General features: G+C 36.1%; 1 non-coding gene and 1 pseudogene across 1 annotated transcript; both read left to right on the top strand.

Annotated features, from left to right (window-relative positions):
- On the top strand, window positions 26,837-28,150 carry EIF2S2P7 (eukaryotic translation initiation factor 2 subunit 2 beta pseudogene 7; annotated as a pseudogene).
- Window positions 28,151-60,137: 31,987 nt separating this feature from the next.
- Window positions 60,138-60,241, top strand: LOC124906180 (small nucleolar RNA U13). The gene has a single exon (XR_007088766.1). It is a non-coding gene; the product is annotated as a small nucleolar RNA U13 (small nucleolar RNA).
- Window positions 60,242-72,089: the final 11,848 nt, after the last annotated feature.

Here is a 72,089-nt window from a genome sequence, read left to right as displayed (position 1 = left end):
TTGTTGCTTCACAAAATTTTACTGGTTACTTATTTTTCTCCAACACTTTCTTGACATCTAATTTCCGAGTCTACCAAAACTTTTCCCAAGAATGGGTTTGCTCCTAAGCCTGACCCCAGACGATCAGTTTTGCCTTGTCTTTTCATTTTCTGGGCAACAATCCTATCGTCACAGTCCCCATGACCTATAGTTTCTCCATGACCCTTACTCTTTTACTCAGTGGCAGTCTGCCTCAATTAGCATAATATATCTGACTCAATAACTTCTACATCTAGCCTGCCTCTGTCTGTTTGAGATCCAGAATTGTATATCCAATGCCATCTGGAGACTTTTGCCTGGGTTTCTATTAGGCATCTCAAACTTGACACTGCAGTCCTGGCTAACACGGTGAAACCCCGTCTCTACTAAAAATACAAAAAATTAGCTGGGCGTGGTGGCACGCACCTGTAGTTCTAGCTAATAGGGAGGTTGAGGCAGGAGAATCGCTTGAACTCAGGAGGCGGAGGTTGCAGTGAGCCGAGATCATGCCACTGCACTCCAGCCTGGGCGACAGAGCGAGATCCATCTCAAAAAAACAAAACAAAACAAAACAAAAAACTTGACACTGGCCAAAACAAAATTCCACTCCTGATTTCACCTTCTTCACCTAATTTTCCTCTCTAGTCTTTACCATCTTCTTGCCTATTCTGTTGCTGAAGGAAAGAAAAATAAAAATCAACAAATACAATTTTAAAAACTAAGAAGTCACTCCATTTTTTTTTTTTTTTTCAGTCTCTGTGTAAAATTCCTCAGCAAGTTCTGGCAGCTCAAATTCCAAAGTATACTCTGCATCCTTCCTCCTTTCTATGATTTGTATACTTGACCCCTCCAAACCTCATGTTGAAATATGATCCCCCTTGTTGAATGTATGACATAATGTGAGGTGTTTGGCTCATGGGGAAGGATCCCTCATAAATGCTTAGTGCCATCCTCAAGGTAATGGGTAAATTCTGGCTCCCACCAGAGCTGGTTGTTAAAAAGAGCCTGGCACCTCCCTTCCATCTCTGTCTTGCTTCCCCTCTAGCCATGTGACCTCACACACAGGCTCACTTTCCCTTTCCACCATTAGTGGAAGCATCTGGTCGCCCTCACAAGAAACAGATGCTGGTCCTCTGCTTCTTGTGCAGTCTGCAGAACAGTGAGCCAAATAAACCTCTGTTCTTATTAAACTGCTTAAACTCAAGTATCCCATTATAGCAATGTGAGTGGACTAAAACACATCTATTTTCATCACTGATGCTTTTCACCGTAATACAAGACAAAACCACATATGAGCACATGAATATCATGTCAATTAATCTTCTTCCTTCTTTTCTGATTTCTCTTTAATTTATTCTCTGCATTATACCCAAGATGGCCTCATGGTTTTGGTGCAAATGAAACTGTACCCTCTCCCAAAGGGAAAACCTCAAATGAGACCTAAATTCACATTAGTTTGAACAATAGTCTTGTTATGAGGTAACTTGTGCCTGCTGTTGTGCCATCTTTTCTTGCTACAATCCACTCTCACTACATTCTCTTTCTCATTCCTTAAACATAAATTCTTAACCACTCAGATAGGCTTTCTTCATCTTCCATCTACAGCATATACCTCTTCACTCAAATATCTCTATGTATAATATAACACTTATTAATACCAAATTTTCCTGTTTATTACTCCTTCTTTACTATAATCCAAATATATACTCCATGAAACAAGGAGTTAAGACTCTTTGTTCACTGCTTCATTCCCAGTGTTTCTATTAGTCTCAGATAATAGTAACTATTCAACAACAGTATTAATGAAACATGAAGATTGAATTCCCATTCCATACTTTAATTTGAACTTGTGATAGTCTAGAACAAACACCTGGTGCTTCAAACCTATACATTTTTGTCTTGACAGTAATCACTTATCGATCCATCAATATCAATGTTTTTCAAATTTGGCTTTACGTTAATATAATCTAGGAATTTCCACAAACACAGATGGCAAGTCTCTACTCCTAAGATCCTTGTTTAATTGGTTTGGAGTATGGTTGAAAACCTCAGATATAGACACATTTACCTTTCCGTTTATAAAGTGTTTCAATTGCCTAATAACATATTTATTGGTTAGTGCTTCAAATGTCTCAAGCATACGGGTTACAAAAAATTGTACAACCTGGCTCCAACGCAGCTACCTTTGTTCTATGTAGGTATTTTAGGTCTGTATATACAACTTTTTTGGTCAAGCATATATTTAGATATTATAAATTACTAGCTTAAGACAATACTTCCTAGTTGGCACTAAAAATAGTATATCACAACTTAACTGGTTATACTTGCTAGCTGAAACTGTGATTCACAATGGAATGTTTTCTTTACAGAAAATCAATATAATTGAACTCATTTTATTTTTTCTATTGGTCCAACAAAAGCGCACTTAACAAATTTAACAGAAGTAGGAAATCTTAATTCTTCCATAACTTCTAAGAAAATTAAATCCTTAATAAAAACAAGCAAATCAAACAAACTAAATAATAAAATTATCCACATAGAGAACTCCAAAGTAGGTGATTTCACAAGACAGTTTTATCAACCATTTATGAATGAATTAATATTAATCTTAGGTAAACACTTCCAGAGAATAGACAGGAAATAGTTGACAACTTGTCTTATAGCTTCTTCATCATGGTTACAAAATTGTACAAAGATGTTGTGGAAAAAATAATTACAGCTATTGTTACTCAAAAGAATACATGAAAAATCCCATATAAAATATAAATCAAGGCTGACAAAGTCCTAGGATTCTACTGTTGTACCAAAAAGTTAAAACACCAACATAAATCTTTTTGTTCCTCTGCCTTTCTCAAAACATACTGGTTTTTCATGGGTAAATCCAGATATAAGTGATGCAAGAAGACTTAGATGTTTGGGTCAGGCACTGTACTGATCCATGTCAAAGTTAAAGCTACAGAACCAATGCTGACGAGGAGAAAACTCTACTAACTGAATGTAGGAGGGCAGAAATTGTAACCAATGCACCTGTGGCAACATTAGATAACAGAAGTTATCCAAGCCAAATTTTAAATACATTTCAGGCTGTGTCTAAGATCATGAAGTAGAAAACTAGATATAAGCTGATAATGCAGGTAATACAGGAAATGGAGGGGCAGCAAGAGTGTAGATCCACAAAAACCCAGGCAAAATTCTAACTTATGTGGTACTTGAAAAGGATTAATGTTAGTGTCTAGAAGATTATAGACAGTAAACTCAAGGTTCAGAGACCGAACTGATCAACTTCATTCTTAGTCCTTGAAACCTTCTCTGTTTCACAGTCAGTGACTATAATGTTAACCCATTATTCATAATTAGATACAACTACTGCTGGGTGAGAAAAACAGAGTGTGGCACAGTTAAACTACCCTCAATTCCTAAATAAATAATTCAAAACAGTTCCCTTATTAAGCTTAGGTCTAGAAAAAATTAAATGAAATATTATTATGCAACCTCAAAATGAAAGAGAAATTATAATTTGCATTTTTACTTTTGTAATTTGTATAATTATTTTTTTCCAAATTGACAACTCCAATACAGATGTAAAGTTGAGGAAATATATATCCATAAGCATAACATTATACAGTTGACCCCTGAACAACATAGGAATTAATGGCACCAACCCCCAGTGCAGTAAAATAGCTACAAATAACTTTTGATTTCCCCAAAACTGAATTATTAATAGTCTATTGGTGACCAGAAGACTTACCCACAACATAGTCGATTAACATAATTTTGTGCATTTTATTATATATATATATAAAATACTTCATTCTTACATTAAAGTAAGCTAGAGAAAAGAAAATGTTATTAAGAAAATTATAAGGAAGATAAAATATATTTACTATCCATTTCATGGAAATAGATCATTACAATCGTCTTATTCTTCACTGTCTTAACATTGAGGAGAAGGAAGAGGAGGGGTTGAATTTGTCATCTCAGGGGTGGCAGAGGCAGAAGAAAATCTGTGTGTAAGTGGACCTGTGCAATTCAAACCTATGTTGTTCAAGGGCCAATTATATCACATACATAAAATTATAATATGTATAACATTGATGAGTTATTATGCTGATATTGCTGCTGGATTACATAGTTTGAGTGACCTTAGTAAACTGACTTTTAAATTATCTTAAGTACAAAACCCTGAAAATCTGTTAGTGAGCATTTTTCATTTCTTCTAGGTTTGGTATACATTTTTTGCATTCAAAGTTATTTTAACAGAAAATTTATTTATCTACCTGATATACTGATAGTGGCTATATAGGGACTTGTTAATCATAAAAATAAATGCTATGGGGAGACACTACATATTCTAATTTTTTATCATCTGTGTTTCACTGTTGGTTTCTTGCTTATTTATTTAATAGCAATTGTTGATATTTCTCCCTCAAACAATAAAATCATGTCTCCAATCAATGACCTGAAAAAATTATATTTTATAAAAGAAATTAATTTCCTAGTTATAGAAATGCAAAAAAGGCATGCTGCATTCCCATATTCACTTTTATTATGTCCTGTCACTTAGAAATAGCTGAACAAATTCAAACTAAATTTGAATTAAAAATAAAGCACTCCCAAGCCTAATCCCCATGTGTTAAGTTTCTGCTTCAGAGTATGTTTTATAGCTGACTTATAAACTCTGAAGGAAATTTATAATGGAACCTGGGACAACCTCATTTTGTAATTGGGAGTTGTGGTCACCAGAAATGAGAGAATATATTGTGCTTAGATGTCAACCTCTTTACTTTTCTAAAATGGTGGGTTTGAAGTTCAAAAATCAATATCCATATTTTTTGTTTCACACACCACTTAGTCATAACACAATATCTTTCTCTGTGGGAAAGATTCTAGTTTAGTAATAAAAAGTATGTGGGCAGAAATTGTTAAGCAATTTATAGCTGTTCCTAAAAATAAATTGAATGCTATTACCTATAAAGTACATAGAAAAGAGTAAGAGAAAGTAAAAAACCAATAGATTTGAGAATTATACAAATTCAAACACTTAAGAAATAAAAACTCCAAGGTTCTATATCTTTAAATAGTGCCAAATTATCAGGTAGAAGCATTTTGGTCAAATTCTGAAATCATATGTAACAAATTATATTAGTACTTGTATTTATAAGAAATTATTTTTTCCTTGAAAAACACAAAACTCTTATTCTATTGGCTTGGCAGGATTAATGTAGCTTTAACATTAGAAGATACAAATATTATAACATCTGTAATGTTCATTTCATTCATAAAAGTATTATTGACTACTTGCCAAAAGACAGGCATCATTTTAAGATTTGGTTTATGAATGAATCTAGGTTGCATATTTTAATCTAAGTGATTTCTCTTATATTATAATATGACCAAATAATTACCTTATTTCTGATATAGTGCTCAACTTCTTCTTAAAGGCCATTTTATATCTTCCTAGGATTCAGTTTGCTATTGGCATAGCTTTTACCTTGACCTTTCTTATTTTCTGTAATTCAGTAGACTGCAACACCTTTCTCCCCTTCCTAACGCTAATACTGGGAAATAAATAAAAAACTCTTCCCAGTATTTCACAAAACAATATTTCATAAAAATGAATTTCTAAATCCCCAAGCAATCAAAATTAATGATGTCTGACATTCGTGATTGAAATTATGTCTAACAGGATAATAGTTGTTACATGTTCTCATTAGAGTTGCCATCTAATGTAATCAGATTTAAAATATGTCTTTAACTCGACCAGGCCATTGATTTTGCACTGGACAATGACGTTTTTTTGACATTAAATGTTACTTCATAAGTCACTTGAGCATTTGGTTGTGTACTGAAATAGGCTTCAATAGTATTGTGAAATGAATCCTTAACACAGAAGAGGAAAGCAGAAAAAAGAACTATTTGTTTAAATCCCTTTTGGCTTCTGCTATCATAAAACTGAAATAGTCCACATGAATTAGTTTTTCAAATGCCCTACATATATTTATCTAATTTTTCCTCATTGGAGGGAGAGAATAGCGCTCGAAACTGTATTTCATGAAAATAGCCTTTAAAAAAAAAAGTGATTCACAAAGTGGATTATCTAAAGTTCATATTATGTGTCTCTCTAATACAGATTTACACATGTTTTATAAAAATATTTTCCTTAGCGAAATTTTAATATAATGGTAAGCCCTGACTGGAGCCCTCTATCAATGCACCTTAAATGACATAAATATTTCAGTCACTTCAGTCTTTGATGAAACCTGTGAAACAAAGACATTGATACCACTAACATTTTGAAAACAGTTGGATGTGGTAGAAACATTTTATTCCTATAATATATTTTATCCTCAAAAATGAAAACTGTTAATAAAACTTTATAGATGAAAGCTAACATTAGGGTGCTTCATTATTTGGACAATTCTGATAATTCCCATTTTATTGTTTCATATTCTAATTAGCATTTTTAAAATGTTAATAGGGCACTTTTTTAAATATTTAACTGCCTATAATAAATTTTGCTTTGAGTGCAGATATTACATTTTTGCATTTTATAAGTATGCTTAAAAATTTATAGTATCCAGCTATTTTTTGTCCTTTTGTTTAAATTAATTGAACTATTTAACAAATATTTATTGATCACTGGTTTGTACAAGGTACCATGAACATAATATACATGGCTTGTGCCTCATGAAATTTGCATTCTAATGGTAGAGAGGGACATCAATTAGAAGACACATATAAACATAGCAGTGAATAATTTGTTGTAGAAGAGTGCTCTGACACGTACAATATGGAAACATGATGTCATACATGGAAATGACTTAAACTTGAGACCTGAAGGATGCACTAACTAGAGGAAATTAGAGGAGAATATCATAGGTAAAGTGTAGTGGCATTTGCAAGGTTGCGGAAGCTAAAGGAAGCATAAAACTGTTTGGAAATTTTAAAAGGTCATAGGCATTGTAAGATCTGTTTTTCTTGTCTTAAGAGCAATTTAAAGTCATCAGATATGATACAGTCATGGAGAAAAGATTAATACTGAGTTGCGTGGCTTTTCTTATATCAGGTAAATAAACCCCTTAAATGAATTCCCAGGCTATTAGCTAATTAATAGAAGTCTCTGGGCATAACAATGAGGAAGGAATTCTGGATAATTACTCATAATAAAGATGAGACTCAAAAAGCTGGAAATATGCAGTAAAATCTTCTTGAACTTCAGCTACAGCAAATTAATCTCACATACAGAGAACATGTTGTGCCTTCTCTATGGAGAATCTTGTCCCATTGGGAGTATCCTCCCTGGTCTTTGCTGACATCATAGGAATTAGCTTATGTCATAGCTATCTCTTCTTTGATTTGCAGATAACTCAAAGACTGCTATGAGAATAGATCTTACTTTCCTTACCCTCCCTAAGATGTACTGGTTCCTGCTAAAAGAGGGAGATTGTGATGCCCTCTTCAAGTCTTTAATCCATGTTGAATTAATTTTTGTATAAGGTGTAAGGAAGGGATCCAGTTTCAGCTTTCTACATATGGCTAGCCACTTTCCACCCCACTATTTATTAAATAGGGAATCCTTTCCCCGTTTCTTGTTTTTGTCAGGTTTGTCAGATTGTTGTAGATGTGTGGTATGATTTCTGAGGGCTTTGTTCTGTTCCATTGGTCTGTATCTCTGTTTTGGTACCAGTAACATGCTGTTTTGGTTACTGTAGCCTTGTAGTATAGTTTGAAGTCGGGTAGTGTGATGCTTCCACCTTTGTTCTTTTGCTTAGGATTGACTTGGCAATGCGGGCTCTCTTTTGGTTCCATATGAACTTTAAAGTAGTTTTTTTCCAATTCTGTGAAGAAAGTCATTGGCAGTTTGATGGGGATGGCATTGAATCTATAAATTACCTTGGGCAGTATGGCCATTTTCACGATATTGATTCTTCCTATCCACGAGCATGGAAAGTTCTTCCATTTGTTTGTGTCCTCTTTTATTTCGTTGAGCAGTTGTTTGTAGTTCTCCTTGAAGAGGTCCTTCACATCCCTTGTAAGTTGGATTCCTAGGTATTCTATTCTCTTTGAAGCATTTGGAAAACACTCTGCAGGATATTATCCAGGAGAACTTCCCCAACCTAGCAAGGTAGGGGAACATTCAAATTCAGGAAATACAGAGAACACCACAAAGATACTCCTCCAGAAGAGCAACTCCAAGACACATAATTGTCAGATTCACCAAAGTTGAAATGAAGGAAAAAATGTTAAGGGCAGCCAGAGAGGAAGGTCAGGTTACCCACAAAGGGAAGCCCATCAAACTAACAATGGATCTCTCGCAGAAACTCTACAAGCCAGAAGAGAATGGGGGCCAATATTCGACATTCTTAAAGAAAAGAATTTTCAGACAGAATTTCATATCCAGCCAAACTAAGCTTCATAAGTGAAGGAGAAATAAAATCCTTTACAGACAAGCAATTCTGAGAGATTTTGTCACCACCAGGCCTCCCCTACAAGAGCTCCTGAAGGAAGCACTAAACATAGAAAGGAACAACCGGTACCAGCCACTACAAAAACATGAAGGAGATACAGACACAAAAAGACCCTTCAAAAAAATCAGTGAATCCAGGAGCTGGTTTTTTGAAAAGATCAACAAAATTGATAGACTGCTAGCAAGACTAATAAAGAAGAAAAGAAAGAATCAAACAGACACAATGAAAAATGATAAAGGGGATATCACCACTGATCCCACAAAAATACAAACTACCATCAGAGAATACTATAAACAGCTCTATGCAAATAAACTAGAAAATCTAGAAGAAATGGATAAATTCCTCGACACATACACCCTCCCAAGACTAAGCCAGGAAGAAGTTGAATCCCTGAATAGACCAATAACAGGCCCTGAAATTGAGAGAATAATTAGTAGCCTACCATCCAAAAAAAGTCCAGGACCAGACGGATTCACAGCTGAATTCTACCAGAGGTACAGGGAGGAGCTGGTACCATTCCTTCTGAAATTATTCCAATCAATAGAAAGAGAAGGAATCCTCCCTAACTCATTTTATGAGGCCAGCATCATCCTGATGCCAAAGCCTGGCAGAGACACAACAAAAAAAGGGAATTTTAGACCAATATCCCTGATGAACATCGATGCAAAAATCCTCAATAAAATACTAGCAAACTGAATCCAGCAGCACATCAAAAAGCTTATCCACCATGATCAAGTGGGCTTCATCCCTGGGATGCAAGGCTGGTTCAACATACGCAAATCAATAAACGCAATCCAGCATATAAACAGAACCACAGACAAAAATGATGTGATTGTCTCAATAGATGCAGAAAAGGCCTTTGACAAAATTCAACAGCCCTTCATGCTAAAAACTCTCAATAAATTAGGTACTGATGTGACATATCTCAAAATAATAAGAGCTATCTATGACAAACCCACAGCCAATATCATACTGAATGGGCAAAAACTGGAAGCATTCCCTTTGAAAACTGGCACAAGACAGGGATGTCCTCTCTCACCACTCCTATTCAACATAGTATTGGAAGTTCTGGCCAGGACAATCAGGCAGGAGAAAGAAATAAAGGGTATTCAATTAGGAAAAGAGGAAGTCAAATTGTCCCTGTTTGCAGATGACATGATTGTATATTTAGAAAACCCCATCGTCTCAGCCCAAAATTTCAAGCTGATAAGCAACTTCAGCAAAGTCTCAGGATACAAAATCAATGTGCAAAAATCACAAGCATTCTTATACACCAATAATAGACAGAGAGCCAAATCATGAGTCATCTGACATTCTGACTGTATCTGGTGTGCTTATGCCACCCATTTTATAAGAGTGCTGCAGAAGAGACTGCTTGAAGTTCAGATAGTGCCTAAGATTCATCTTTGATGAAAATCTGAGTCAAGAGAAATGGTTACTCCTGTGGAAACTGATTAATGAGGAACACCTGAAACCCCAGAACACCACACATGATCAGATTTGCACCTTTTTTTTCATGCTTGAAAAATTTTTATTGATTAGTATGTCATTCTTCACAACAGACATTATAACCACATATTTATATAATTTTTCTTTCTTGTGACTCTAAAGATTGAGGTGTTAAAAATGTTTCTGGGCAGAGTTATCCTTATAATTTTTAGTAGTATACAAGTGATCAAACAGTAACTGTATTACAAACTAATAAGTATGATTAAGGGAAAAAATAAAAGTGTACACACGGATTATATGGAAGGGACTTTTTCTTCAAAAATGTAATCCATCCCATAAACAGAACCAGTGACAAAAACCATATGATTATCTCAATAGATGCAGAAAAGGACTTCAATAAAATTCAACACCGCTTCATGCTAAAAACTTTCAATAAACTAGGTATTGATGGAACATATACCAAAATAATAAGAGCTATTTACAACAAACCCATAGCCCATATGATACTGAATGGGCAAAAGCTGAAAGCATTCCCTTTGAAAACCGGCATAAGACAAAGATGCCCTCTCTCACCACTCCTATTCAACACAGCATTGGAAGTTCTGGCCAGGACAATCAGTCAAGAGAAATAAATAAAGGATATTCAAATAGGAAGAGAGAAAGTCAAATTGTCTCTGTTTGTAGATGACATGATTGTATATTTAGAAAACCCCATCATCTCAGCCCCAAAATTCCTTAAGCTGATAAGCAACTTCAGCTAAGTCTCAGGATACAAAATCAATGAGCAAAAATCACAAGCATTCCTCTACACCAATGACAGACAAGCAGAGAGCCAAATCATGAGTGAACTCTCATTCATAATTGCTACAAAGAGAATAAAATACCTAGGAATACAACTTACAAGGGATGTGAAAGACCTCTTCAAGGAGAGTTGCATCTTTAAAAGATGGTTCAGACAGTAGAAAGTGAAAAAAATTGGAAGGCAGCATGAGTATATAGGCAGAGAGAATACTTTGAAGACGTAATAGTTGTCTGACAGCTTTGATTAGAGGAGGAGAGTGGTGGGCAGGGAAAGCACGTGTTTTATTTTGGATATTTTTAGTTTGAAGTGGACTTAAGCATCTAGTTGACAATGGCAAATACACAGTTGCTTGTATGAAATTCAGAGGACATTTTTGGATCAAAAATGAAGTTACAGGTCATTAGTAACCAAATGACCTCATCTTTTCAATATAACGGGTTTATTCTCAATATAAGTGTCACAATAAGCAATTTTCCATTTTATATGAGAAACCATTAGCATAAAAACATACACACAGAAACACACAAACTTAAAAGGGCTCAGACACTATAACTGATGTCTAAACCCCACTGAAATAGGCCTCCATTTGCCTTTGGTTGTGTGAAGAAAAAGTGTTTGTTTTCATAATGTCAATAAATAATTCTGGTAAGAAATTGAACCATACAGAAAATAATTGTGACTTTTAATTTGGAAATACTAAACATATTTGGTTCACTATTTAAGGCAAAGAGAGTGTGGGAAATCCAGGCTTATTTGCATTTTTTTAAAAAAAAAAAACAGGCATTCATTCTACTTTTACCAAATGTTTGTCCATGTCACATTCAGTTAGTTGTTTGGAGAGTAATTTTTATACATATCAAACCAATGAGTTTAAAATACTCTGAAAATAATTTCTATGTAATTTTCTGTCCTCCATTATTCTTTCAGAATGAGTGACCTACTCCCCCAATGCTGATTTTAAATAACATGTAAAACAAATAAAAATAAAATCTGATATTTAATGTTACCACCTTGAATTTAGATGAAGTAATTTAGGATCACTGTAGTTGCATGGTATGCAGATCATTATCTTTCAAGGTCTTTAAAAATATGAGACTGTAGGAATAGGTGATTAGTTTCTCTTCTTCTTAATCTTTATGCTCTCTAAAAATTACTGTCTGAAATCTATGCCACAAAAGTCACCAAAGTCATTAGCTTCTCTGGACCAATCATTTGAGTGTCATGACACATGGATTTATTTGCAAATATGGTTAGAGGCTTCTAACATTAGCTTCTCTCAGAAAACATTATGGGAACATTAGCTGCCTGGACTAAAGTTTATTGCAGGTGAAGATTATCTAAATAATGAAATAAGTCACTGGTGTAATATTTGCATCCAACACAGAAAGCAGCTATTAACTGGAACACAAACTTTAACTCTTTCCTTTAAGCTAGGAAACTGCAATTCTTTAGAAGATGATGATAATTGATTATAAATGAAACTATTTATCAATTATTAAATAAAATAGATATTAAAACCCAACTTTGGAAAGACATGGCCAGATAACCACTGAATCTACTTAGGACAAAGTAACTTACCAAAAACATCGTGGAATGTATCAAATCTTATTTTTTTCTATATAAATAAATTACAACTTCAACTTATTTTGATCTTTACATCTGTATATCTGTCTTTTCACTACCACATTAAGCAAAATGACTGGCACATTTTTGGCAAAGGTGGAGAGCAGCTGGAATGGTTCCATTTTTCTGGTGCAGTTACTTTAAATGTGCCATACACCAAGGTGTCTGGCAACAGATGTGCATTTGGTCTTCCAGGGTGAAAAGCAAAAAGGATTCATTAATGTTTTACACAATCACTGCTGGATAGCCCAGCAGGAATGTATATAGTTCTGTCTCTAAAGTATTCTCTTATGCAATGTGGACTGGCATAAAGGGGCTTCTTTAAATGCATTCTTGAATCACACAGGTAAAGCTAAAGAAATATATCAAGAGAAGAGTGATAGGGAGAGCAAAGTAGAAAACTGAAAAGTAAATTTTGCAGAATATATATTCAGGACTGTCCGAAGCAGGGAAACTTGGCACCTGGGGATTTAACTCTTTTACTATTATTATTATTATTATTATACTTTAAGTTTTAGGGTACATGTGCACAATGTGACTTGAGTCTGGAAGATATCCTTCAAGACTGTCCACTTTCTTTTAATCTCACCTGCAATTATTATAACACTTTTATTTTACTAAAAAAAATTCTATTTTTTGGATCTAATTGAACCTACAATGTAACAACTCAGACATATATTTGGCTACTATATATTGAGTAACTACTATATACCAGGAATTGCATTGAGTACTTATCTCCAGGAATACAAAAGACAGGCCCTATCCTGAAGAAATTGCAATCTAGCAATTAAAATAGACAAAGAATAACTGTAATATACCTTAGGTAGATATGTACATAGTGGGACCAGGGATCATAGAAGACTCCGCGAGCCACTTAGAAAGGCTCGATAATTTCCTGAGGTTAATTTTGTAATTCAGCTACCCTTATATGTATGGGTACAGACATCTATATGAGAAACAAATAGTCTTTGATAGCAAAATGATTTGTTCCTGGACCAGATGCCATTAATTATTCACACTTAGACACTGATCCTGATTTACTATGAAGGGTGTGAAATTGAAGGTCTTGTTCTTTTCTTTGTTGCCTATTGCTGCTAACAAATTAACCTCAAACATAGCCACTTATAACAACAAATATCTATTACCCCACAGGTTTTCAGGGTCAGGATTCTGGGAATGGCTCAGGTAGGTGATTCTTGGTCAGAATCTTTCATGAGGTTGTATTCAAGTTAATAGCTTGGATAGAGGTCTTCTAGGACTGGAATATATGCTTCTAAAATCACTCATGCAGCTATCGGAAGGAAATTTTTATTACTTTCCACATGGGCCTCTTCATAGGCTAGTCATTACATGGTAGTTCACAGCCCTCACGGTGAGCTATCCAAGGGGGAAACCAGGTAACTTGCTCAAGAAGGAAGCCACAATGCTCTACTAACCTAATCTCAGAAGTGGCATGCCACCACTTCTACTGTATCCTTTTGGTCACACAGATCCAACCTGGTACAATGTGAAGATGAGGTGATACAAAGCTGTGAATATTGGGAGGTATGGAATATTGGGCACCATCTTGAAAGCTGATTAACCTATGAGTTGAATTAGATCTTTTTAATATTGCAAAGCTTAAAAGTCCAATTTAAATATTCTGTAATATGAGGATATATAAAAGGTATTTTTCTAATTTTTAAAGTAAAAAAGACTTTGAATATGATCTAGTTATCATCAGATTCAGAGGGAAAATAAGAATAAAATAGGGGGGCAGAGTAAGATGCTGAATAAAAGCCTACACTGTTTATCGCCCTGGCTGGAACACCAAATTTTAACAACTTTCTATACACAGAAAAGCATTCCACAGGAACCCAATATCAGGTGAGCAATTACAGTATCCAGTTTTAACTTTATATCATGAAAAGAGTCATTGAGGAAGTCTGGAGAGGCAACCTTGAATCACCGATGCCACCCCTCCCACTGATGCTCCCTTTATTCTGAGCAAAGAATAAAGAGGACTTTGTCTTGCATCTTGAATACTAGCTCAGGCACAGTAGACTAGAGTACCAGGCATTGTTGTTAAGGACCCCATTCCAGGCCCTAGCTCCCTGACAACATTTCTTAGACATATTCTTGTTCAAAAGGGCCTTTAAGGGAAGGACCCAGTCATGGCAAGATTCATCACCTGCTGAATAAAGAACCCTTGGGCCCTGAATGACCATGAGCAATACCCAGGGACTATACCGTGGACCTTGGGCTCTGAGACATGCTGGCGTCAGGGGAGACCCCGCACATTCTCAGCTGTGATGGCTATGAAGAAAAACTTCTTTTGTTTGAAAAAAATCAGAGGAAAAAATAAAGGAAATTTTGTCTTGCACCCTAAGCTCCAGCTCAGCCACAGTGTGGTAGACCAACAAGCAGGCTTCTAGGGTCCCTGATTCCAGGCCTAGGCTCTTGGACAGCATTTCTGGAACTGTCCTAGGCCAGAGGGGAGCCCACTGCCCTGAAAGTGAGTCCCAGGCCTGGTAGCAGTCACCAAAAGCTGATGGAAGATCCCTTGGGTTTTAAGTGAATATCAGTAGTGGCCTGGCAGAACCACCATGGACTGGTGGTGCTGGTATCCACAGGGAGAGGCTCCTGTGCCTGTGGAAAGGGGAGGGAAGAGTGAGAAGGAATTTGTGTTGTGGTCTGAGTGCCAGCTTAGCTGCAGTAGAAAAAACATCAGGTAAATTGGAAAGGTTTTGACTCTAATCCCTGGCTCCCAGACAGCATCTCTGGATATGTCAGGAGCCTGGGGGAACTTGTCACCCAGAAAGAATAGGCCATGGGCAAGGGCCAGTGCTGTGCTGGCTTCCAGTCTGATCCAGCACAGTCTAAGTGGTGGTGACCACAAGGGTGCTTGCATCACCACACTCCCAGTTCCCAGTGGCTCAGCAAAGACTGAGAGACTCTATATGTTTGGGAGAAAGTAAGGGAAAGGAACAAGAGTCTCTGCATGGTAATCCAGATAATGCTTCTGGATCTTATCCAAGACTACCAAGCCAGTACCTCTATGAGTCTGGAAAAAAACAACCAACCAACCAAAAACCATGTTATTGGGGCTTGGGGCCCAAGTCCCTTTGAATATCTGGAAAGCCTTCCCAAGAAGGACAAACAAAAACAAGCCCAGAATGTGACCAGTACAATAAATACCTAACTATTCAACACCCAGACACTGAAGAACAACTACAAGCATCAACACCATCCAGGAAAACATTACCAGTCAAATGAACTAAATAAGGTGCCAGGGACCAATTCTTGAGAAACAGATATTTTACCTTTCAGACAGAGAATACAAAATAGTTGTTTTGAGGAAACTCAAAGAAATTCAAGATAACACAGAAAAGGAATTCAGAATTCTATCAGATATTTTAATAAAGAGATTAAAATAATTAAAAACAATGAAGCGGAATTTCTAGAGTTGAAAAAATGCAGTTGACACACTGAGGAATGCACAGTCTCTTTATAGCAGAATTGATCAAGCAGAAGGAAGATTCATGAGCTTAAAGACAGGCTACTATAAAGTACATAGTAAAAGGACAAAAAAGAAAAGAAGAATAAAAAATAATAAAGCATGCTCACGAGTTTTAGAAAATAGCCTCTAAGGGCAAAACTAAGAGTTATTGACTTCAATGAGGAGTTAGAGTAAGAGATAGGGGTAGAAAGTTTGTTCAAAGGGATAGTACTAGATAACTTTCCAAACATAGAGAAAGATACCAATATCCAAATACAAGAAGGCTGTAGAACACCAAGCAGATTTAACCCAAATAGGACTACTTCAAGGAATTTAATAAACTCCCAAAGGTCAAGGAAAAAGACAGGATCCTAAAAGCAGTGAGAAAAAAGAAACAGTTAGCATACAATGGAGCCCAGATACACCTGGCAGCAGATTTTTTAGTGGAAAATTTACAGGCCAGGAGAGAGTAGCATGAGATATTTAAAGTGAGAAAAAAAAATTTACTCTAAAATAGTATGTCTGGTGAAAATATCCTTTTAGCATAAAGGAGAAACAAAGACCTTCTCAGACAAACAACAGCTGGCGCATTTCATCAACACACCTGTCCTACAAAAAATGCTAAAGGGAATTCTCCCATCTGAAAGAAAAAGATGATAATGAACACGAAGGAATCATCTGAAAATATGCAACTCATTGGTAATTGTAAGCACACCCAGAAACACAGAATAGTAGGATGCAGTAACTGGTTTGTAAAGTTCTCTTGACTTAAGTAGAAAGACTAAATAGTGAAACAATAAAAAATGATTACCACCACCACTTTTCAAGACATAAAGAGAAACAACAATCAGTTAAAAACTAGGGGGCAATGATAAAGTGTAGATTTCTATTAGTTTTTTTTTGCAAGTTTGCTTAATTTTTTAGGCAATCTGTGTTCAGTTTCCATCAGTTTAGAATAATGAGCTATAAGATAGTATTTGCAAGCCTCATATCAGAAAACAAACAACGGATACACAAAGAAAAAAGCAAAAAAATTAAAGCATACAATCAGAGAAAATCACTTTCACTAAAACTAAGACAGGAGGGAGGAAAGAAGAAGGCACGACCACAAAACAACCAGAAAACAAATAGCAAATGGTATTAGTAAGTCCCTATTTATCAATAAAAATATTGAATTTAAATGGACATTCAATATTATTATTTTTACACTCTGTGAAAAAAGACACAGAGTGGCTGAATGGATCAGAAACAAGAACCAATGATCTGTTTCCTACAAGAAACATTGTCATTTATAAAATAGAGGGATGGAAAAAGATATTCCATGCCAAAGGAAACCAAAAAAGAGCAGGAGTAGTGATACTTGAATTAGACAAAATAGATTTCAAGACAAACATGGTGAGAAGAGACAAAGAAAGTCACTAATGATGATAAAAGGGTCAAGTTAGCAAGAGGATGTAATTATTCTAAATATGTATGCACTCAATACAGGAGCACCCAGATATATAAAGGAAATATTATTAGAGCTAAAGAGAGATAGACCCCAATATAATAATAGCTGGAGATTTCAACACCCCACTTTCAACAATGGACAGATCTCCCTGACAGAAAATCAACAAAGAAACATCAGATTTAATCTGCATTATAGACCAAATAGACCTAATAGATATTTACAGAACATTTCATCCAACAGCTGCAGAATAAACATTTTTTTTTCCTCAGCACATGGATCATTCTCGAGTCCATATGTTAGGTCATAAACAAGTCTTAAAACATTTTTTAAAAATTGAAACAATATCAAGCATCTTCTATGAACACAATGAAATAAAATTATAAATAAATGATGAGGAATTTTGGAAACTATACAAAAACTTGGAAATTAAACAACATGCTCCCAAATCCCTAGTGAGCAAATAAAGAAATTAAGAAAGAAATCGAAAAATTTCTTAAAGCAAGTGATAATGGAAACACAACATACCAAAACCTCTGAGATAGCATGAAAACAGTACTGAGAGAAATGTATAGCTATAAGTGTCTGCATCGAAAAACACTTTAAATAAAAACCTAATGATGCATCTTAAAGAACAAGAAAAGCACGAGCAAACCAAACCCATAATCTAGGGAAGAAAAGAAATAATAAAGATCAGAACATAAATAAATTTAAAATAAAGCAACACAAAAGATCAATAAAACAAAAAGTTGTTTTTTTAAAATTCAAACAAAATCGACAAACCTTTAGGCAAAGTAAGAAAACAGGAGAGAGGATCTAAATAAGTAAAATGAGAGATGAAAAAGGAGACATCACACCTGATACTGTAGAAATTAAAGGCTCATTAGTGGCTACTGTGAGCAGCTACCTGCCAATACATTAGAAAATCTAGAAGAAATTGATTAATTCCTGGATACATGCAAGGTACCAAGATTAAACCATGAAGAAGTGCAACACCTGAACAGACCAATAAAAGTAACGAGATCAAAGTCATAATAAAAAGGCTCCTGGTAAAGAAAACAAAAGCCCGGGACCCGATGTCTTCACTGCTGAATTCTCCGAACATTTTTTTTTTTTTTTGGCAGTCTCGCTTTATCACCCAGGATGGAGTGTACTGGCACCATCTCAGCTCACTGCAACCTCTGCCTCCCAAGTTCAAGCTATTCTCATGCCTCAGCCTCTCAAGTAGCTGCAACTACAGGCACGTACCACCACGCCCAGCTATTTTTGTTTTTGCTGTTGTATTTTTGGTAGAGATGGTGTTTCACTACGTTGGCCAGGCTGGTTCCAAACTCCTGATCTCAAGTGATCCTCCCACCTCTGCCTCCCAAAGTGCTGGGATTACAGGCATGTGCCACCGCACCCGGCCCTGATTTCTATCAAACATTTAAAGAAAATACCAATTCTACTCAAACTTTTCCAAAAACTAGAAGAGGGAACACTGCCAAACTCATTCAATGAGGCTAGTATTACCCTGATATCAAAATCACACAGAAGCACACTAAAATAGAAAACTACAGGCCAATATATCTGATGAATACTAATGCAAAAATCCTCAACAAAACACTAGCGAACTGAATTCATCTATGCATTAAAAAGATTACTCATCGTGACCAAGTGGGATTTACCCAGGGAAGCAAGGATGGTTAAACATATGCAAGTCAATCAACGTGATACATCACATCAACAGAATGAAAGACAAAACCGTATGACTATTTCAGTTGATGATGAAAAACCATTTGTTAAAACATAACATTCCTTTATAAAAACCTTCAAAAACTGGGTATAGAAGGAACATACCTCAACATAATAAAAGCTCCATATACAACAGACTCATAGCTAGTACCATGCTGAATGGGTAAAAAGTGAAAACTTTTTTTTAAGATCTGGAACATGACAAGCATGCCTAATTTCACTACTGTTATTCAACATAGTATTGGAAGTCTGAGCTAGAGCAATCAGACACAAGAAAGATATAAAGGACATGCAGATTGGAAAGGAAGAAGTCAAATTATCCTTGTTTGCAGATGACATTTTATATTTGGAAAGAAAAAACAAAATACTCCACAAAAATACTATTAGAATTGATCAACAAATTCAGTAAAATTGTAAGATACAAAATCAATATACAAAAATCAGTGGCATTTTTAACCCAACAGTCAACAATCTGAAAAAGGAACCAAAAAATTAATCTCATATACACTAGTCACACATAAAATTAAATACCTAAGAAAAAAAATTAAGCAAGGAATTGAAAGATGTCTCCAATGAAAACTGTAAAACACTAATGAAAGAAATTGAAGAGGACACCAAAAGTGGAAAGATATTCCATGTTGATGTATTGAAAGGATAAATATTGCTAAAATGTCCTTACTAACCAAAGAAATCTACAAATTCTGTGTAATTCCTATCAAACTACCAAAGACATTCTTCACAGAAATAGATGAAACAATCCTAAACTGTATATAGAATCACACAAGACCCAAAATAGCTAAAGCTATCCTGAGCAAAATGATCTAAACTGGAAGAATAACATTGCCTGATTTCAAACTGTACTACAGAGCTATAGTAACCAATACAGTATAGCATTGGCATCAAAACAGTCACATAAACCAGTTCAACAAACAGAGAACATGAAAACAAATTCATACCCATATAATGAACTCATTTTTCACAAAGCTTCCAAAAACATACACCTGAAAGAACAGTCTTGTCAGTGAATAGTGCTGGGAAAGCTGCATAACCATATGCAGAAGAATGTAACTTGATCCCTATCTCTCTCACCTTATATAAAAATCAAATCATAATAGATTAAAGGTTTAAATGTAAAACCTTAAACTATGAAACTACTATAAGAAAACATTGGAGAAACTCTCCAGGACATTGGTCTTGGCAAAAATTTCTAGAATAATACCTCAACGGCACTGGCAACCAAAGCAAAAATGGGCAAATTGGATCAAGTCAAAATATTTCTGCATAAAAGGGAAACAAGCAACAAAATGAAGACACAACCCACAGAATGGGAGAAAATATTTGCAAACTACCCATCTGACAAGGCATTCATAATCAGAATATATAAGGAGCTCAAACAACTCTACAGGAAAAAATCTAATAATCCAATTAAGTATGGTCAAAAGATTTGAATAGCTATTTCTAAAAAGAAGAAAAAAATGGCAAACAGGCATATGAAAAAGTGCTCAACATCATTGATCATCAGCTAAATACAAATCAAAACTACAACGAGATATCATCTCACCCAAGTAAAAACAGCTTTTTTTTCAAAAGTCAGGCAATAACAAATGCTGGCGAGGATGTAGAGAAAAAGGAACCCTTGTTCACTGTTGGGAATGTAAATTAGTATAATCACGATGGAAAACAGTTTTGGAGGTTCCTCAAAAAACTAAAAATTGAGCTTCCATACCATCCAGCAATTCCACTGCTGGGTGTATACACAAAAGAAAGGAAATCAGTATATAGAAATATCTGCACTCTCATGTTTGTTCACAGTAGCCAAGATGTAGTAAAACGTATGTTTATCAACAGATGAATAGATACATAAAATGTGTTACTTAAACACAATGGAGTACTATTCAGCCATCAAAAAGAACAACATTCTGTCATTTCCAACAACATAGATGGAATTGGAGGTCATTATGTGAAGCAAAATAAGCCAGGCACTGAAATACAAGCATCACATGTTCTCAGTTATTTGTGGAATACAAACATCAAAACAATTGAACTCGTGGAGACAGAGAATAGGAGGATGGTCACAGGAGGCAGGGAAAGGTAGTGGAGGGCTGGGAGGAAGGTGGGAATTATTAATGAGTACACACACACAAAAATAGAAAAAATAAAAAAGACCTAACATTTGATATCACAACAGGTTGACTATAGTTGATAATAATTTAATTGTCCATTTAAAAATAACTAAAAGAATATAACTGGATTGTCTATAACATAAAGGATAAATGCTTGAAGGGATGAATACCCAATTTTCCATAACGTGATTACTGTGTATAGCATGTCTATACCTAAATATCTCATGCACCCCAGAAATATATACACCTGCTATGTACCCACAAAACTTTAAAAAATAAAAATAAAAAGAACAACCTAAATTCTCATATTTAATCTAAATAGAAGTTGTGTATTTTAATCATTACTTTCATCCGTGCTTTAGTCATTTAAGCTTTGCTGCTCCATAAAGAATTATAGACACAACATTAATGCTGAAAAGCAGCTTTTATACTCTCATACTTGATGACCTCTTATGTTTCTGAATAGCCTAATACTCTGGCTATGAAAATATACATATACATGTGTGTGAGTATATATGTATGCATATATTTATATGCATGTGTATGTATATATGTATATATATTGTGAAATACACCATTTTACAAAAGAAAATTTTAGGGTTTAATAGTCAAATCCTATATAGGATGAGATGCACTCTATGAAATCCTATATTGGAATTGACTATTCAACCCTAAAATATATATTTGCAATAAAAGCAAGCTTAACTTAAAACTTCGAAACCATACTTCTGAAAAATTCAAAATAATTTGTGTTTATTTTCTTTCACTTTATGAAATTTTTAGTGATTTTTCTTGATTTTATTGATATGAGTCATAAAAATACTTTTATATACTAATAAAAAATACTGTTAAGAAAGCATTTGAGAGAGAGAGAGAATACAGATACATAATATGGTCTCATGGCTATATTAAGTCTATAACATAATTAATTATATATCTGATTTTTTTAATAGAAGTAAAATCAATTAAATTTAATTGGAACATTTATATCACAATTTCCAATAGAAGGAGATATAATTACATTTCAAAGTACTTCACCTGAAACAACAGTGCTCTTAATTCTTTCAAAATTGACTATTAATTACAAATGTCTAGTTCTACTTGCTTTTCTAAGTGCTGGTTTTTGCAGCAACAGTTTTCTAGCAAAAGAAATGTAGTGAAATTTCTGCTTCACTAAGCCATTTTAAAACATTATAGTTTGGAGCCATTTCCTCCTCCAACTTCTTGAGATTTATGGTAAGTGTTCAATCTTGTATACTATTTTATAGATGCACTCTATTAAACCAGCAATAATATAAGATTTCAAATATGGATAGCAAATGTCAGTAAGACACTATATAAAACCATGAAATAAAACATAAAAAGTTATTTAAGTTGAATATAGAACACAATTTTAGTGTTATATTGCAAATGTTAAAAATTATGCAGTCTTCAAGAATATAAATTAGAGCTTTTTAAGGAATAATTATTTTAGAAATATTAATATGCAAGGACACTTTCACTGGAACGTTAAATTTATCTCTAAGACAGCAGGCATTTTAAACAAATGTTATATTTTTTAAGGAAGAAAAGCCTTTGCATTCAACTATATGAAGGCATAGAGAAGTAACGTTTCCTGCTCAGAACTATGGGAACAGGCAGTCATAGTCGTTGTAGGAGAGCAAATGGTGAGGAAAGGACCAGTTCTTCCTTTTTATAAACAAAGACTCAGCATGGCCAAGGTCAAGGACACCTTGAGGGACGGCAATCTTTTGAGGTTACATGTAATTGTCTTGTATTTTCTCCAAATGTGAAGTTCTAGCTCACATGTAAGTCTTAAAAATAAATAGTAGTGAAATCAGAAGTGACCTTTTAATACTCCAGTCTTCTCAAGTTAAAAAAAAACAATGTGAATCAACACACATCAGATATTTAGAAAAAAAGTTATTCATTAATTAATTCATTCATTTGTTTACACATTGTAAAACAATTCATACTAGTAACAAATATCTGTATTAACAGTGAATGAAGCATATTTATGATTTTTTATTTGAATATTTCAGTAGCAATTTAAAATATGCTGAGCCATTAGTATGTGTCAGGTACTGCTTTAATGATTTATGTGAATTGATCTACTTAATTTTCATATCAATGCTATATTAGAAAGAAGAAAACAGAGACACTGAGAATGTTGATAGCTCACCTGGTCATTCATGGTGAACCTGGGTTTTATATTCAGGAAGATTGACCCTACGCTCCACACTCCTACCATTTTACCATATAATAGTGTAATAACAGACACGAATTTTGGTTATATGGCTTGAAAAATCAGAAAAAATGCTACCTAGGGGGTAAAATGCAATGGTTATTAAATGGAAGACTGCAGACTTTTGTCCCAATTTCCTGCCACCAAGTGTACTATAATATTTTCCCTTGTCTCATAAGGAGTTCTTCTTCAGGGTAAGAATACACAGGATCAACAAACTACAATGCAATGCAATCAATGATATAAGGAGTATGTCTAAGGCACTACTAAATTTTAGAGAAAGAAGAGTACCTCTTGCTCAAAGTCAGGGGTCTGTGGCCAAGCCTTACCTACAGAGCCAATCGCAAGTTCAAGGAAATTAGATATCTGATTAAACAGGGGACAAATTGAAGGACTTTTAAAAACTTCCATGACTGACAACTTTCACACTGTTCTACTTTGGTGCTTCAGATTACCTTATACAGTCACACCTGATGACCTCTTATTTGTCTGAATAGCTTAAATAACTACTGTTCACAACAGCTAACAACAGAATCCGTAAAATACAAGTATGGCATATTTCCTGGGGATAAGTGTTGTAAGAACTTGCATTTAATAATAATAATAGCTAACATTATTAAGTACTTAGTATGTACTAGGTATTATTCTCTATACGTTTTAGGCATTTTATTTTCCTAAATACAACAATTTGTAGGTTAGCTACCATAATTATATCATTTTACAGATGAATAAACTGATTTTCTTAGAGCACAGTTGCCCAAATTGCTCTAGGCTTCTTTCAAAAAGACTAGGGATGAGTTCACTGTGTTTATCTGTGATGTCAAATGGGGTCCACCCTACCCAAGATAGGTAATCCTGTCTATGTTCAAGGCCCTTGGGTTGATAAACTGACTCAAGTTTAAAATACGGTTGCGGATCCATGATTCTCAGGTTGCTCTCTGTTCTTTTGTCTGCCACATCTGGAGTGTCTTGCTTTTGTAAATCAGGTAAGACCTTGGAGAAACATTTATTTTATTCCTAAGAACCCCATAATAATTAACCATAGGTAGAGATCTTTATTGGTGTAAGGGATTTCTAATACCCACCTATTCTGCTGCCTATTATAACAGTCACATACACTTTTATCATTTCTTGGCTCAACCTCCTGTGATCCTCCCAATCTCACTGAGATGAAATTTTAAATCCTTTCTAACTCATTCTTAGTGGAAAGAGAGCAACCAATAAAACATGTTTTCTTATTTTTTCCTCCTTTTAAATAATACTATATTTTCCTTAATTAACCTATCCCTAAAACTTTTTGAAAAGAACAACTTCTGAAATTTCTGGAGGGATATAATGAAGAAATAAGTGAGATAGACCCAGCTGATATATAAATCCAACAATCTTAGATTAAGATTTACATGAAGACATAATGGCCAAAGTCTCTGATTAGTTCACCATTATGAGAAAATTCAACCTGAGCTAAAGTTTTATTCCTCACTTCCATATTTCTGCAAACTCAAAATCCATTTCTACAAATACTCATCAGGTTTTGAGTGATAAAATTAGCAAATCCCTGCAATCTTTCTATTTGTTTTTTCTTCTCAGGTAGCATTTTAACCTCTAGAACATGATGAATTTGGAATCTGAATACTGGCCTAATATGAGGATTGAGGCAAGAAGAAATGCATGAATTGTTTTCTGCAAGTGTGAAAAAACCTCACCAAGGGTTTCTGGGGTTTATGAGTTTGAGGTAATACAAATTCATGCATCTTCTTATAACCCCTGTCATATTACTGTAATTTGCTTCTCTGTTAATTAATGTATGAACTTTCACATTAGGTCTGACAAATTCACATGATTTTTTAACCCAGCATCCCAGAGAATTATTTTCTTTGGTGGTGGCAGTGGTGCTGGTATATTAATTTGTTTTTGTTGTTGTTTACTGATCTTAGCCCAGGGTCATAAGGTCTAAGAAATTATTTTAGTATTTTCAAATATATCCTCAAAAGGCTGGGGATTTCCTTTTGGACCTTGAGAAAATAATGTATGTGTTTTTAGTTTTTCTTCTCTCATTATATATTATTCTATGCCATCAGAAGCAATCTTCTTTTTGTTTTTTCATCTCGGGTCATGCATTTCATCTTATCCCAGCCAGGAATAAATTCAGCATTTTCCTGAAGATCTCTTACCTCATAATCAATTTTTGTATTAATTAGGGTTTTTGTTTGCAAGACACAAGCAATAACACTTAGTCTAAAATAAGCCAGAAATTATTGTTTAATAAAGTAAGAGGTAGTTAATAGAATAACAGTGGATAAAATGAAGACCATACATCAGAAAAGAACAGCTGCTGGATCCAGGTAGCAAAAATGAAAAAACAGAGTAAACAGACAACCTACAGAATGGAAGAAAATATTTTCAGCAAAAATTAATCAGAGTGCTATTCACAATAGCAGCATCATGAATTTAACCTATATACCCATCAAAGGTAGACTGGATAAAGAAAATGTGCCATATATATATATATACACACACACACACACACACATAGTATATGTGTATATATATAAAATGTATATGTGTGCGTGTGTATGTGTGTATATATGCCATAGAACAGTACACAGCCATAAGAGTGAATGAGATCAAGTCCTTTGCAGCAACAATGATACAGCTAGAGGCCATAATCTCAACCAAACTAATGCGGGAACAGAAAAGCAAATACCACATGTTCTCGCTTATCAGTAGGAACTAAATATTAAATACACATGGACACAAAGAAGGGAACAACAGACACTAGGGCCTTTTTGAGGGAGGAGGATGTGAGAAGGGAGAGGATCAGAAAACTGTTTATTGGTTACTATGCCTAATTACACTGGTGATGAAATAATCTGTCCATCTAATCCCTGAGACACACAATTTACCTATATAACAAACCTGCAGTTGTATCCTTAAACCTAAAAGTTAAAAAAAGGAAACTTAACAAGTAAAAACAAATAACTCCATTAAAATGTGGGCACAAGACATGAACAAACACTTCTCAAAAGAAGACACACAAGTGGCCCACCAACATTTAAAAATGCTTTGAATCACTAATCTTCATAAAGATACAGATCAAAACCACCATAAAACACCATCTCACACCAGTCAGAATGGCTATTAAAAAGTCAAAAAATAACAAATGCTGGCAAGGTGGCAGAAGAAAGGAAACACTTATACACTATTGGTGGGAATGTATATTTGGCCCTCTAGAGAACAGTTTGGAGATTTCTCAAAGAACTAAAAATAGTATTACCATTGATCCAGCAATCTTACTACTGGTTATACTCCCAAAGGAAAATAAATTGTCCTACTGAAAAAAAAAAAAACCACCAGCACTTGTATGATTATTACAGCACTATTTACAATAGCAAAGATATGGAATCCACCCAGGTGCCCATCAATGGTGTACTGGATAAAGAAAATGCAGCCCTTTCACTGATGCAAGAGCCTAGTGTGGCAGTGGGAGAGATACCAATGGGAGCAGAGCTGCTGCCAAGGCCTGGGGCTGACCTGTCTGACTTCCCATTCGTGCCGAGCGCACTCAAACTACAGCCACATCTGGGGACAAGATGATTTTTGATCCTACTATGAGCAGGAAGAAAAAGAAGTCATTTATGTTAGATGAGGGTGGGGATACCTAAACAGAGGAAAGCTAACCCTCAAAAATAAAAGAAATGGAGCCAGAGCCAACTGAAGACAAAGATTTGGAAGCTGATGAAGAGGACAATAGGAAAAGAGATGCTTATGATGATCCAGATGACTTGATCTTCTTTAATCAAAAGAAAAAGAAGAGAAAAACAAAAAAGATACTTCATATTGATGGAGGTGAAGAAGATGTAAAGGTTCTTAAGACTGAAAGTGATATTTAAGAACCAGCTGAACCAGGGGATGACCTTGACATTATGTTTGTCGATAAAAAGAAGGAAAAGAGGAATTTCAGGTTCACAGATGAGAATAAATTACTAGAGAAAGATGAAGCCTAAAAGATAAAAGACAGCAAAAAAAGACGATGTTATCTCATTCAGTAATCAGACAGGCTCTATTTGGGCAAGCTTAGAAAGAGACTACACATATGAGAAGCTACTGAATAGAGTGTTCCACATCATGTAGGGACAATGCAGTTATGGTTTCTGGAGAGAAAAGGAAATTTGTCACAAAACCTCCTTATGTCGTCTGAGTAGGAACCAAGGAAACTTCTTTTGTCAACTTTACAGATTTCTATAAACAAACGTATTGTCTCCCCAGACACCTCCCTGCATTTTTGTTGGGTGAACTGGGTACAAATGGTTCTGTAGGTGGTAATAACCAACTTGTAATCAAAGGAAGATTACAAAAGAAACAGATAAAGATTGTCTTAGAAGACACATCAATGAATTCATTACTTGTCACACACGCCGAACATGGAACACAATCCTGTAGAAGCACATCCAACTCTACTTTTTACAAAGAGAAATGTGTCATTCTAGAGATTCTATTGCCAGCATCAAAATCAGCTTCCAGGTTGTCATGGGCAAGTGAACACAGCTCTGCGCCAAAGCTAACTAATTTGCTAATCACTGATTTTGCAAAGCATGCTGTGAAGATTTGCCTGGACAGGATTGCCATCAGAGTGGATATACCCTTGCACTAAAAACAAGATTAAAAAGGTGCCAAGTTCTTTGGTGAGTGGTTCGTTGGTCTGATATCCTTGCAAGATGCTGTTGTTCAAGCTGTTGACACACTTATTGCCTACTTGACAGCTGCCAGAAGAATGCAATACCGGATAAGGAAGTGCTTTTTAAAAATTGTTCATAGATTTCTGTAAAATACAAGATAAATTATTGTAACAGTGAAAAGAAAGAAAATGTGGTAGGTGTACACCATGGAATACTACGCAGCCATAAGAAACAACAAAGTGACATTATTTGCAGCAATATGGATGCAGCTGGAAGCCATTATCCTAAGTGAGTTAACGCAGAAACAGAAAACCAAATACTACATGTTCTTACTAAGTTGAAGTTAAACATTGAGTACACACAGGCACAAAGATGGGAACAATAAACACTGGGATTCCAAAAGTGGGGAAGTAGAGAGAAGGAAAAGAGTTGAAAAACTACTTATTGGATACCATGTTCATTACATGGGCAACAGAAACATGAGGAGCCCAAACCTTGGCATCATGCAATATATGTATATAACAAATCCGCACATGTATCCCGAGTCTAAAATTATAAATAAAAAGAAAAAATTTAAAAATTACACAAAAAATTATTTATATAAAATTTATTTATATTTGGGTAAAAATATAGCTAATTATTTTGTACTGCCTATGTGCCATAGTCTATACTAGTGATATTCATTAAAGGACAGTTTTATCCTCTGCGAAATTTTAATAATTTGGAGACTTTTTTTATCGTCATAATGGGGTGAGGTGTTACTGGCATTTAGTGCATAGAGGTCAAGATGCTGCTAAACCCAGGACAGCACCCCACAACAAAGGATTATACAAACAAAAATACCAATAGTGCCAATATTGAGAAGCCCTACTCTATACCAGGAAATTTATATGCATTAGATCATTTCTAAAGTCTTCCAGAATATAATGAGCTAAGGTTAATTGGTTATTTTGGTCAACCACAAGCCCTATTCTAGGAACGTATCAGCACTACATTGTGCACATAGTAGGCAAGTGAGAATCTAGAATTCAGAAGAATGGGTCATCATTTATGGTTAATCCTAATCTTTGTCTCAGCACACAGAAGATCTGTCAAACTCAGTGTGGGGATGGGACGCTTATTATAAATTCTCCAAGAAACAAAATTGATACCAAAGGCAAGAATACTCAAGGTCTGGGATCAATTATAAATTAAAAAGTCTGTTCTGGATTTCCATATATGAAAGGTTAGTTGAGAAGGAGAACCATGTACACTGAGTTACCATATCCAAAACTATGTCAACAAAACTAGGTAGCAGTGGCTTCAGACACAAAAGCACAAATCATAGCATAAAGCAAGAGGCAGATAGGTAATTAGAGAGGCCAGCAAATTTAGGCAGGATTAGGGGCTGGTTTATGGAAATTTCTGACCCTAGAAGCCAGTAGCCACTGTGCCTTTTTCTCCACAGCCTATAAAAATGCAAATTAACAATTGAAATATGAGAAAACCTAGAGACAAAACCCCTGAGTAATTGGAACACAGAAAGTACAAATAACATTGCAGTTGGAAAGAGGAAGCTGTGATGTTAAGCAGGATAATTCACCTCTGTAGCCCTCAGTCTCTTCCTCTGTAAAATGAGATAAGAGCAACTGGATTTATGAAGCCTTTCCACTAATTCTTCCTTTCCACTAACCTGTGATTCTTTCCAGGTTTGAAAGTATCTTGGGTACAGAAGAGACATCAAAGATAAAAGGAGTGTTGCTTAGAGAAATGATTCTGTGAAATCCCCTCTACCTTTTTATTCTCTTGATTTACACTGTTAAAACACTTTATAGCGATTATTTTTTATTTATTTACTTTTGTCACAATCACTCCTTTTTATGCAACTATAACGATTTGCACAGAAGGCTTTCATTCATGCCTTGTTCCTTTTATAAGTACAATCAGTGTTTGCCCTTAGAACACAGTGTGTTCTTTTCTTGTCTTGGGACACCACATAGACACTGTCCTTCTGAATATATGTCTCTCTTACCAACCCTTCTAAATTCATAGCCAGCCAGGGCACTTGCCCAATAGATTCAAACTCTGTGATTTTTAACCAAGCAAGTAAGTGAAAAAAATCTAATCTTTAGGTTCAGCAACTCAGAAAATCTGAACTAAAAATAGACACTTGATTTTAATACATTGAATCTACTCGTCATCCATGTCTCGTTTTTATTAGTTTTTCTTTTTGTAATATACAATCCTCTTTCCTTGCATTCTCCAAGATATTTTCAGTGGCGGAGACATGGAACCATCATAGGGTCACCATGCAGTTTCAGAATAATTTCGTAAGCAGGTATTTCCAAGAACTAAAACTCACCAGCCAGAGCAACCTGAGTTTACCTTTTCTGTCCTAAGGCGGTTATCCAACTGTTGTGTGCCCTGAGTATCCATGTGCCAAACATTTGTTGTCTTGTTTCCTAACATCTAATACATTTTTAAGGTCCATATGATGATATTTTGTGCTTGTTTCTTTAATTAAATCTTAGTTTTAAGAATCTTTCATATGTCCTGAACCCCTTCGCTAGGAACCACTGCATAGCTCTTATTTTTCTCCTCTGTTAAGTCTTGATTCTGTTTTCACCTCCAGTCAGCAGCTAAAGTCCAATCCCAAATCCCTTCGGCCACCTAAAATAATAGACTTCACTGTATTACTGTGGTGGTTCTGACATCACCACAGTATAAAATGTTGTTTGTGGTGTGTCTTAAGCCCCCACTACCCACAAAACCTCCTTAGGATATCAGTAGCTTGTTCCCCTTGAAGTCTGATTTGGATTGCTGGTCATACAACAAAGAACCCTCACCAACTATACAAGGTGCTTAATGGGATATCTATTCAGTGTTTTACTCTGAAAACTGCCCTTCTTCCACACAGAGACACAATTGTTCTATGAAATCTAAAGCCAAGGATTGACATACTTTTTCTGCAAAGGGCCAGCTACTGAATCTTTTAGTCTGTGTGGGTGATATCTTCTCTGTCATAACTCCTCAACTCTGTCATGGTAGTGTATAGTAGCCAGGGAAAATGTGTAAATATGTGCGGTTGTTTTCCAACAGATTGTTATTTATAAAAGGCAGCAGAAAGCTGGGTTTGGCCTGTGTGCAGTGCTTTGCTAGGCCCTCTCCCAAGCCTTCAATTAGTAGGAGACATGTGACGCAAGTTTGAATTCTTCCATGTATTTTGAACTGGGATACAGAGAATAGATGTAATTGCTCTTTGTCATTTGAACTCAAATGATACGGAAATGTGATTCCTAGGAAACACTTATCTAACATCTCCACAGAAAGATTTGTTTTGCAGAAGTGATAACAAAAGCTTAGATCAGACCTGCTCTCAGTAATGACCCGCTTAGCAAGGCTGGCTCACACCACATTCTTACCTGCTATGTTGCAGTACAGGACATATGTAGAAGGACTATGTGTTACTAAAACCTGTGCTTGTCAATCACAAGGTAGAATAAAAATGAATTCTACAGTGTAGAACTCAGATATATATATATTTTTTTCAGAGATACCTCATTCAGTATATATTAATCATTATTTTACTTTTTTATTTTGACTTTTCATTAATTTCCCCAAAACATGTATTATATTATTTGCCTATCAAGTTGTAGGCAACTAGAGGCAGGGATAAAGTGGTGAACCAACCATACGGTTCTGATTCATAAGGAGTTCACAGTCTACGTAAAAAGCAGCTTTTTAGAAAAGCAATTTTAGAACAACTACAATAACCATTTCCAGACTTACAAAGTAAATCACATATGGTCTAATATTTTCCTTCATACAACATTTATGTATTTGAGAAGTCTTTAAACATTTTTTAGAAACATTCTTTTTGGACGTTTAAGAGGTTTTCCATGTGACACACTACAAACAAGGTTGCTTTTATATGATTCAATGACATTCTGATAGGACGACAGTTAATTCTGCTAAGAACAGCATGTTAGAGATTAAAAAGAAAACCACTTGTTATATTTGCCAATAAGCTGTTTTACTTGCTATATGAGCATCCAATCAATACTGGATGAATCAGAACTTCTTATCCATACATATGTAAGTCTCTATATTTTTCTTCATGGATATTTAAAATATAATTCTGATGAAGGATGTGCCTTTAGATATTGACACTGGAATGATATTTTATTTCTCATCGTTTTCATCAACTTTGGCTTCAGTTTTTAGAAAGTATACACTTATCACAAGAAAACAGCTCTGGAGTTAACATACTATGCAAAGATAGTCCACCTGCCCAACAGAGAAAAATCAGTCAAACTTTTGTTGACACTGAAAAAAAAGTACTTTTCCACAGAGGCACTTTCCAATGTACCTCTCAAAGACATGCCTTATAACAATGCTACTCTGTTAGAAGTAAGATTTCAGGAAGAAAGTGTTTTCCTCTGGGACTGTGGTGCTTTCGCCATCTACTTAATAAGTGAATTTTGCTTCTTCACAAACTATCTCAAACTCAGTTAAGAAAAAGTACATTGAAACTGCTAATAAAAATGAGAAACAAAATATTTTATATGTAAAAAAATCATGAAATACTTTTATTTATGAATAAATAAAAATATCATGAAATATCATGATATTTCATGAAATACCAAGACCTAAGCTAAATGCTGTTTTTGTTGTTATTTCATTTTGTTATTAAGCTATTTTTCTTGTATATACTTAAGACATACAACATGATTTTTTTTTAACTTCCATGTTGGGTTCAGGGGTACATGTGCAGGTTGTTAGCTAGGTAAACTATTGTCATGGAGGTTTGATGTACAGATTGCTTCATCAGCAGGTTCCTAAGCCTAGTACCCAATAATTAGTTTTTCTGCTCTTCTCTATGCTCCCACCCTCAACCTTCTGGTAGGCCATGGTGTCCGTTCTCCTCTTTGTATCCATGTGTTCCGACCACTTAGCTCCCACGTATGAGTGAGAACATCAGTATTTTGGTTGTCTGTTCTTGTATGAGTTTGCTAAAAATAATGGCTTCTAGCTCCATCCACGTTCCTGCAAAGAACATGATCTTGTTCTTTTCTATAGCTTCATAGTATTCCATGGTGTATATGTACCACATTTTCTTTACAAGCCTTCTATTGATGGGCATTTAGAGTGATTACATGTCTTTGCTATTGTGAACAGTGCTGCTATGAATATATGCATGCTTCTGTCTTTATAACAGAATGATTTATATTCTGCTGGGTATATACCCAAGAATGGGATTGCTGAGTGGGATGGTAGTTCTGATTTTAGCTGTTTGAGGAATCACCACACAGCTTTTCACAACAGTTGAACTAATTTACATTCCTGCCAACAGTGTATACACACTCTTTTATCTGCAACCTCACCAGCATCTGTTATTTTTTTTATTTTTTCATAATAACCATTCTGACTGGTGTGAAATGATATTTCATTGTGGTTTTGATTTCCGTTTCACTAATGATCAGTGATACTGAACTTTTTTCATATGCTTGTTGGCTGCATCTGTGTCTTCTTTTGACAATTTTCTGTTTATGTCTGTGTCCACTTCTCAATGGGGTTGTTTAGTTTTTTCTTGTAAAATTGTTTAAGTTACTTATAAATGCTAGATATTACACCTTTGTCAGATTCATAGTTTGCAAATATTTTCTCCCATTTCTATAGGATGTTTACTCTTTTGATAGTTTATTTTGATATGTAGAAACTATTTAGTTTAATTAGTTTATATTTGTCAATTTTTGCTTTTGTTGCAATTGTTTTCGGTGTCTTAGTCATGAAATCTTTGCCAGGGCCTATGTCCAAAAAGGTATTGCCTAGGATGTCTTCCAGAGTTTTTTTTTAATATAGTTTTGGTTTTACATTTAAGTATTTAATCCATCACGAGTTGATTTTTATATATGGTGAAAGGAAGGGGTCCAGTTTCTGCTTTCTGTATATGGCTAGTCAGTTATCACTGCACCATTTAGTGAATAGGGAGTCCTGTCCCCACTGCTTGTTTGTGTCAGCTTTGTCAAAGATCAGATGGTTGTAGGTATGCAGCCTTATTTCCAGGCTGCCTTTTCGGTTCCATTTGTCTATGTGTCTGTTTCTGTACCAGTACCACGCTGTTCTGATTACTATAGCCCTGTAGTGCAATTTGAAGTTGGGCAGCATGATGCTTTCTGCCTTGTTCTTTTTACTTAGGACTGCCTGGACTATTCGGGCTCTTTGTTGGTTCCATATGAATATTAAAATAGTTTCTTCTAGTTCCATGAGGAATGTCAAAGAGGACTATTATGAACAATAGTATGCCAAAAACTTCAATAACCTGAAAGATAGGGTTAACATTCTAGAAACATACATTCTGAAGACTAAATCAAGAAGAAATAGAAAGCCTGAAAGATAAATAACAAATAAAGAGATTGAAGTGGGAATCAAAAACCTTCCAACAAGGAAAGCTCAGGGTCATATAAGTTCATGACTGAATTATATCAAACAACGAAATAAAAATTAATACCCATCTATCTTAAAATGTTCCAAAAAATAGAAGTAGAGGGAATATTTCCAAACTTTATTATATGAGGTGAGCATCACCCTTACATCAAAATCAGACAAAGACATCACAAGAAAAAAAAAAAAAACTACAAGGCCAATATATGTATATGCTTTCAAAAATAATTAAATACTAACAAGTTGAATTCAATAACACATCAAAAAAAATTATAGGCCATTTTGTTCCCAAAATGATGACATATAAGGCAGTTGGCTTTACTCCTCCCTGCACAGAAAATCAGACACAAATATACAGTGCTGAGATTATCAGCAATATCTCAGAACTCAAAGAACTCCAAGCAGATGGTAATGAATGGGACTTCCATACCCACAATGTCCCACCCCTCAATCTGCCCAGCATTAAGTGTGCAGAAAATTTATCTCTGACTCATGGTGTCTATACTGAAAACAGCAATAGTGATGTGGACAACCAGACTTCCCATCATCTGGGATTTCCTGGCAAGAAACCAGTTCCTCCCTCAACCGACAGGAAGCATCAGAAGAGCCTCAAGACAGAAATGTTCTAAAGAACAGCCAGTGACAAACGGGAGAGAGGAGACTACCATCCCCAGCCCTGGAAACTCTTCTCTATAACTTAGCCAAAGGAGATATCAAATCAGAGTAGCTGTTCAGTAGTACCATACTATAGAAGATATGTTCCACAGATCCTCTTCATATGAATCCATAACCAGCCTTCACACAACATTTGGATATCCACAAAAGGACCTCTCTCATTCATGACAAGCAGTACTCTGATCATTTACTAGAGCTGAGACAAACCTGGGCTTAAGGCAGCATTGAGTGCCAAAAAGAAGGTGACAACCTGGCAGAAAAATAAAAATGAATTCAAAAGGTAAATTACAAAGACTCTCTAAGCAAATATATTTGATAAAAACCTAAACAATCTGGACAGAGAACGCCTGTAATCCCAGCACTTCGGGAGGCCAAGGCAGGCGGATCACAAGGTCAGGAGATCGAGACAATCCTGGCTAACACAGTGAAACCCCGTCTCTACTAAAAATACAAAAAATTAGCCGGGTGTGGTGGCAGGTGCCTGTGGTCCCAGCTACTCGGGAGGCTGAGGCAGGAGAATGACATGAACCCGGGAGGTGGAGCTGGCAGTAAGCTGAGATTGTGCCACTGCTCTAGCCTGGGCAACAGAGGGAGACTCTGTCTCAAAAAAAAAAAAAAAAATCTGGACAGAGAAGACTGGAATAAATAACTCATCATTCAATGCAATGAAATAAACATATGTTCACAAGAAACAACAACAAATAGGGAACCACAACTTCCCCAGACAGACAAATAGAGAACCAATGGCTGGCCTTGAGATAGTGATAGGTGAGCTCTCGGATCAAGATTTTAAAATAGCAGTTTTAAGAAAACTCAGTGATATCCAAGACAACACAGAAAACCAATTCAGAAATTTATTGGAGGAACTTAACGAAGAGACTGAAATGATTTAAAAAATCAAACAGAAATCTTGGACCTAAGAAATATATTTGCTGTTGGCCAGGCACGGTGGCTCATGCCTGTAATCCCAGCACTTTGGGAGGCTGAGGCAGGTGGAATCATCTGAGGTTAGGAGTTCGAGACCAGCCTGGCCAACATGGCGAAATCCCCGTCTCTACTAAAAATACAAAAATTAGACAGGTGTGGTGGCACGTGCCTGTAATCCCAGATACTAGGGGACGCTGAGGCAGGAGGATCACTTGAACCTGAGAGGCAGAGATGCAGTCAGTTGAGATTGTGCCACTGCTCTACAGCCTGGGCAAGAAAGAGTGCAAGACTCTGTCTCAAAAAAAAAAAAAAAAGAAAAAGAAAGAAATATATTTGTTAAACTAAAAAAAGTGTTAATTGTTCTCCATAGCAGAAGGCATGGAGCAGAGTAAACCAGAGAACTTAGAGACAATTTGAAAATACACTGTGTCAGAGGAGAAAAAAAAATACAAAAAAAAAGAAGGTACAAGATCATCTACAAGATATAGAAAATTACCTCCAAAGACCACACCTAAGAATTATTGGGGTTCAAGAGGGTGTTGAGCAAGAGCAAGAGGTAGAAAGTTTATTCAAAGAAATAATAACAGAAACATGCCAAAACTTTAGAGATAAATATTTAGGTGCAGGAAGGTCAGAGAACACTGAACAGATTTGACCCAAATAAAACTGCCCAAGGCATATAATAATCAAAATTTCAAAGGTCAAGGACCAAGAGAGGATTCTGAAAGCAACAAGAAAAAAGAAGCAAATAATATAAAGGAACTCTAATTCATCTGTCAACAGACTTCTCAATGGAAACAATACAGGCCAGGAAGGAGTGAGATGACATATTCAAAGTGCTGAAAGAAATAAACTGTCATCTAAGAACACTGTAACTAGAAAAGCTATTCTTTAAATATGAAGGATACATAAAGTCTTTCCCAGACATATAAAAGCTGAGAAAATTCACTGCCATCAGACTTTCTTACAAGAAACATTAAAGAGAGTTCTTTAATCTGAAAGAAAACAAAGTCCCCCTAATGTGCAAAAAAGAAAACACTTGAAGGTATAAAACCCACTGGTAAAAGTAAATACACAGACAAACCCGGAATATTCTAACATTGCAACTGTGGTATGAAATCCTCTTATAACTCCAGTATGAGGTGCACAAGACAAAGCCATAAAAAACAGTAAAAGCTACAGAAAACTGTCAAGAGATAGGTAATTTAAAGATATATTAATTGAGATAACAAAAAGTCAAAATGCAGGAAGAACAAAGTTAAAGTGCAGGTGATTTTTTTTCATTTTTTCTTTGTTTATATTATTTTATTTTTAATTTATGGTAAGTGATCATCACTTATAAATAACTTGTAATATCTGTAAGATGTTTTGTCTCATTGTAACCACAATGCAAAAATCTATACTAGATTCACTAAAAATAAAAAGCAATAAATGAAAACATACTACCAGAGAAAATCACAAAGAAATATAATAAAAAAGGAAGAAAGGAAGAGAAGAGTTATAAAATAACAAGAAAATAAGCAAGATAATGGCATTGCTCAGTCCTTACTAATCAATAACAATAAATGTAAATAGACTGAATTTGGTAATAAAAAGACTGGAAGGATGAATGGACAAAAATAATACCCTGTTGTATTCTGCCTATAAGAAACTGACTTCACCTATAAAAACACATAGACTGAAATGGATGAAGAAAGAGATTTAATGCAACTGGCAACCGAAAAAGAGCAAAAGTAGCTATAATTGTATTAGACCGTAAAAGGAAACAAAGGAAGGTTACTATATAATGATAAACGGGTAAATTCAGCAAGAGGACTTAACAATGATAAATATATATGCACCCTACACCAAGCCACCCAAGTATTTACAGCAAAATTAATTGATCTAAATGGATAGAAAGACTGCAATACAATCATACTAGGGACTTCAACACCCTGCTCTCAGTAGTGGACAGATCATTCAGATGATCAACAAAGAAACATCCAAGTTAAACTATTAATACACACTAGACCAATCAGGCCTAACTGATATTTACAGAACATTTCACCCAACTGCTGCAGAATACACATTATTTTCATCAGTACATGGAACATTCTCCAATACAGACCATATGTTAAACCACAAAACGAGTCTCAAAAAATTCAAAAAGTAGACATTATATCAAATATCTTGTCTTACCAAAATGGAATAAAATTAGAAATAAAACTAGAAAGAAGAACCTTGGAAACTATGCAAACACATGGAAATTAAACAAAATTCTCCTGAATGACCAATGGGTCAATGAAGAAATTAAGAAGGAAATTTAAAAATTTCTTAAAACAAATGAAAATGGAAATGCAACATATTAAAATTTATGCAATACAACAAAAGCAACAGTAAGAGAGAAGTTTGTAGCAATAAATTCCCACATTAAAAAATTGAAATATGTTAATTAAACAACCTAATAATGCACCTCAAGAAATGAGGTCAGCAAAAACTGAAGAAACCAAAAATTAGTAGAAGAAAAAATACATTATACTAAAGATCAGAACAGAAGTAAATAAAATTGAGACCAAAAATCTACACAGAAGAGCAACATAATTACAAGTTGGTTTTTAAAAAGATAAACAAAATTGACAAGCCATTAGCTATACTTAGAAAAAGAGAGAGAGGACCCAAATAAAATGAGACATAACAAATGAGACCATAGAAACACATGAAATCTGGGCTGGGTGCAGTGGCTCACACCTGTAATCCCAGCACTTTGGGAGGCCAAGATGGGTAGATAACAAGGTCAGGAGATTGAGATCATCCTAGCCAACATGGTGAAACCCCATCTCTACTAAAAATACAAAAATTAGCTGGGTGTGGTGGCACATGCCTGTAATCCCAGCTACTAGGGAGGCTGAGGCAGAAGAATGGCTTGAGCCTGGGAGGCAGAGATTGCAGTGAGCCAAGGTCATACCACTGCACTCCAGCCTGGCAACAGAGTGAGACTCCATCTCAAAAAAAAAAAGCAAGAAATCTTTAGAGACTGTTATGAACAGCTACATGCCAACAAATTGGAAAATCTAGAAGAAACTGATAAATTCATAGACACATAAAAACTACCTACATTGAACTATGAGGAAATAGATAATCTGGACAAACCAATAATGAGTAATGAAACTGAAAATGTAATAAATATTTTCTCTACTTCTGTAGGTTGTCTGTTTTGCTCTGTTGATAGTACTCCCTGTGTGTCATAAAATCTTTGCCAAGGCTGATATCTGGAAGAGTACTTGGTAGGTTTTCTTCTATGACTTTTATAGGTTGAGAAGAAAATATTTGCAAATTATGCACTAAACAAAGTTCTGATATACAGATTCTACGAGGAATACTAAAAAATCAACAAGCAAAGGTCAAATAACTCTATGAAAATGAGAGCAAAGAAAATGGGCAGAGACTTCTCAAAAGAAGATATATAAGTGGTCAAAAACATTTGAAAAATTAATCACATCATTAATTATCAGAGAAATGCAAATCACAACCACAATAAGATATTATCTCACACCAGTCAGAATGGCTGTTATCAAAAAGTCAGGAAATAGATGTTGGTGAGGCAGAATAGAAAGGGAATATGTCTACATTGTTGGTGGGAATGTAAACTAATTCAGCTACTGTGGAAAGCAGTTTGGAGATTTCACAAAAAACTAATAGAATTACCATTCAATTCAGCAATCCCATTAATGCATATACACCCAAAGGAAAATAAATCATTCTACCAAAACTACACATGCATTGATTTATTCACTGCAGCACTATTCACAATAGCAAAGACACAGAATCAACCTAAGTACCCATTAATGGTGAATTGAATAATGAATATAAGGTACATTATGATAGGGAGGCAACAGAGGAATGACCCCTGCTGGCTGATGACTGCAAATTTGGCAAGGCTCATCTGAATCCATGCATCCCTTGAGACACTTTTGTCCCAAACTCAATTCCAAACTTTGGGTTGCAGCCCTAGAAAGGAAAAAAACCATATCTGAGAGATCCAAAGCCATGATCCTCTAGGTGACTTTAGCACTTGTTAACTGTTAGATTTGGACCGAACAGGGCTATCTCACATGTGAGAGCAGGGCAGTCTGTTTTGATGGTCCCCCTGTCTGTTGGCGTCTTCCAGGGTCCTTGCCTTGCCACACCCACCTGCAGTACAGGCTTAGATGCCCAGCTGGAGAGCTTCCCAGTGTACATCACCGTAGTTCTTTTACCAGCAAATCCCACCTAACTGTTAGAGAGCTTTTGCAGATGAGACTCCACCAATCTGCAGCCACCCAAAGCCTCCTCGCACCACTTTGCTAAAATGCACTCAACCACAGTCTCCTCCAACCACTTTGTAAGTGTGAACAAATCCTGCTGTCCCACCACCACCCTGTTGCCACTGGAACATATGCACGAGTACAGAACCTGCTGACACTGCCCCAATGAAGTGCTTTTGTCAGCACCCCAGTCAAAGTGTTGCCAGCAGACCAGGAACACCTTGGTTCCTCCAGCACAGCAGTGCTTGAGGTAAAGGGGCTAGAGAAGAAAGTCATAGGCCTTATCTCAGGCACCCAGCATTAGAGGAAGCAACACAGGAGTGCTGAGCTGAGCCTTGGCCCCCTGAAATCATTCAGAAAGGAAGCCAATTGACTATATCCAACTTATACCACAGTGAAAACCTCAGGACCATCAAACAATATGAAAGCAAAGAGCCCCATAAAAAGGACAGCAACTTTAAAGATTAAAGGAAAATATCAGCCTATACAGAAGAGAAAGAACTACTGCAAGAACTCTGGCAACTCTAAAAGCCAAAGTGTCTTTCTACCTCCAAATGACTGCAGTCACTTTCCAGAATGATTCTTAATCAGGCTGAAATGGCTACAATGACATAGACATTGTACTCAGAATCTAGATGGCAACAAAGATTGAGATTCAGGAGAACATTAAAAACCCAATCCAAGGTATCTAAGGAATCCAGTAAAACAATTCAAGAGCTGAGGGATTAAATAGTCACGTTAAGACTATGAACACCATTTATGTTCAGAGGTAATATTGATTTGTATGGATTTGATCCTAACAGCATGTTGTTAATTGGATGTTATGTAGACTTGACTGTGAGGTTGCTTTAGTGTCAGTGGTCTATGTATTTAAGTGTGTTTTTGTGGTGGCTGGTAACAACCTTTCATTTCCACTTTTAGCGTGCCCTTGAGGACATCCTGTAAAGCTGTTCTGGTGGTTATAAATTCCCTTAGTATTTGCTTCTAAATGCCGCATTTAAAAGGTGCAGCATGGCAAATTGGATAAACATGCAACTCCTAACTATATGCTGTCGTCAAGAAACCCGTCTCACATGCAATGTCATCCACAGGCTCAAAGTAAAGGAATGGAGAAAGAGCTATCAAGCAAACAGAAAACAAAAAAGAGTAGAGGTTGCTATTCTTATTTCAGACAAAACAGCCTTTAAAGCAATGATCAAAAAGGACAAAAAAGGCAATACATAATGATAAATGTATTAGTTCAACAAGCAGATTGCAACAAAAACAAAAATTGATAAATAGGACCCAATTAAATGAAAAAGTTTCTTTACAGCAAAATAAGTTATCAACAGATTAAACACAAAACCTACAGAATGGGAGAAAATATTTGTAAACTCTGCATTCAATGAGTTCTAATATTCATAATCTATGGGAAACAAATTAAGAAGCAAAAAAAAAACAGCCTCACTAAAAAATGAGCAAAGGACATGAACAGACACTTCTCAAAAGAAGACATACAAAAGGCCAACAAGCATATGAAAAAATGCTAAACATCACTAATCATTAAACATTAAAATCCGTAATTTGAGCAAGGAGCTCAAAGTCTTTGCTGCTATGTCTTCAGCAGCTTAATATAGAGCTGGCACTTAGTTAATATCATTTGAATGGAATTAAATTAAATATAATAAATTGATTTATTAAAATGTTTAAGTGTAATTAGCCCCTTAATGGGTCACTTCATGTATAATTTTATACCTTGAAGGGCCCACTACAACTCCTATAGCTCTGCAGGAGTTGAAGAAGGTGACTTTGCCCAAAACCTGATACTAATTTTCAAAGGAATGTATGCAGCAAAGTCTGCAAGTGGCATGGGCAAACTGTATAACTGGAAACTCTCCAAATGACCTTTAATGTATAACAAAATGTTTATTAAAGGACAGCATTAAAGGATAACAAATATGCAAATTTGACAAAAATGTGTGTGTATGTGTATGTACTGTATGCTTATACATACACAACAACTAAAATTGTTTAGAATTGAGACCCAAAACATTTTTTGGAGGAAAGACTATCTTATTCTTACCAAGAGAAATGCACATCAAAACCACAGTGAGATACCATCTCATGCCAGTTAGAATGGCAATCATTAAAAAGTCAGGAAACAACAGATGCTGGAGAGGATGTGGAGAAATAGGAACACTTTTACACTGCTGGTGGGAGTGTAAATTAGTTCAACCATTGTGGAGGACAGTGTGGTGTTTCCTCAAGGATCTAGAACTAGAAATACCGTTTGACCCAGCAATCCCATTACTGGTTATATACCCAAAGTATTATAAATCATTCTACTATAAAGGCACAGGCATATGTATGTTTATTGTAGCACTGTTCACAATAGCAAAGACTTGGAACTAACCAAAATGCCCATCAATGATAGACTGGATAAAGAAAATGTGGCACATTTACACTATGGAATACTGCGCAGCCATAAGAAAGGATGAGTTCATGTCCTTTGCAGGTACATGGGTGAAGCTGGAAACCATCATTCTAAGCAAACTAACACAAAAACAGAAAACCAAACCCTGCATGTTCTCATTCATAAGTGGGAGTTGAAAAATGAGAACACATGGACACAGGGAAGGGAACATTACACACCATGGCCTGTTGGGGGGTGGGGGACATGGGGAGGGATAGCATTAGGAGAAATACCTAATATAGATGATGGGTTGATGGGTACAGCAAAACACCATGGCACATGTATAACTATGTAACAGACCTGCACATTCTGCACATGTGCCCCAGAACTTAAAGTATATATAAAAAAGATAGGCTTACAGTGACAGAAAACTGACCAATCTTCATCAGTTTAATTGTTATTGTCTTCACGTTTGAATTATTGCCTGCACCCTGGAAGGGTCACTCCTACTGCACTGACCTTGGATCACTACAAGTCTAAGCCTTTCTGTACATACTATTTTTACTACCTAGCAATATTACTGGTGAGTTATTGAGGACCTGAATACAACACTTTAAGTGACATTTGGGAAATAAGTGTACTCATTTCTCTCTGATATGTTTCCAAAACTGATATATCCCAACGTTATCTGTGGCATCATTTCAGAGCTGAGGACAGATGTGCAAATCTGTAGCTTAAGAATGGAATCATGTATGCTTGTATCGAAATATCACATGTAACCTCAAAAATGTATAACTATTATGTATCCACAACAATTAAAAATAATACAATTGAATCTACATAACTGTATGTGGAACAATAGGAAAATAAGTGAGTAAACATAAAAAACCCTACTTAAATAGAAAGTGATGTAAAACAACAGCGATTTGTTGAAAAGATGTCAGAATGAGAAAGCAAGCAGTTAGAAAGAAGAATTTCTTTATCAATCTAACAAATCACCATATCATAGGACTCTAGGTAAAATAAAGAATAATAATTCAATGGTTAAATCATGGGCAGAGACATAATTCTTTATTTTTGTCTATTGTTACTGAAAAACGGCAGTAGTACTAAATTTTTAAAATAATAACCATTTCTAAGAAAATAGCATTTCTTTGAAACTTTTCTTTGTAGTGTCTAGAATACTGTTTGGGATGTCATTGGTGTTTAAAAATTTATAGACTGATAAAAATAACACTGAAAATATCCTTGCTTGGATATTTCACATGGAAAAACAAAGCTAGCCATAAGTAAGTGAAATGGCACTAGCAGAAAATAGACAGGTATCACTTATTTTGTGAAACAGAATGCTTCTTGAAATTCTCTGTATAAAAACAAATATGTAAGCAAATGTTTTGGCTTCTCAGTTTAATTTTGACATCCACATTCATTGTAGAGATGATTTACTTTATCTTAATTTCTTATTACTGTTGATTGCCAGACACACTTTAGTATTTACATAATGGAAAATTTCTCCACCGCCCTCTCTTAGAGTTTCTTATTAGTTAATAATTATGTCATTAAAATTTCTATTTTAAAAAATTATTAATCTGATTTCTGTAAGAGTTTCTCAGAGGTGTGTATGAAATATTTAATTACATTTCTTATCACAATTTCTGTCAATTGGTATGTGTTTAGAGTCCATTTCTAGGAAAGCATATGTTCTTAATTATCATTCTTACATATTTATATTCCTTCACTCATGTATAAAATCTTAATTTGTCACTTAATGCTTATTTTATCATTTATCGCAATTTTAATCTTTTTTCTACAATTTACAATATAATTTCCTTTCCAAACTGATATTTTTAAACTTTCTGTACTATTTTTATTTAAATTGGTTTCTCATAGAAAATGTACTGTGATATTTTTGGTTTTGTTTTGTTTTTCATCCAATATTAATCTATCATTTTCTGAGTAAGGTAAATGAAAGCACCCCACTATGTTCTGGCATTTTCTATTTCTTCTAGAATACTAGAAATGTCTGCTTTATGTATTTTAGGTTATGTAGTTTGCTCAAAAATTCATCATGAATTTGATCTTGTTTTTGTTATCACTGCCTTTTTTCCTTTTTGTCCTACGTTTATAGAATTCCTGATAATATCAAGGGACCTCAGGAAAGTCAGTCCCTTTTTCACTTGCAAAATAAAAACAAATAACCATTAACATTTTTCTGTATCTGTTAGAATCCTCTGGAGAGTATTACTTCCTTTTCATAATATTTTGAGTTATAAATAAACTAAGATTTGAAGTCCAACTGAGCATTGGTTTAAGAACAATCTAAAATGCGGCAGCATTTTGCAGTATTCGTCAATATTAAGTAGTGCATTAAATATTTGGACTATCATTCTACTTCAAGGAACCTCTCTTCAGAGACAAATACGTATGTACACCATTTGCAAATGTCATAATAATTAGGGATAACATGATATATCTTAACAGAAGACTGGATATATAAAAATTACATACTCAAAGTAAGAACAAAATAAAGCCATTAAAAATAGAGTAACAAACCTAGATACATTCACAGGAAAGATAAATCAGAAATTGTGCTAAATAAAAAGAAAAGTTTCAAAATGTAATATTTTTATAAAAAAGTAAACAGTTTTGAGTACTTTAAGTATGATAGATGCGTATAAATGAATATATACAGGTCTCAAAGAATGCATATCTTATTAATGGCATTTTATTACTGTTTCTGTGGAAAGTAAACAGAATGACATAGAATGAAGAACTTTCATACTGTATGAATTTTTGTGTTCTCTGACTTACTTAACAAAAATAATGTTTTAAATTTTATAAGTGTATAAAAAGAAGGCAAGAAAGGGGAAAAGGAAATTTTTCTTTAAGAAAAAAAAACTCTCTTAAAAGATATTTTTAGTAAAGAATGAAAGAAAAAGAGAGAAGGAAAAAAAAAATACAACGTACTCTGATGCTAGATCCAGAGAAGAAATGTAAGAAATATTTAAATTTTACACAGCTGGAAATGTACAAAGGACATGGTAACTCAGGCAGCCATAACAAAATAATATAGACTGGTGGCTTAAACAAAAGAAATTTACATTCTCTATACTGAAAGCTGTTAAGTTAAAGTCAAGCTTCCAGCAGAGTCCACTTTTTGATGAGGGCCACCCTCCTGGCTTGCACGTGGCTGTTTTGTCCTCAAGCAACCCTTCTTTTAAGTATTCTCAGACAGATAGGTCTCTGATGTCTCTTCTTATAAGGGCAACTGACCTTTCCAATTAGGATCCCACCTATATGATCTCCTTTATTACTTCCACAGAGGCCCTATCTGCAAATAAAATCACATTGAGGGTAAAAGCTTTAACATATGAGCATTAGGGGGACACAAAAAATCAGTCCATAACAAATAATGACAGATGAATTACTGCCACTACTTTAAGGTCAATCTTTGTTACTCCTAACATGTTTACCAACTGGAAACCAAAAAAATTGCCTATGGACATTTCATATAGGAATCCACAAATACTGGCTGGGCCTAGTCTTAACCTGGGCCAAGGAAGGGTTTGGATAATATTGATACCACATTAAAGATGGTCTTAATTCAATGCTTTAGTTTGCACATTGGTTCTAATTGTCAGTTGAATAAGGGAAGATACAGAGCATTGCTATATTAAGCAATAAGAAAGTCAGCTATTACAAATAGAGGTATATTCTATTTTTTTTTTTTCTTTCATAGATAGATTCTTGCTCTGTCACCCAGGCTGGGGATGGAGTGCAATGGCAGGATCATAACTCACTACAGCCTTGAACTCCTGGACTCTAATGATCCTCTAACCTCAACCTCCCAAGGAGCTGGGACTAGAGGAGCACACCAGCACACTAAGCTGATTTTTTTTTTTAATTTTTATTTTGTACTGATGGGGTCTCACTATGTTGCCCAAGCTGATCATGAACTGCTGGTCTCAAGCAATCCTCCCACATTAGCCTTCCAAATTGCTGAGATGACAGTCATGAGCCAATGAAGTTGGCCAAGAGGTATATTCTTAACACCTCTCTGATGCTGTAGTGTATGAACAGAAGATTGGCCTTGACTCATACCAAAAGTGACCGCTATTGCAGGAGAGTCAGAAGTGTAAAAAAGGCATGGGTGTTTTTTGTTTTGTGTTTTTATTTCCCCAAGATTGCAGATTGGATGCTTTCAGCATGCCTCAGCCATTTGGAAATAGAAAAATATATAAAGATCAACTCAGTGAGCTTTAATTCAAGAAGGAAATTGGGAATCAACTGGAATCATTAAGGACACACTAGATCCCAGAGAGGAGAACATCACCAAACAGTCTCCATGATGGTGACCAGCTGATGAAAAGGAGTGAAGCCCTAATATATAAGAGAAACAGAGAGCCTCCTGCTGTGAATCACCTTTTCAATGTGGACCCAAGCAACCCAGGCTGATAGAGAGAACATTGTTTCTCTCAAACCCTGAAGCTAACTAGGGGAAAGGCTTGGAGAAGTCATGTGGGAAAAACACTGGAAAAACTGCACACACTTTCCCAGAGCTGGGACTGAGAGCAGAACACCATTTTTATTCCTGCACATACAAAGCCACCTTCATTGGTGACTGAGCTGCATGGATGTGCAGGCATTTTAGCCTCAAGCCAGAGATGAGCACCTGTTCTGGACCAAGATAGGGGCCTCTACAGACAGAACTGTGGAAAGTGCTTCAACAGTTGGCACTGGAATTGTGCTCTTCTGCATCATATGCCTGGAGCAGGAGGAGAGCTACTACAGCTGCAGTTTCTCCTGGGCAGTGAGACTTGCAGCCAAAGCCAGCTTGTTGACCTGGAACTAATTTTCATGTGCCATTGTTGTGTGCCCTACCCTGCTCCTCTGAGACTGCAATGAAGTGAGTCTATCTCTGCTCCACCACCAGGCAGAAATCCAGGCATTCAGAGACCTGGTTCGGCAGCCTGAGGTGTGCTACCCTTCCTGGACATAGATCATGGTTCAGTAGGGCCTTCTCTTCTTCATACCCAGGCAGATCTCCAGGCATTCAGAACATCAGTTCACCTGGCTCAGCAGCTAGAGCTGCAATGGCCTTCCTGGACATAGATTGTGGTGCAGTAAGGTTCTCTCTACCCCACAACCAGGCAGATCTCCAGGCATTCAAAATACCTTCTCATCTGGTTCAGCAGCCTGAGCCACCCCATTTTTCCTTGACATAGATCATGATGGAGGGAGGCCCTCTTTGCTCCATGACCAGACATCTGCAGCACCCACTTTCCTGGATTAGGAGTTTAGTCTAACTCCCATCTCTGTGCAAAGAATTTGGGGTCAAGGAGGTTTTCCATCCCCATGCCTGAGCACACCTCTACAAGGATTATGGCTGCCCACTGGATTCTCCCTTGGTGCTGGGTTTTATACCTGCCATCAGGGGACCTGTAGGTAGAACTTGTCATTCCAGCCCTACCCTTTGTGGCTGCCACCCCTCAAGGACCGAGGAAAAAGCTCAGACCACTGTGTATTTCACAAATCAGCCCATTGCCTGAGGCAACAGGGAGCTTCTACCAGTAATCAAGGATCAAGTATATACACAACCATGTTGGCTGCAGCCAGCTCCTTTCTATAAGGGCCATTTATGGGCTTGTAGGTCAAACTGCACATCCCAATACAAAACCTACCAAAAGAAGTTTATGAGGCTATAGAAACAAAGCCAAAAACTCAACACAGCATTATCTACAGTCACACTCCCTAGAGAGGGGAAAAAATTGAAAGGCAGAGAAAAATAATACTAATGATAATATTGGGAATAAAGAAAAAAATCCTATCCACTCAAAAATATTTTAAAAAACAAGAAGTGCTGTTGTCTCCAGATGAGAAGGAACCAGCACAGGGACTACGGCACTATGAAAAATCTGAATGTAATGACACAACCATAAGATCACACTAGCTCTCCAGGAATGGTTCCTAACAAAAATGAAAACTCAGAAATTACAGATAAAGTATTGAAAGCATGGATTGAAAAGAAGTTCAATGAGACTTAAGACAAGATTGAGAATAAAAACAAATAAACTTCTGAAGAATCCAGGAAATTAAAGAAGGATTAACATCTGAAAAAGAAATCAATCAGGACTACTGGCATTGAAAAATCTTGCTTAAGGAATTTAAAAATACAATTGAAAGTTTTATCAATAGACTGGATCAAGTAGAAGAAAAAATTTCAGAGCTTAAAGACAGGTCTTTCAAACTAAGCCAGTACAACAAAAATAAAGAAAATAAGAAATTTTAAAAATGAATAAAGTATTTGAGAAGTATGGAATTATGTAAAGCAACCAAATCTATGATTTATTGGCATTGCTGAGAAAGAAGGAGAAAAAATTATCAATCTGGGAAATATATTTGAAGAAACAATTCAAGAAAATTTCCCAAATCTTGCTAGAAAGGTAGACATCTAGATATAAAAAAATCCAGAAAACATATGCAACATACTCTGCAAAGTGAACATCACTGATATGGTTTGGCTGTGCCTCACCCAAATCTTATCTTGAATTATAGCTTCCACAATTCCCACGTCATGGGAGGGACCCAGTAGAAGGTAATTGAATCATGAGGGTGGGTCTTTCCCATGCTGTTCTTGTGATAGTGAATAAGTCTCATGAGATCTGATGGTTTTATAAGGGGGAGTTTCCCTGCACAAGTTCTCTCTTCCTTGCTGCCATGTAAGACTTGCGTTTTGCTTTTTGCCATAATTGTGAGGCCTCTCCAGCTATGTGGAACTGTGAGTTAAATAACCCTTTTTTCTTTATAAATTACCCAGTCTCAGGTATGTTCTTACTAGCAGCGTGAAAATGGACTAATATAGTAAATTGGTACTGGTAGAGTGGGGAGCTGCTGTAAAGATACCTGAAAACATGGAGGCAACTTTGGAACTGGGTAACAGGCAGAGGCTGGAACAGTTTGGAGGGCTCAGAAGAAGACATAAAAATGTGGGAAAGTTTGGAACTTCCTTTGAATGGCTTTGAACAAAATGCTCATAGTGATATGGACAATGAAGTCCAGGATGAGGTGGTCTCAGATGGAGAGGAGGAACTTGTTGGGAGCTGGAGTAAAGGTGAATCTTGCTATGTTTTAGCAAACAGACTTGCAGCATTTTGCCTCTGCACTAGAGATTTTTGGAACTTTGAACTTGAGGGAGATGATTTAGGGTATCTGGCAAAAGAAATTTCTAAGTAGGAAAGCGTTAAAGAGGTGACTTGGGCGTTGTTGAAAGCATTGAGTTTTAAAAGGGAAACAGCATAAGAGTTCAGAAAATTTGCAACCTGACAACGCAATAGAAAAGAAAAACCCATTTTCTAAGAAGAATTTCAAGCCAGCTGAAGAAATTTGTCTAAGTAATGAGAAGCCAAATGTTAATCACCAAGACAATGGAGAAAATGTTTTCAGGGCATGTCAGAGACACTTGCTGCAGTCCCTCCCATCACAGGCCCAGAGACCTAGGAGAAAAAAATGTTTTCATGGGCTGGGCCCAGGGCCACTCTGCTATGTGCAGTCTAAGGATTTAGTGTCCTGCATCCCAGATGCTCTAGCCATGGCTAAAAGGGGCCAAGGTGCAGCTCAGGCCATGGCTTCAGAGAGTGTAAGCCCAAATCCTTGTCAGATTCCACATGGTTTTGAGCCTGTGGGTGCACAGAAGTCAAGAATTGAGGTTTGGGAACCTCTGCCTACATTTCAGAGGACATATGGAAATGTCGGGATGTCCAGGCAGACATTTGCTGCAGGGGAAGGGTTCTCATGAAGAACCTCTGCTAGAGCAGTGCAGACGGCAAATATAGGGTTGCAGCCCCCACACAGAGTCCCCACTGGGGCACTGCCTAGTGGAGCTATGAGAAGAGGGCCAGCATCCTTCAGACCGCAGAATGGTAGATCCACCGACAGCTTGCACAACACACCTGGAAAAGCTGCTGACACTCAATGCCAGTCCATGAAAGCAGCCAGGAGGGGGACTACATCCTGCAAAGCCACAGGGGCAGAGCTGCCCAAGACCATGGGAACCTACCTCCTGCATCAGTATGACCTAAATATGAGACATGAAGTCAAAGGAGATCACTTTGGTAAGATTTGACTGACCCACCAGATTTCAGACTTGCCTGGGGCCTGTAACCCCTTTATTCTGGCCAACTTCTCCTCTCTGGAATGGCTGTATTTACCCAGTGCCTGTACCCCCATTGTATCTAGGAAGTAACTAATTTGCTTTTGATTTTATAGGCTCGTAGGCAGAAGGGACTTGCCTTGTCTCAGATGAAACATTGGAATGTAGACTTTTGAGTTAATGCTGAAATGAGTTAAGACTTTGGGAGACTGTTTGGAAGTCATGATTAGTTTTGAAATGTGAGAACATGAGATTTAGGAGGGGCAAGGGCAGAATGATATGGTTTGGTTGTGTCCCCACCCAAATCCTATCATTAATTTAGCTCCCACAGTTCCCACATGTCATGGGAGGGACCCAGTGGGAGGTAATTGAATCATGGAGGTGGGTCTTTCCTGTGCTGTTATTTTGATAGTGAATAAGTCTTATGAGATCTGATGGTTTTATAAGGGGGAGTTTCCCTGCACAAGTTCTCTCTTCCCTGCCACCATGTAAGATGTGTCTTTTGCCTTCCGCCATGATTGTGAGGACTCACCGGCTCCATGAAACTGAGTCCATTAAAACTTTTTTTCTTTATAAATAACCCAGTCTCTGATATGTTTTTCTCAGCAGCATGAAAACAGACTAATACAATCACCAAACCACACAGTCACCTGAATGTTCAAAGTCAATGCTGGAGAAAAAAATCTTAAAGGCAGCTAGACAAACAGGGTAGACCATATACAAGGGGAAACCCATCAGACTGACAGTAGACTTCTCAGCAGAAACCTTAAAAGCTAAGAGAAATTAGGAACCTACCTCCAGCATTCTTAAAAGAAATTCAAACCAATAATTTTATATCCCTCCAAAGTAAGCTTTACAAATGAAGAAGAAATAAAACTTTTCCCAGACAAGCAGGCACTAAGGGAATTCATACCACTAGTCCAGTCTTACAAGAGATTATTAAGAAAGTTCTAAACATGGAAACAAAATAACAAGGTCTGCTATTAACAAAACACACATATGTACATACTCCACAGACCCTACGAAACAATCACACAATAAAAACTACAAAGCAAACAGCTAACAATTTTACAATAGGATCAAAACCTCACACACCAATATTAACACTGAATGTATATGGTGTAAACACTCTACTTAAAAGATACACAGTGGCAAGATGGGTTTTTAAAAAGGACTTATTTTTCTGCTGTTTTCAAGAGACTCATCTCATATGTAATGGCACCCATAGGCTCAACAAAATGTGTTGGAGAAAGATCTACCACACAAATGGAAAACAAAAAAGAGCAGGGTCACAATTCTTATGTCAGAGAAAACAAACTTCAAAGTAACAGTAAGAAAGGACAAAAAATGGCATTGCATAATGATACAGGGCTCAGCTCAAGACTTAATTACGCCAAATGCATTAGCACCCAACTTTGGATCACCCTTCACAAAACAAGTACTTTTAGACCTACTAAAAGACTTAGACAGCCACACAATAATAAGCGGGGGATTTCAACAGCTCACTAACAGCATTAGACAGATGATTGGGGTAGAACACTAACACAGAAATTCTGAACTTAAACTTGATATTTGAGCAATTGGACCTAATAGACATCTACAGAATACTTGACCCATCAACTGCAGAATATGCATTCTTATCATCTGAACATGGAGCTCAATCCTCATCCATAAAATAAGTCTAAAAAAATTCAAAACAATCAAAATCACACAAACCATACTCTCAGAACACAGTGGAATAAGAATAGAAATTAATACCAAGAAGACTTCCAAAAGCCACACAGTTAAATAGAAGTTAACTTGCTCCTGAATGACTTTGAGTACGCAGTGAAATACAGGAAGAATTTTTAAGTCTTTGAAACAAATGAAAACAGAGGCATGACAAACCAAAATCTCTGGGATGCAGCAAAAGTAGTTTTAAGAGGAAAGTTTATAGCACTAAACACCTATCTCAAAGAAGTTACAAAGATCTCTAATTAACAATATAATTGTCCACCTAGAAGAATTAGAAAAACAAGAGGAAATTAACCCCAAAACTAGTGAAGAAAAGAAATAACTATCATGAGAGCAAAACTGAATAAAATGGGGAAACAAAATCCATATAAAGAACTGATGAACCCAAAAGTTGGTTCTTTTTTGTTGTTTGTCTGTTTGAGATGGAGTCTCACTCTGTCACCAGGCTGGAGTGCAGTGATGCAATCTCGGCTCACTGCAACCTCCACCTCCTGGATTCAAGCAATTCTCCTGCCTCAGGCTCCTGAGTAGCTGGTACACAGGCACACGCCACCACACCCAGCTAATTTTTGTATTTTTAGTAGAGACAGGGTTTCACCATGTTGGTCAGGATGGTCTCTTTCTCTTGACCTCATGATCTGCCTGCCTTGGCCTCCAAAAGTGCTTGGATCACACACGTGAGACACTGCGCCCGGCCAAAGTTGGTTCTTTGAAAGGATAAACTATGAGGTGTCAGTCGGCCCAATTGGGAGGTGTCTCCCAGTTAGGCTACACGGGGGTCAGCGACCCACTTGAGGAAGCAGTCTGCCCATTCTCCGAGCTCAAACACCATGCTGGGAGAACAACTGCTCTCTTCAGAGCTGTCAGACAGGGATGCTTAAGTCTGCAGAAGTTTCTTCTGCCTTTTGTTCAGCTATGCCTGCCCCCAGAGGTGGAGTCTACAGAGGAAATAGGCCTTGCTGAGCTGCAGTGGGTTCCTCCCCATTGGAGCTTCCTCAGCTGCTTTGTTTACATACTCAAGCCTCAGCTGTAGCCGGACAAGCCCCAGACAAAACTCCTCAGACACCAGATTAAAGAAGGAAGAGGTTTTTATTCGGCTGGAAGAGTTGGCAGAGTCTCATCTTAAGAGCTGAGCTCTCCGAAAAAGAAATTCCTAGCCCTTTTAAGGGCTTACAACTCTAAGGGATCCACGTGAAAGGGTCATAATAGATCAAGCAAGCATGAGGAACGTGACTGGGGGCTACATGCATCACCTAACAGAACAAAAAGTTTTACAGTGCTTTCTCATACAATGTCTGGAATTTACAGATAACACAAGTAATTTTGATCAGGGGTTAATATTATTATTATTATTTTAACCACCAGGGCCAGATGGTGGCGCCAAGGTCATCTAGCTATTTATCTTACTTCTGTTTCTTTCCAACTTTTTGCTTTCTCCCTTTTCTCCTGTCTTATAAACTAGGGAAAAGAGGAGGTAGGGGAGAAGCTGGGAAGGACAACAGGAGAAGTGGTGGTCTCATTCCATAAGCAATGGCAGACACCCCTCCCCCTGCCAGGCTGCTGCCTCACAGGTCAATCTCAGACTGCTGCTTTAGCAGTGAGCAAGGCTCCGTGGGCATGGGACCCGCGGGATGTAATCTCCTGGTGTGCCATTTGCTAAGACCATTGGAAAAGCGCAGTATTTGTGTGGCAGTGTCCCGTTTTTCCAGGTACCGTCTGTCACGGCTTCCCTTGCCTAGGAGAGGGAAATCCTCTGACTGCTTGCACTTCCCGGGTGGGGCGATGCCCCGCCCTTCTTTGGCTCACCCTCTGTGGGCTGCATCCACTGTCCAACTAGTCCAAGGATGTAGAACTAGAAATAACATTTGACCCAGTGATCCCATTACTGCGTATATACCCAAAGGATTATAAATCATGCTACTATAAAGACACATGCACACATATGTTTATTGTGGCACTATTCACAATAGCAAAGACTTGGAACCAACCCAAATGTCCATCAATGACAGACTGGATTAAGAAAATGTGGTACATATAAACCATGGAATACTATGCAGCCATAAAAAGCATTAGTTCATGTCCTTTGCAGGGACATGCAGCTGGAAACCATCATTCTGAGCAAACTATCACAAGGACAGAAAACCAGACACGGCATGTTTTCATTCATAGGTGGGAATTGAACAATGAGAGCACTTGGACATAAGGCGGGGAACATCACATCCTGGGGCCTGTCATGGGGTGGGGGGCAGGGGGAGGGATAGCATTAGGAGAAATACCTAATGTAAATGATGAGTTAATGGGTGTGGCAAATCAACATGGCATATGTATACCTACTTAACAAACCTGCATGTTGTGCACATGTACCCTAAAACTTAAAGTATAATTTAAAAAAATAAAAAAGAAAGGATAAACTAAATCAGTAGACCACTAGCTAGACTAAACAAGGAAAAAAAAAGATCCAAATAAGCACAATCAGAAATGATAAAGGCAATATTACAATCAATCTCACAGTAAAACCAAAGTTCCTCAGAGACTATTATGAACACTTCTAGGCACACAAACTAGAAAACCAAGAGGAAATGGATAAATTTCTGGAAACACACAACCTTCCCAGATTGAATCAGGAAAAAAAATAAAACACTAAACAGATCAAAACAGAGTTCTGAAATTGAATTTGTAAATTGACAACCTAATAAATGGGACAAAATATTGACAACCGTGCATCTACTATGGGCTCATATCCAGAATCTATAAGGAACTTAAACAATTTGACAAACAGAAAACAACCCCATTACAAAATGGGAAAATGACATGAATATACACTTCTTAAAAGAAGACATACAAGTGGCCAAGAAACATATGGAAAAATGTTCACTGTCACTAATCATCAGTGAAATCCAAGTCAAAATCACAGTGAGATAATCTTTCACACCAGTCAGAATAGCTATTACTAAAAAGTAAAAAAAACAACAGATGTTGGTGAGGCTGCAAGGAAGAGGGAATGCTTATACCCTGTTGTTGGAATTGTAAATTAGTTCAGTCACCGTGGAAAGAAGTTTGTAGATTTCTCAAAGAATTTAGAGATTTATCATTGGACCCAGAAATTCCATTACTGTGTATTTGTGTGTGTATGTGTGTGTGTATATGTGTGTGTGTATCTTCTTGTGAATAACTGTAGAATAATTTATCTTCTTGTGAAGATAAATTATATCTTCAATACACATGCACGTGTGTGTGTATATAGATAGATAGATAGACAGACAGATAGACAGATAATGCTGCATGTCCATTTCAGCATTATTCACAACAGCAAAGACATGGAATCAACCTAGGTGCCTAGGTGCCCATCAATGGTGGATTGTATAGAGCAAATGTTGTACACGTACACCATGCAATACTATGCCTCTATAAAAATAAACAAAATCATGCCATTTGCAGCAACATAGATGCAGCTGAAGGCCATTGTCATAAGTGAATTAACTCATGAACAGAAACTAAATACCAGAATCTCACTTATAAGTGAGAGCTGAACTTTGAGTATGCATAAACATAAAGATGGCAATAGACCTTGGGGACTACTAGAGGAGGGGTATAGGGGAGTAAGTGTTAAAAAGTTAACCTTTGGGTGCTCTGATTGGCACCTGTGTGATGGGATCATTAATAGTGCCAACTTCAGCATCACACAATATATCCAGGTAACAAAACTGCACATATATACCCTGAATCTAAAATAGAAGTTGAAGAAAGAATATATTTTTAAAAACAAAGCATGAAAGCTGGGTCTAATTTGGTTATTCACCAGTTCATTTGTTTTGTATAAAAAACACCACTATCCTCATTTTTGTTCTGAAAACAGCAATTGAGGATTGACAGTGATGTGCTGTTGACAGACACTGCACTTGCCCTTAAAAGCTCCATCTGATCCATGGCAGAAAAGGTTACCTTTTAGTACAATTCATCTTGGCTTTATGTCAATGAATGCCACACACCACCATCTACCAGAAACTCTCCCTCCAAAGTCCCAGTGTTGAAAATTACCTGTAGTGTGTCACTGAAGGTAATTTTTAAATAAATAAATAAAATTTTTATTATTTTTTAAAGGGAAGTAGAGTATTGATTCAAAATTAAGATGTTAGTGAATACTATTTTCAAAAGCACTTTGAAAATATTTTGAGTGGGACAATTTGACTTCCTCTTTTCCTAACTGAATACCCTTTATTTCCTTCTCCTGCCTAATTGTCCTGGCTAGAACTTCCAACATTATGTTGAATACGAGTGGTGAGAGAAGGCATCCCTGTCTTGTGCCAGTTTTCAAAGGGAATGCTTCCAGTTTTTGCCCATACAGTATGATATTGGCTGTGGGTTTGTCATAGATAGCTCTTATTATTTTGAGATACGTCCCATCAATACCTAATTTATTGAGAGTTTTTAGCATGAAGCGCTGTTGAATTTTGTCAAAGGCCTTTTCTGCATCTATTGAGATAATCATGTGGTTTTTGTACTTTGGTTCTGTTTATATGCTGGATTACATTTAATGATTTGTGTATGTTGAACCAGCCTTGCGTCCCAGGGATGAAGCCCACTTGATCATGGTGGATAAGCTTTTTGATGTGCTGCTGGATTCGGTTTGCCAGTATTTTAATGAGGATTTTTGCATCAATGTTCACCAAGGATATTGGTCTAAAATTCTCTTTTTTTGTTGTGTCTCTGCCCGGCTTTGGTATCAGGATGATGCTGGCCTCATAAAATGAGTTAGGGAAGGTTCCCACTTTTTCTATTGATTGGAATAGTTTCAGAAGGAATGGTACCAGTTCCTCCTTGTACCTCTGGTAGAATTCGGCTGTGAATCCATCTGGTCCTGGACTCTTTTTGGTTGGTAAGCTATTGATTATTGCCACAATTTCAGAGCCTGTTATTGGTCTATTCAGAGATTCAACTTCTTCCTGGTTTAGTTTTGGGAGGGTGTATGTGTCGAGGAATTTATCCATTTCTTCTAGATTTTCTAGTTTATTTGCATAGAGGTGTTTGTAGTATTCTCTGATAGTAGTTTGTATTTCTGTGGGATCAGTGGTGATATCCCCTTTATCATTTTTTATTCCGTCTATTTGATTCTTCTCTCTTTTCTTCTTTATTAGTCTTGCTAGCGGTCTATCAATTTTGTTGATCTTTTCAAAAAACCAGCTCCTGGATTCATTAATTGTCCCTGTTTGCAGATGACATGATTGTATATCTAGAAAACCCCATTGTCTCAGCCCAAAATCTCCTCAAGCTGATAAGCAACTTCAGCAAAGTCTCAGAATACAAAATCAGTGTATAAAAATCACAAGCATTCTTATACACCAATAACAGACAAACAGAGAGCCACATCATGAGTGAACTCCCATTCACAATTGCTTCAAAGAGAATAAAATACCTAGGAATCCAACTTACAAGGGATGTGAAGGACCTCTTCAAGGAAAACTACAAACCACTGCTCAAGGAAATAAAAGAGGATACAAACAAAAGGAAGAACATTCCATGCTCATGGGTAGGAAGAATCAATATCGTGAAAATGGCCATACTGCCCAAGGTAATTTATAGATTCAATGCCATCCCCATCAAGCTACCAATGACTTTCTTCACAGAATTGGAAAAAACTACTTTAAACTTCATATGGAACCAAAAAAGAGCCCGCATTGCCAAGTCAATCCTAAGCCAAAAGAACAAAGCTGGAGGCATCACACTACCTGACTTCAAACTATACTACAAGGCTACAGTAACCAAAACAGCATGGTACTCGTACCAAAACAGAGATATAGATCAATGGAACAGAACAGAGCCCTCAGAAATAATGCCGCATATCTACAACTATCTGATCTTTGACAAACCTGAGAAAAACAAGAAATGGGGAAAGGATTCCCTATTTAATAAATGGTGGTGGGAAAACTGGCTAGCCATATGTAGAAAGCTGAAACTGGATCCCTTCCTTATACCTTATACAAAAATTAATTCAAGATGGATTAAAAACTTAAACGTTAGACTTAAAACCATAAAAACTCTAGAAGAAAACCTAGGCATTACCATTCAGGAGATAGACATGGGCAAGGACTTCATGTCTAAAACACCAAAAGCAATGGCAGCAAAAGCCAAAATTGACAAATGGGATCTCATTAAACTAAAGAGCTTCTGCACAGCAAAAGAAACTACCATCAGAGTGAACAGGCAACATACAAATGGGAGAAAATTTTCACAACCTACTCATCTGACAAAGGGCTAATATCCAGAATCTACAATAAACTCAAACAAATTTACAAGAAAAAAACAAACAACCCCATCAAAAAGTGGGCGAAGGACATGAACAGACACTTCTCAAAAGGAGACATTTATGCAGCCAAAAAACACATGAAAAAATGCTCACCATCACTGGCCATCAGAGAAATGCAAATCAAAACCACAATGAGATACCATCTCACACCAGTTAGAATGGCAATCATTAAAAGTCAGGAAACAACAGGTGCTGGAGAGGATGTGGAGAAATAGGAACACTTTTACACTGTTGGTGGGACTGTAAAGTAGTTCAGCCATTGTGGAAGTCAGTGTGGCCATTCCTCAGGGATCTAGAACTAGAAATACCATTTGACCCAGCCATCCCATTACTGGGTATATACCCAAAGGACTATAAATCATGCTGCTATAAAGGCACATGCACACGTATGTTTATTGCAGCAGTATTCACGATAGCAAAGACTTGGAACCAACCCAAATGTCCAACAATGGTAGACTGGATTAAGAAAATGTGGCACATATACACCATGGAATACTATGCAGCCATAAAAAATGATGAGTTCATGTCCTTTGTAGGGACATGGATGAAATTGGAAATCATCATTCTTAGTAAACTATCGCAAGGACAAAAAACCAAACACCGCATGTTCTCACTCATAGGTGGGAATTGAACAATGTGAACACATGGACACAGGAAGGGGAACATCACACTCTAGGGACTGTTTTGGGGTGGGGGGAGGGGGGAGGGATAGCATTAGGTGATATACCTAATGCTAAATGACGAGTTAATGGGTGCAGCACACCAGCATGGCACATGTATACATATGTAACTAACCTGCACATTGTGCACATGTACCCTAAAACTTAAAGTATAATAATAATAAAATTAAAAAAAAGAAAATATTTTGAGTGGTCTCTGCATATATGCCTTGTGCTTCATCTTTACTAGCTAAAATACTTCTGATTTTGTGTAGACTATATGATAATTTCCTGAGAGTATGTTTTGACTTGAAAAGATACATACTATCATAGCTAAAATTTAATTTAAAATTTCATAATTATTTAGAATTTAAATAATGTGGTAAATAACCGTACATTTTAAAACATAATTGAATGCAGGCATTATGAATTACGGTTGAAGCCATACATTAAGGAATCTGAGAGAAAATTATGAAAGGACAGGTGCAGAGGGACAATGTTGACAGAGTAAATCAATTAAGAAAATGTATATTTTTGTGATTCATAAGTATAATGATGGAGTTTTCAAATTCACGTGTGTGATGTGCCCCCCTCAAACCTCTTTATGATGTCAGCATATTGCTCATCTGACATAAAAAAATTACAAAAAAAATAGAAAATAAATAATATAGAGGAATACATCACTTTAGCTGTTTTATATGTAGCCATAGTCACAAGTTAGTCAAATCAACAAAAAATCTATTAAGATAGTGCACAGTAATAATTGTTATATCTATTTTTATGAATACCTTATTTTTAGAGCAGTTTCAGGTTCACATCAATATTGAAAGAACAGTCCAGAGATTTTTCATATACCCCCTTTCCCCAAATATGTGAATCCTCCCCCATTATTGACATCTCCCATCAGATTGATACATGTGTTACATTTGAAGTACCAACATTGAAACATCATAATAACCCCAAGTCCATAGTTTACATTAGAGTTCACTCTTGGTGTTACACATTCTATGAATTTGGATAAGTGAATAATGACATGCATCCACCATCAGAGTATCATATAGAGTAGTTTCACTGCCCTAAAAGTCCTGTGTTCTTTGCCTATTCATCCTCCTCCTCCCAATCCTAATCTTCACTGTCTCCATAGTTTTATCTTTTACAAAATTTTATATAGTTGAAATAGTAACATATGCAGCCTTTTCAAAAAGGCTTGTTTCACTTATTAATAAGCATTTAAATTTTCTCCATTTATTTCCATGGCTTAATAACTCATTCTTTTTTTTTTTTTTTTTTTTTTTGAGACAGAGTCTTGCTTTGTCACCCAGGCTGGAATGCAGTGGCACAATCTCAGCTCACTGCAACCTCTGCCTCCTGAGTTCAAGCCATTCTCCTGTCTCAGCCTCCTAAGCAGCTGGGATTACAGACACACACCACCTCACTCAGCTAATTTTTGTATTTTTAGTAGATACAAGGTTTCACCATGTTGGCCAGGCTGGTCTTGAACTTCTGACCTCGTGATCCACCCTCCGTGGCCTCTCCAAGTGCTAGGATTACAGGTGTGATCCACCGTGCCCGGCCTAATAACTCATTCTTTTAAGCACAGAGTAATATCCCATTCTCTGGATGTACCACAGTTCATTTATTCATTTACCTACTGAAGGAAATCTTGGTTGCTTCCAAGTCTTGACAATTATGAATAAAGCTGCTATAAACATCTGAGTGCAGGTTTTTGCACTGATGTAAGTTTTAAATCATTTGCGTAAGTATTAAGAAGCATGACTACTGGATCATTTGGTAAGAGTATGTTTATTCTGGAAAGAAACTGCCAAACTGCCTTCCAAAGTGACTGTGCAATTTTGCAGTCCCAACCGAAATTAATGAAAGTTTCTCTTGTTCCACATCCTCACCAGCTTTAGGTATTGACAGTGCTCTGGATTTTGCCCATTCTAGTAGGTATGTAGTGGGATCTTGTATTAGTTCATTCTCACATTGCTATGAAGAAATAGCTGAAACTGGGTAATTTTCAAATAAAAGAGGTTTAATTGGCTCATGGTTCTGCAGGCTGTACAGGAAGCATAGTGGCTTCTGGGAAGGCCTCAGGAACTTTCATTCATGGCAGAAAGATAAAGGGGAAGCAGGCATGTCTTACAAGACTGAAGCAGGAGGAAGAGAGAGGGGAGTGCCACAAACTTTTAAACAATCAGATCTCATGAGAACTCTACCATGAGAACAGTAGCAGAGGGGTGGTACTAAACCATTAGAAACCATCTCCATGACCCAATCACCTCTTACCAGGCCCCAACTCAAACACTGAAGATTATAATTGAACATAAGATTTGGGTGGGGACACATATCCAAAACATATCATGTCCCCATCCCCTGGCCGCTTTAAATCTCATATCCTTCTCACATTGCAAATTACAATCATGTTGTCCCAATAGTCCCTCAAAGTCTTAACTCATTCCAGCATTAACTCAAAAGTCCAAAGTTGAAATTCTCATCTGACTTTGAAATTTGATGAGACTTTGACTCTCATGAAAACAAGTTAGTTATTTCCTAGATACAATGGAGGTAATAAGCATTGCATAAATATTCCTGTTGCAAAAGGGAGAAATTGGCCAAAAGAAAGGGGCTATAGGCCCCACCACAAATCTGAAACCCAGCAGGGCAGTCGTTAAATCTTAAAGCTCCACAGTAACCTCTTTTAACTTCATGCCTCATATCCAGGGAACATTGATGCAAGAGGTAGCCTCCCAAGGCTTTGGACAGCTCTGCCCCTGAGGATTTGCAAGGCACAAGGCCTGCATCTGCTTTCACAGGCTAGTGTGGAGCACCTCTGACTTTTCCAGGTGTGGATAGCAAGCTGTTGATGGATCTACAATTCTGGGGTCTGTAAGATAGTGACCCTTTTCTCACAGCTCCACTAGGCAGTGCTCCAGTGGGGACCCTGTGTGGAGGCTCCAACCCCACATTTTCCCTTCATACTTCTTGAGTAGAGGTCCTTCATGAGGGCTTCACCCCTGTAATAGGCTTCTGCCTGGACATTCAGGTTTTTCCTTACATACTCTGAAATCTAGGTGGAGGCTCCCAAGCCTCAACTCTTGCACTCTGTACACTCACAGGCTTAACACCACAAGGAAGCAGCCAAGGCTTATGACTTGCACCCTCAGAAGTGGAGGCACGAGCTGTTTCTGGGGCCATTTTAGCCATGGCTGGAGATAGAGCATCTAGGACTAAGATGCAGGGATCAGTGTCCCCAGGTTGTGCAGGGTGGTGGGGCCCTGGACCTGGCCCACAAAACCATTCTTTCCTTCTAGGCCTCTGGGCTTGTGATGGGAGTGGCTGCAGCAGAGGTCTCTAAAATGCTTTTGAGGCTTTTTTCTGGTTTTGACTATCAGAATTTGCCTTCCTTTTAGTTGTGCAAATTTGTGCAGCCCACTTGAAGTCCTCCCCCAAAAAAGGGCTTTTCTTTTATACCACAAAACTAGGCTGCAAATTTTCTAAACATTTGTGCTCTGCTTTCCTTTTAAATATAAATTCCAATTTCAAGTTATTTCTTTTTCATGCCTATGAGCATAGGCTTTCAAAAGCACACAGGTGAACTCCTGAACACTTTGCCACTCAGAAATTTCTTCCACCAGATTCTCTAAATCATTACTTACAAGTTCAATGTTCCACATATTCCTACAGCAGGGACACAATGCAGTCAGTCTCTTTGCTAACACATAACAAAAGTGACCTTTACTCTGGCTTCCAATAAGGTCCTTATTTCCCCATATGAGACCTAATCAGCCTGTACTTTATTGTCCATATCACAATCAGCATTTTAGTGACAACTATTTAAGCAGTCTAGGGGGTTCCAAAGTTTTCTCATCCTCCTGTTTTACTCTGAGTGTTCCATACTCTTTTAATCTCTGCCCATTAAATGTTCCTAAGTTGCTTTTGCATTTTCAAGTATCTTTCTAGCAATGTCCCACTCTTTGGTACCAATTTTCTGTATTAGTCCATTCTTGCATTGCTACAAAGAAATACCTGAGACTGAGTAATTTATAAAAAATAAAAGGTTTAATTGGCTTGCAGTTCTGCAGGCTATGCAGGAAGCATAGCAGCTTCTGGGGGTCATCAGTAAACTCTGAAGCATGGTGGAAGACAAAGGGGAAGCACCCATGTCTTACATGACTGGAGCAGGAGGAAGAGTTGGGAGGGGCTGCCACACAAATAATCATATCTCATGAGAATTGTATTATGAGAACAGCACTAGGATAATGATACTAGACTATTAAAAGCCACCCCTATGATCCCATCACCTTCCACCAGGCCCCACTTCCAACACTGAACATGAAATTTGGTTGGAGACACAGATCGAAACCATATTATGTCTCATTGTTTTAATTTACATTTTGCTGATGACATAGGTTCACTTTTCATATGCCTATATGTCATCTGTCTGTTTTCTTAATGAAGTGTATGTTAAGGTTTTAGGTCGAATTTTCATTAGGATTTTTGTTTTCATATTGTTGAGGTGTTACTAGTTTTGGTACTTTTTGGATAACAGTTTTTTATCAGATGTGTCCTTTGGAAATATTTTCTCCCATTCTGTGGCTTGTCTTTTTATTCTCTTAGCATTGTTTACCATAGAGCATGAGTTTGCTTTTAAATTCTTAATAAAGTTCAGGTTATCTATTATTTCTTTGATAGATCATGCCCTTGGTGTTGTATCTAAAATGTCATCACTATATCCAAGGTTATCTAGATTTTCTCCAATAATTTTCTTAGAGTGGTACAACTTGTTTTACGCTTAGGCCTAAGATCCATTTTGAATTAAGTTTTGTGGAAGATATAAGGTCTGTGTCTAGATTTTTTTTTTTGGCTTGTGGATTTCCAATTGTTTTAGAACCATGTCTTGAAAAGGTTATCTTTGTTTCATTGTATTAACTTTGTTCCTTTGTCAACTATCAGTGACTGTATTTATGTAGGTTTTTCTCTGGGCTCTCTATTCTCCTCCATTTTTTTTTCCCATTCTTCACCAATATCACACTATCTCAACTACTGTAGCTTTATCATAAGTGTTGAAATTTGGTAGTCTTACTCTTTCAACTTTGTTCTTCAATAATGCGTTCACTATTCCAGGTCTTTGGTTTCTCCATATAACCTGTAAAATCAATTTGTTGATATCTACAAAATAACTTCCTGGTATTTTGAGTGGCATTGCATTGAATCTACAGATCAAGTTGTGAAGAATTGACAACTTATCAATATTGAGTCTTCCTATTCATGAATATGAAATACTTCTCCATTTATTTAGTTTTTAAATTTATTTCATCAGAGTTTTATAGTTTTTTATATATAATTTGTACATATTTTGCTAGATTTATACCTAATTATTTCATTTTTGTGGTGCTAATATAAATGATGTATATTTTTAATTTCAATTCCTATTTGTTCATCTGGTTGTGGTGGTCAATTATATGTCAATATTACTAGGTCAAAGGATGTTCAGATAGCTGCTAAAACAGGTGTTTCTGTAATGGTGTTTTCAGAATAAATTAGCACTTGAGTCAGTAACTACATTATGAAGATCCACCCTCACCAATGTGGGCAGGTATCACACGATCTGTTGAAGGCCTGGATATAACAAAAACTGAGAGGAAGAGTGAAATCTCTTTCTCATTCTCTTTGAGCTGAGACATTCATCTTCTCCTGTCCTTGGGCAATAACACTCTTCATTCTCAGACCTTTCAACTCCAGGGCTTACACCAGTGCCCCTCTGGTTCTCAGGCCTTTGGTCTTGGACTGGGAACTACACCACTGGGCTCCCCTGGTTCTCAGTCCCTTTGGTTCAGAAAGAATTACAACCCTGGCTTTCCTGGCTAGCCAGTTTACCAATGGTATATTGTAGGATTTCTCAGTCTTCATAATCATGCAAGCTAATTCCCATTATAAGTCTCCTCTTCACCTCTTCATGTATATTTATATCTATCTATCTCTCTCTGTATGTGTGTGTGTGCATGTGTGTGTGTGTGTGTGTGTGTATGTGTATCTTCTGTTGCATCTGTTTCTCTGGAGGACCCTATTACAATGATATAAAGTGATTAAATTGTGTATATTAACTTTGTATTCTTCAACCTTGCTATAATCACTTATCAGTTCCAAGAGTCTTTTTGCTGCTGTTCATGCTTTTGGATTTCCTACATATATAATCATGGAAGTATGAGCAGAGTTTTATTTATTCTTTCCATATATATATATGTGTATATATATATATATATATACACATATATATATATACACATATATATGTAAATATATATATACATATATATGTAAATATATATATGTGTATATATATATATACACACACACATAAATAATATATATATAAGATATATATATATATCTTTTATTTCCCTTTCTTGTCTTACTACAGTAGATAGGAATATAACTTATTTTTTATTCTCATATTATTAACATCAAATACCTAAATTGACTGAGACACAATATTCCAGGACAGAAAAGTCTAGTTATTGTGACATATGCATAAACATAAGCAAAATCAATGCAAATTATTTAGAGTCCATATTTGAGGATTCTATATTTGCAAATTCACCTTTGTTAAATTTATTGGTAATTCCCAAATCAACATTCCTGACAAACTTTTGCAGCTATTTGGGAACTTGCACAGGGCCGTGAAAAATTTGAGTTACCTAATGATCACCTTCCCAGCTGAAGTCCAAGAAGGCAATATTCATCAACTTTCATACAAACATGGTAGAGGATGGAGATCACAGGGGACAATGCAGTGTCATGCAAGAAGTTCCAGCTCTGGAGCCACTTAGAATTTATTTATCTATTTAGTTAGTTAGTTTTATTTTTTTTAACTGACAGATAACAATTGTATATATTCATGGGGTATAAAGTCATATTTCAATACATGTATACAGTGTACACTGATCAAATAAGAGTAATTAGCATATTTATCACCTCATTTCTTTTGTGGTGAGAACATTTAAAATCCTTTCTTTTTGCTATTTTGAAATATACAGTACATTGCTATTAAGTATAGTCATCTGGCTGTGCAATAAAACACCAGAACTTACCCCTCCTGTCTGTGACTTTGTACCCTGTTCACCACCCCTCCAATCCTCTAGTAACTACCATTCTACTCTCTACTTCTATGAGCCTGACTTTTTAAAATTCCACATGTAAGTGAGATTACATGGTATTATTCTCTCTGTGCCTGACTTATTTCACTTAACACAATGTCCTCTAAATTTATCCATGATATTGCAAATGACAGAATTTCTTTTTTTTGTTATGCTGCATAGTGTTCTATTGTGTATATATAGCACAATTTTAAATCAATTTATCTGTTGATAGACAATTAGATTGTTTTTAACATCTTTGCTCTCATAAATAATGCTGCCAAGATCATGGGAATACACATGTACATACAGCATACTGATTTCACTTCCTTTGGGCATATACCCATTGGTGGGATTGCTGAATCATATGGTCATACTAGTTTTAGATTTTTGAAAAATTTCCATACTGTTTTCCAAACTGACAGTAATTATTCACGTTATCACCACCATATACAAGAGTTCTCCTTTCTCCACATCCTTACCAATATTTGTTACCTTTCACATTTTTGATAGTAGCCATTATAACATGGTGAGGGCCTATCTCATTAGTTTTAATATAAATTTCCCTGATGACTAGAGATAGTAAGCATTTTTTCATATATTTGTTGGCCATTGATATATCTTCTTTTCAGAAATTTTTATTCAAGTCCTTTGCCCATTTTCAATAGGGCTATTGGTTTTCTTGTTATAGAGTAGTTTGAGTTCTTTGCATATTTTGGACATAGTCCCTTATCCAATGTATGACTTGCAAATATTTGGTCCCAATTCATGGGTTTTCTCTTCATCCTATTTTTTTTGTGGTGTAAATGTTTTTTCATTTGATGTAATCCCATTTGTCTGTTTTAGCTTTCAATGTATGTTCTTTCTGAGTCATTTCTAAGAAATCTCTACCCAAACCAATGTCACAGAGCTTTTTCCTTATCTCTTCTTCTAGTAGTTTTATAGTTTGAGGTTTTACATTCAAGTCTTTAATTCATTTTGAATTGATTCCTATACAAGGGTTGGGATAAGCGTTCATTTTCATTCTTCTGTATGTGAATATCTAGTTTTGCCAGCTCCATTCATTGAAAAGGATGTCCTTTACCCAATGTGTGTTCTTGTCACCTTTGTCAAAAATTAATGAACTGTAACTGTGTAGGTTGATTTCTGGACTTCATATTCTTTTCGATTCGATTGGTCAATGTGGCTGTTTTTAATGCCAGTATCATACTGTTTTGTTTGTCATAGCTTTGTAATATATTTTGAAATCTGGTAGTGTGATGGCCCCAGCTTTGTTCTTTTTGGTCAAATTGTTTTGGCTATTCAGGGTCTTTTATGGTTCCTTACAAATTTTAGGATTTTGTATTACATTTCTTTAAAGAAGGACATTGGAATTTTGATAGGAATTGCTTTAAATTTTTATATAGCTTTGGATAATATTGACATTTTTGCAATATTAATTCTTCAGTCCATAAACACTGAATATTTCTCCATTTATTTGTGTAATTTCTTCTCTCATCAATGTTCTATCAGTTTCAGTATAGACATCTATCAATTCCTTGTTCAAATTTACTCTTAAGTATTTTATATTTTATATGCTATTGCAATGGAATTGTTTTGTTAGTTTCACTTAGTTAATTTTTAGTGTACAGAATTGCTAGTAATTCTGTGAGCTGATTTTGTACTCTATAACTTTAACAAATTCTTTAATTAGTTCAAATTTTACTGGTGAAGCCTTCAGGGTTTATATCGTATCATCAACAAACAGATAACTTCACCTCATTTTTTCCTATTTGAGTGCCTTTTATTTTTTCCTCGTGCTTAATTGCTCTAGTTAGAACTTCCAGTACTATGTTTAACAGAAGTGTTAAAAGTGGGCATCCTTGACTTGTTTATGATCTTGAGAAATAGTTTTCAAATTTAAATACTGAGTATGATGTTAGCTGTGGATTTTTCACATATGGCCTCTATTGTGCTGAGGAACATACCTTCTATATCTAAGTTTTGAGAGTTTTATTTTTGAAAGGATGTTACATTTTTTCAAATACTTTTTCTGAATCAATTGAAATTATCATGTGGTTTTTATTCTTCTTTCTGTTAATATGGTGAACCATGCTTATTGATTTACATATTTTAAACCATCCTTACATCCCAGGAATAAATCTTACTTGATCATTTATTGCTATAAATATTTCTCTTGGAATTGCTTTTGCTACATCCTGTAAGTTTTAGTATGTTGGGTTTCCATTTTCATTTGTCTGAAAAGGGTTTTTTAAATTTATATTTTAATTTCTTCTTTGACTCAGTCATTTAGGAGCATCTTGTTGAATTTACACATATTTGTTACTTTTTCATGATTCATGATGTTGATTTTTTATGATTCTTTCTGTTATTGATTTCTAGTTTCTAGCATTGTGGTTGGAAAGATATTTGATGTGATTTTGATCTTAAATTTTTAAGACTTGTTTTATGGGCTAACATATGATCTATCCTGGAAAATATTCCATGTTTACTTGAGAAGAATGTGTATTCTGTTGCCGTTGGGTGGTATGTTCTATATATATATGTAACATTGGTTTTATATATATATATGTTTTACATATATAACATAGGTTTATATATATATGTTTTATATATATAACAGGTTTATATATATATATATATAGATATAGATAACATACCATCCAATGACAACAGAATACATGTATATACACAGATACCATATATACACACACATATATATACACACACCATATATATGTATACACACACACATATATATATACACACACACACACACCATGCATATATATGCCATATATATGGTATACACATAACATATATATATATGCCATATATATGGTATACACATAACATATATATATGCCATATATATATGGTATACACATAACATATATATATGCCATATATATGGTATACACATAACATATATATGCCATATATATGGTATACACATAACATATATATATGCCATATATATATGGTATACACAAAACATATATATATGCCATATATATATGGTATACACATAACATATATATACACACACGTATACGGTATATATACCATAAAATACATACCACCCAATGGCAACAGAATGCACATTGTATAATTTTCCCACTTAGTATCAAAGTAAAGCTATGTTTCCCAGTTTTTTGTTCGATCTACCTGGACCAGGTTGACTTGTTTGAACCTGATGATGCTGTCAAACTCAAATGTTCATTGATGCTATACGTGCCCTGAACTTTTTCATCGGCCACCCAGCTTTTAGAGGGCGAGACTTATCTTAGTAAAATAAAAATCTATCATGTCACTCTCATTTACAAGATATTCCATTAGCTGAAATTTAAAGAGCTGACTACATAATGTGATATGAAATCTCATTTCCTGCCATACCCTCAATTTATGTTTTTTCATTCATATTAAACTGTTTTTCTCTACTTGTAGTGGCCAACACCTCTAGTCTCCTAATAAACAGCTTATCTTTCAGAATCAACTTCAGCTCTATTTCTTCTATCTGATCCTATCCCTGCCAGATATCAGGTGCTCATTTAATAATTTGAGTGCATCCCTTGTACTCAACTGATGAGTTATTACACACAAATGCTTTCTATTATTTTTATTTCGTTTCTCCTCTGTAATTTACAAGCTTCAAATCTTCATTTCTTGTGTATCCCCTGGTATATAGTAGGTATTACATAAACCTTTGCTGCCTCTAACATAAAATATTTCCAAAAAATAGATGTTGTATGCATATCCGTTAGCTTAATAACTAGAAGCAGAAGTTCTTAGAGAGAAAACATCATATTATGAAAAGACAGATTATAAAATAACTGAAACAGAAGAAGGAATTCTTGAAGGATGTGATAATCAGTTATTTCTAATCATTTTAGAAACAAACACAAATCCTCTAGAGGGTCTAAAGGAGAATATGCTAAAAGCGTAGGAGAATATATCAAAAACCTAGGTAGAAGTGGACACATAACACAGGGACATATTTATAAGCCTCTCTATTTCTATTCCATTGAACCTGCTTGGAGCTGGCCCAGTTGTTAGGCTACACCTATAGAAAACTAATTCTTCTTTATGCCCACGTGATTCACTTTCCATCTTTGCTGCGCACATACATGTGGGGATGGGGTATGTGTTTAAGTGTGTTGGGGGTGGATTGCCTATTAGTTTGCTTTTAATGATTAGATAGAGGAAACATGTTTATAATACAACCTCCAAGCTGCCTCTGAAAGTCCTGGGGAGAAGCACTAATTGAAAATTACAATCTTTATGTAGAAAATGCTTTCCTTCTCAGCAGAGATGTATTCTTTACAAGGAATAGTTGGAGATCAGTGCTGCTAAATAGCTTTGTTCATTTAACACCAGATTATACACTTCATCTGTAATTTCTTAGGTAATTTTGGTACATTTCTATTCTCTTCAATTAGTCAAAAAATTACAAAAAACAGGGTTTATTTATCTTATCTTTCCCTGTAGGACTTAGATCATTCATAGTTATTTAATTAAATTCATCTAACATGACTCAGTTTATTTAGATGTGAAGTCAGGTTTAATTCTATGGTTTTACTTTAATAGTGCTTCCAAAACTCGGTAAAAAATAACTAATGATATATTTGAAATAGAAGAAACACTATGTTAATTGATTAATTACCTAAAATGCAATATGGGGTAACAAGAAGTATAAATAAGGAGCTTATAATTTAATTAGAAGTAAGCTACTCTGTTGGATGAAACTTCAGAGTACGTCATACCGATTTGTAACGCTGCTCATATTCACAAAGTGAATCCACAAGATTGCTGCATATAGTTATGGGAAGCATGCAGCTAAAATGACTTATATTCATATTTTAAATAGCAAGTAATTAATATAATTTTGTTGCTAAAATAAACTATATATATTTTTCTTTTCAGCTTCTAACATTGGCATAAACATGAAAACTAAGATGAGTAAAATGCATTACTGACATAATACTTTAATTCCTGCCCAGAATCTTTAATATTCTAAAGCCTGTATAACTCTGTACTGACATGGAATTAAGGCTTATTTTTGTAGCCAATACATGACAGCAAAAAAAAAAAAGAAAGCTTGTAATTGATAACATATTAGGTTTTGTTTTATGGTAGTCCTGGAGAAGACAATTTTCTGTGAGGTAAAGACAAGGAAGAGGTTTCACTATAAGAGAAGAATAATCTAATTTTAAAAGCTAAGCAGGCTGGGCGTGGTGGCTCACGCCTGTAATCCCAGCACTTTGGGAGGCCGAGGCAGGCAGATCACCTGAGGTCAGGAGATCGAGACCAGCCTAAAGAATATGATGAAACCCCCATCTCT

The sequence above is a fragment of the Homo sapiens genome, chromosome 2, assembly GCF_000001405.40.
Source record: "Homo sapiens chromosome 2, GRCh38.p14 Primary Assembly".
NCBI classification, from domain to species: domain Eukaryota; kingdom Metazoa; phylum Chordata; class Mammalia; order Primates; family Hominidae; genus Homo; species Homo sapiens.
This window is presented reverse-complemented; position numbering and strand designations above follow the sequence as displayed.